The following is a 71,714-nucleotide window of genomic DNA, read 5'->3' as shown; positions in this document are numbered from 1 at the left end:
GGCCGTGTTCTAACAGCATTCTCTCCAGACGTTTTGCCTCTGAAGATGCCAGCCACAGATGCAGGCGAAACGTCAGGAGAGAATGCTGTTAGAACACGGCCGTACAGCCCGGAAACTACACATCACTCCAGTGATTCCAGCCATGAAAGCCTTCGACAAAGCAGAGCACTGTCAAAATCCAAATGACTGAAAATGTTATGGTACAGAATAAGTACCTTGGACAAACACAGTTCACTTTTACATCCTCTAACAGTCTCTGTAACAAAATGCCAAAATCTTCTGAAGTGCTGAAAAATCATTACTGTCACATAAGAGTTCCGCATGGCCAGAATTATTTGGAAAGGGGGTTAGAATAGACTTGCAAAATAGCTATATTCAGACATAAGGGTGAGCCAAAGGGAGGGTGAAATCCAGTGGCAGGACAGACAGAAGGTTCTAGAAGCCTCTGACTTCTCAGCAGGCCTCCCTTTGCCCCAGGACCTGCTCTTTGGCTATGCAACAGCCGGAGATCAAAAAGCAGTCTCCATCAACTGGGGTTTTAAGCCTTCTCCAGCCACTGGCTCTGCTTAAAAGTAAGCATGGAAAGAGCCCTACTGGTTCAGACCAGAGTTTCCTCTACTCTGCTTCACACAAGTGAATTGAAAGGGTGAGTTGGGAGATCTCAAATAATGAATGCTGGTGGAATAAAATGTTTGGGGAAATTTGTGTTAAAAATACCCTAGGAACTATGGAATATCTGAGTCAATAGATGTGTGCCTTATCTTCCATTTGCTGATAAAGAAGGATTAACATTTCCTCTGTTTATAGATTAGCCTTTTGGGAGTCCATTTTCAGTTGCAAGAACTGCCCTAAAAATGCAGTTACTCTATGATGTGAAAAACCCCAAATAAGATAGCAGAGGTTACTTTCTCCCCAGTCCACTTTTCCTTTGAAAAACAGAAAGCACAATCTTCTGTTAACTTAGATGAAATTAGTTACTTTTTAAAATGTACACTTCTGCTGCATGAACTCCTGAGATTTTAAACTGGATAACAGATCAGCAGAATCTGAAAAGTAGTAGGTTTAAAAACAAGAGTATTAAGTAAGATTTGGAACCACAGATTATCATATGAACAATAACTGTCTGTAAGAAACAATTCCATTAAGAAGTAATGGTACTGAATAAAACAGTTTATTCTAGGTGCAAAATTAGAGAAAAGGTTATGGATACACAATAAATAAAACAAAATAGATTGGTTAGAAGTGAATATAGATGTCAACAAAAGGAAATCAAATACAGATGTAATGGAACCTGTGGATCTGATAAGATTTTTAGGTTTGCTGATGCTATGTACTATAGCAGATTTATTTGCAAATAATTACCTAAAATTATGGAACCCAGTTCAAGAATTACATAGCTGGCCTGAGCCTCAACTATTTTAGTTTGGTAGAATAGCAAGCATGAAGGTATTAAGTTATACAGCCAAAATTGTTTTTGTTTAATCTCATTTTCACTCTCAATTACAGGGCTACAAAACTGGCACAGGATACAACCTATTTGCAAATCAGTCTCTTGGGACTTATATCTCATTAAATATGATTTTGGATCTCACATTAGCAGCTAAATTGTTATGGCACAGTAATTGGAAATTGGAGTCAAATAGAATATAAAAATGGATTGATAAAGTTTGTCAGACCTTGAAGTGATTGAAGCTAAGGGAGGCTGTCCCAATAAGGTATCAGACAACAAAATCCTTGTTAATCAATAACAGAAATGCTGTTTGCCTTACTGGCAGCAAAACTTCAATTTAGATTTAACTTTAACCCTTATACTTTGAGCTATGGAAAAGTGTGGTATATGATGTGTTATTTCTGTTGCTGTTTCTATTTCTTTGTACTGAGAACTGGCCCTATTTGGCTCCATTCCCCAGGGCCTGCGAGATGGAGATGTTCCACCAGGCCTATGGTTGAGACAGTGACGGTTCCATCTTGCTGGCTTCCTTACCACTATTTGTTTACTGTTTTCAGTTAATTGATAATTTATTTGTTATTTGTTAATTCTGGTTAAGCCTTTTCCTTGTGCTCCTTGTGTTCCTTTTCTATTTTCCCTCCCTCCCTGGCTGTTTCCCATTTGAGTTTAAATTTTATTAAGGGCGCCAGGGAGATTTAAATTTAGATGTTTAAAGATAATTTTAATTGTTACCAATTAATATATATTATTTTAACCATGATGCCCTGAGTTTGACTCTCATTGTAAGAGGGCAGACTATAAACATAATAAATGAAATGAAATAGTTTTGGTTGTTGTGAGTTTTCTGGGCTTAGTGGTCATGTGTTTCACCCACATCTGTGGTTGACATCTTCAGAGGCATGTCAGGGAAAAATCTGCTCCTCTCCGAGGCACAGTGTTAGTTTAATCATGTATATAATTTACAAAAATAAAACATTTTAAAAAGTGGTGTTTTTGCGACTTATGCAGATTCATCACCTAATGTCACATGCAGTGACAGCTGGTATCTGAATGGCTCACTACAGACTAAACAGTACAGATAAAGCTTTCACATTGTCTCACATTGCCTCACAAGTGTTGAATAATCAAAAGTTATACATGCACTTGAGAACCCTACAGCCCAACTTCATTACTTCAGAACATTCTGATCCAATTAGGTTCCTCGTTAAAAAGAGAAAGATTCCTTGGAGTTTATAGTTTTGCCTTCCACCTGGACATTTCCAGTGCTACAACGCATTCTTTAATTAACCGAGTTGCCTCTTTGGCTGTACCTTGATGCACTGAAAAGCCACCACTGCCGTGCCCATAATTGTGGACAACCGGTAGCTTCTCGCTGCCTCGAACCAATACCTCTTTTTGCAATCTGACAGCTGACCTGGCTGGCCTCAGACCTACCCTCACTTTTACATCCTGAGCTTTGTGAAGTGAAGGTTCAAGAGCACAACATCGGCTGAGGATGTCCTTGCTGGTACGGGGATCAGGGGACAGGCTCCAGTTGTCTTTTTGTCTTGTCCCACCTAAAGTCACATCGTGTATCCCTGGAAAGATGTATGTTAATCCATCCCCATCACGAATGAAGTGTCTGATCCAAGGGGCACGAACTTTGAGAACCTGTCCTCTGATGGGGTATATCTCCCGGTCACGCATGAGCTTCCGAGAGCCAAGGCCAGAGCAGTTCACTACGATGTCATAGTCACTGTGCAGTTCCCATAAATCTTCAATTTTTCTAGCATGCACACGGCCTCCATTTTCCTTCAGCCTGCAAAGAAAACACCAAAGGTTAACCATGGCAATGACCTGTTAACGTGAATTGCCTTTTTAAATTAGAGTCTGGAGTGGTTTTAAATAGTTTTAAAAAGTTGGTGCACTCACAAATACATCATCAAGTCATCTACAACAGAGGCTACCTGAATCTACAGCAGAGGCTACATGCGCATGAAACCGCCTTTTACAAATCAGGCCCTTGGTCCGCCAAGGTTAGTATTGTCTACTCAGGCTGGCAGCAGCTCTCCGGGGACTCAGGCCAGGTCTCAGGCAAACCATCTACCATCTGATCCTTACTGGAGATGCCAGGGTTTGAATGTGGGACCTTCTGCACGCCAAGTGGCTGGTATGCCACTGAGCCAGAGCCCCATGGAGTTGGATCAGTTTGTCCGCTTGCAGTTTGATCACCAGATAAAACATCCAATCACACGGCTAAGCACCGCATTTCTATAGTTCAGTTAGTGAAATGAAAATTAAAAAGCATTAATTTTTTAAAAAGAACAAAACCCCATCTTACAATTGAAAAAAGCCAGGTTTGGGGAAATTAAAAGTGAGGTACTAAGTTCTACAAATAATATCCAGAAGTCATGGATTTTACAGCCAAGATCTACCCTGATCTCCAGCATTCTATAATACTGGACAGTTTAATTTACTATTTTTAGAATGATGTCCAGAAAACACATATTATGGCAAGCATTCTTTTTTACTAATTAAAGGATGCACACACCCTCCTAAGATTTTTTGGGTTTCAGATTCATTTTGAACCATAAACCTTCCCTTCAGTTTCCTGTTTTTCCACAGGGAATTCACTGCTAAGAGGTAAGTTCTGTAATGCACAAGAAAATTATTGAGATCACTGAGAGTGGATTAATATATAAACAATGGACAGCCCAATCATGAGGGGGGGAGCACGAATCAGTTCTTGGGACTGGCACTGGACTGCGCCAGTGTGTTTGCCCACCCTGCCAGTGTATGTGGTACTTATGCCAGCAGGGAGGGCCAAAAAGGGAGGTGATCTGGAAGTGGGCTTCGGTCCAAGAGCTGCATTGGCCTCAACCTGGCCACTAGCGCAACTGTGGAAAGGCTAGGGGTGTTCCTGGGGGTGGAACCAACCTTAGTCAGCTTCTACCAGGCTTTCAGCCCAGGAACACGCCCAGCATAGCAGTCGAATTTATGCTACCTGAAAGGATGGCATAAGTCCATTACAGGCTATGGAGGTTTCTCCAGCAGCAGGGGACTTTTTTTTTTGCTGCTTCCCTACATCACCTGGATTTCCTCAGATGTGGCACAGAGCTGTCTCCAGCTGCTGCAACCCTCTGGATTGTGCTGTAAGATTTACTTATGTACATGATGATTTTAAATGAACAAACACCAGCACAGGTTTCCAGGTAGGCAAAGTAGAAACCTGGCTGAGGTACAAAAATTTAAACTGGTTATGACTTCACAGAGTAGTCAGACTTTTCTACAATGCTTCAGGCACAGACTTCTATTGGCTAGCCACAAGATTGGGTCCTCTCTTACACACAGGATTCCATCCACCCCAACATGCCCTTTCTCCAGAGTCAGACTAAATTGTCCAAGGTCAGCTCATGACCAGACACAGACCTAACAATTGTACACTTTCTTCTCTCTCCCAGAGATAGAGCTATATTGCTGTGCCATATTACCATTCACTGTCTGCTCTTTTTCCTGAGCTAGACTTTCCTGCGCTACAAAAAGGGAACATTCCCCCACCGAAACTCCACTGGTTGGCTCTGCTCATGTGAACAGAGTGAGGGCAAGTGTCTGGATTTGGGTGCCACAGAGACACACAGTGCCAAGGAAAGTACCTCTGCCCAGGCATCTATGCCATTTTGTGCAGAGCTGGTGGCAATGATGCCGGCGCAGGGGTCACACCACTTCCAATGCAGCTTCACCCCCACCTTAGATAGCACAGTTAGACATTTGAACTTGGAGCCAAGTATGAAACAGACACCAACATGGAAGATGAAAAGAGTAAGTAAAAATAACTGATATTCAGCATGTGAGTTTGGGCATCATTATAATACTAGATTTGGAGATCGATCTTTGTTTCTTTTCTCAGAAGACAGGAAAGAAAGAAAATTTTCTTGGGAAAGGAAATTACAACAATATTATTTGAAATACTTTTGTTCCTGCATTGTCTATTGAACTTTGCAAAATATTGTTTTCAATTTGGTATTAAATTTATAACAGGATGGAAAAGATACTAGGACACAGTACTAAATTCAGAGCGGAAATGTTTCTGTTAAACATTTTATGTCCAATGCTAGACAAGAACAAGAAACTAGTGTCATATATGGTCACAGCAGCAAGAACTCTGTTAGCAAAGAAAGGGAAGCTGGTAGAATATACGTTTTTAGATAAATTGACAATGTCCATGGAATATCATAATTTGGAGAAATTTAGAGAAGACTGACAACCATTAGTAAAATTTTTGAATGGAACAAAAATATATATAGGTTTCTGTCAACAGGTATTCAATGTTAATGAGAAAACGATATTTTTTGTTTGTCTGATGTAAGGTGTAATGGAATTTGAATTTAATAAGGGATTTTTAAATTTCCTCCCTCTTGTTTGAATGTTGGTGAAAACAATTGAAATAATTAATGATATAAACATGATACAATTATAGGTGATATGTATAATAATATTTGTAGCAGGAAGTCTTTTTAGATGTAATATATGATGGATGTTACGGTGTTGGAAACAAGTAGTGTATAGAAACATTTTTAATGGATATAGTTGTTTAGTTTTCTTTGATGCTACTATAATGATTTTATTATATTGTAATACTGTTAATGGATGAATAAAAGTTTACATTTTAAAAAACAATTTCCACACCTCTTAAGATTCCCATCCATATGGAACTTAATTAAGTCCTTCATCACCTGGTTCAAGAAATTCTAATAAGTTTAACAAGCACTGCTTGGTCTGTTTATTACAATCACTGAAGGAATTGTGCAATTTATTTTGTTAACTACGGACTATGAAACTGTTTGTTTTTTGGTGTAGTCCTATCTTCATAGCTTAGTACTACTGCTGTAAGAATGGTGTCATTATAAAAGCAATCATACAACTTAAGCTGTTGTTTATAAATTGCATAATAGGTTTTTTTAATATATGATGGGGCAGCGCAAGGGAAATTATTGTATGAACTGTGGAATCCTTATTTTCAGGGCATGCAAGTTCTATTGAGGAAGTCACTTTTTGATAACTTAGGGTAGCCAAGGTCCTTGGTTTCCACAGCTTGGACTCCATCCTTCAAACCCGTCTGTCAGCATAACTTCCACTCCTTTCATTAGGGTTAGTTTCAGTGTCATCACTCTGAGGACCAGGCAGCTCCACTGGGAAATTACAAGAGTGTAAAACAGAAATGAGGAGCATCAGAGGCCTCTGCAGAGCCTTTCTGACAGGCCCTAAATGGATTCCTCAATTTAGCTGAGCTTCAGCACCATTTTCAGTATTGTTTAAGAAATGAAACATGACAAGGGCTGTGTTCCCTTCAGGCAACTCTTACGTCAGAAAGCACTGGAGGAATAAAGAGTGCTTAGTCTAGGATTACTCTAAAGGGGAAAATGTTAGCCCAGCACTTTAGCAGCTAAATTTCATTAATCATCTTTCATTAAACTTTGCACTACATTACTCAGATTGCAACATTTCAATGTATGCAAAGGGAAATTTGTCTCCCTGACTCATAATGCTGCCCTGACCTGGATGTCCCAAGCTAGCCCTAGCTGGTCAGATCTCGGAAGCGAAGCGAAGCCGTTTCAGCCCTGATTAGTACTTGGATAGGAGACCACCAAAGAAATTCAGGAGTGCTACACAGAAAGTGGCAAACCACCTCTGTCTCTTGAAAAGGCTGCAACTTGACAGCACTTTCTGCCATCAACTCAAAATGCCAGAAAATGGCATCATCCACTAAAGTGAGCAGATTATCAGACTGCGGCTTTTCCGATAAACCAGGAACTACAATTCCCATCAGCCTCTGTCAGCATGGCCAATTGGCCATGCTGGTAGGGGCTGATGGGAATTGTAGTTCCTGAACATCTGGAGAGCCGCAGGTTCCCTACCCCTGTTCAAGACTAATGATAGTATTAAGCATACATAACATGTGATTCTCTACTACAAGGTGCAGTAAGGGCTACTAGCTTAGATTGTTTTGAAAAAAGATCAGACAAATATGTGGAAGATATTTTTTATCAAGGCTACTAACCACAACAGCTAAAGAGAACTTCCATTTATTGAGGTAGTATACCTCTCAGGTGCTGAGGGCAAACAACAGGAGACTGCCATCACCTTCATAACCAAAAACATCTGACTGGTTGCTTCTGGAAATCATGTTGGGCTTGACAGATTTTGGTCTAATCCAACAAGTCAGTTAACAGATAGTTATGTTTTTATGAATTATTAGGGGTTGGATCTTAGTATCTGTTTTGCTAGCAGCAGAACCTTTCAAGGACATGCCTCTTCCACCACAAGAGGACCAGTCAAAGGCTGCCTGCAATTGGAGGAAGGCTCTGCCACCATCTAAACCGATTCAGACGATGCAGAAATGCAGACAAAATCTGAATGCAGCCCAATAAAAACTAGAAAGGGCTATCTTCTTTGAGAAGTTTAATGAAAGACCAGTGTGAATAAAGCATTTCCAGACTAGACCAAATCAGATTTGATCAGATTGTACCTAGCCAGATATTCTACAAATGCTCAGTTAAATAATCACACCAGCAATTATAACATTCCATTTTCTCATCAGAATTTTCATCCGCAAGATCAGATTCAAACATATCTGAGATTGAGGATTCAGACCAAATATACCTTGAAAACTGAAGACCACCATCCAATATAGGAGATGCATACAGGATGGTTGGGTCTTACAAACCAACAGTGCTTGTGGAGGCAGATCTTTCCTGTCTTCTCCTTCCTGCAGTAGCCCACTGTGACCTCTGAAAAGCCAATGCTGGAGGCTGTGGGTGCTTTACAAACAAAATGCTACATAGCATGGGGAAGGAGGTGGGCAGCAGTAAAGAGGGTGAACTGGGCGAAAGCATTACAGTTACACAAGTGGAAAGTCTGTTCTGCTGAGCTTCCTCAAACAGAAAAAATGGAGACAGATATCTCACCTGATTCTCTCTCCTCATTGCAGCCCATCATGCTGCATGGTATTTTATCCATAAGGCTTTCCCAACTGCATACTTTTTAGGCATTTAAGGGACCTACTGAGAGAAGGCTGAGGAGATCCACTTCTGCAGGTGCACTTGGAAAATCTAACTCACCATCAGTGGGCATGCTAGGCTAAACTATGGCCATGTTTCAGCCTACAACAGTCTCAAATAACTAACTTCAAACTTGTTTATTGTCATTAATTCTATTCAAAGAACTTTGAGAACTATTGTTCTGTAAGGGAACTGAAAAGCTCTAGATGAAAAGTTTCAAGCTAATGGAGAAGCTGTGACAAATAAACCAATTCAAACAGACGTGTTTAGGAATTAAAATGCATTATTTATTTACAAAACTTAAACCCCACCTTTCTGCCATCATCAGGGCCACCAAGAAAGCCAATAGATTTAAAAATCGTTAAAACCAAACAAAAACATCAATAAAAACATTAAAAACAAGCTAAAATATAGCTATTAAAACATTTAAAACATGAGTGAGGAAGGAAGGATCATTGCGGGAACACTGAGTGAAACAAAAAAGTCTTCACCTACTGATGGAAGATGACAGCAGAAGGATACAGGTGAGTCTCTCTGAGGAGAGAGTTTCAGAGTCTCGATGCCACGACTGAGAAGGCCCTAATCTCAGAAGGCAAGGGCATCCAACGCTGGGTCTTTGAAGATGACCACAGCAGTCAGGTTAGTTTGTAATGAAGTAGGTGGTCTTTCAAGCATCGTAATCCCAAATCATACAGGACTTTGAAGGTCAACATCAGCACCTTGAATTGTGCCCAGAAACAAACTGGGTAGAGTTGATGGGCCAAGATTGAGGTGATATGATCTCTACAATCCATTCCAGTCAACACCTGGCTGCAGCATTCTGCACTAACTGAAGTTTCTGAAGGCAGCCCACAGAGAGTGAATAGCAGTAACCTAATATAGATATTACCAGGGCATGTACCACAATGATCAGATATTTCCTGTCTATGCAAGGCCACAGATGACTAACCAATCAAAAATTGTAAAAGGCACAATGAACTTATTCCTTCAAAGGGAGCATAACCTCATCCAGAGCAGGAGACATCTTAAGCCCTGTGTCAGACTTTCCACTCACCAGTAGCACTTCCATCTTGTTGGTTTAAGCTTCAGTTAATTAGTCCACATCCACTCCAAAACTGCCTCCAGAAATGGTTTCTATAGCCTCTCTAGAATTGGCTAGAAATGTGAGATGGAACTAACCATCTGTGTATTGGAGAGAACCCAGCCCAAATCTCCAGATGACCTTATCCAGCAGTTTCATGTACCTGTATATGTTGAAAAGATGGAGCCGGGCAGGACTACATAGGCCAAAAGTCAAGGTGCTGAGCATCAATACCCCATCACCATCTTCTGAAATTCACCCTCCAAGTACAGTGATACCTCGGTTTTCGTCGATAATTCATCTGAAAGGAATCGATGAAAACCAAAATCGGCGAAAATCGAGGCACCATTTCCCATAGGAATCAATGGAAATCCAATTAATCTGTTCGAGGCACTCCAAAAAGTGCCTCGAATGGATTAATTGGCTTCCTCAAACCCCAGCCGGGAGGCAGAGGAAGCTCCTTATTTGGGCAGTGATACTGATGTCACTGCCCAAATAAGGAGCTCCCGCTGCCTCCCGGCTGGGGTTTGAGGAATCCCAGCTGGGAGGGCAGAGGGAGCAAAAGGAAGGACGGGGAAACCTTCCTTTCGCTTGGGTGACTTCCCCTGAAAACAGGAGGGAGCGAGCGAGCGAGCGATGAAAACCAAGGCAATCCACGAAAACCGAGACAAATTTTGCCCAGAAAAAGTAGACGAAAACTGAAACGGACGAAAACCAAAGTCAATGATAACCGAGCTACCACTGTAGGACCAAACCACTGTAAAATGGTGCTGCTCAGTCCCAGCCTGGAAAGGCAGTCCAGACGGATAGCATGATCGTTATGGTACTGAAAGCCACTGAGAGTCATGGTGTGAAGACAAGGGGGAAAGTGTGATCATGTCGCCCCAGCAGGCTGACTTAAGTTTTGGAGGTTGATGTAGCCCTTCCAACATGGAGTGATCGTAGTTGGAAACTAAGATTGATTTTTATGCATAGAAAGGAAATCTGTTTAAAAAGCAGGAATAAGGGACTTTCCTGTTGGATTATCAAAATATAGTAAGGTATTCATCAAAGCATACATACCTTTTCTCTAACCAGTGCAGGAAGGGTGGGCAGTCACATTTGAGTGTAGTAAAGGCTTGACCAAATTTATGCTGTGGAAATTTCTTCATCTCTTTTTCAGTCATTGAGCGAAACCCCAGAACAACATCAGACCAGTATGGTGTCTTCTCCTCAGGAACAGTTTTAAAGATCTGCCAGCTCACAGACACAGAAAAGAACAATTATATACAAAACACAGTAAGCATTTCACTGTGTTAAATTTTCTTCCCAGATTTGAAAATATAATCTAGGAACTAATTTAGTAGTATATCCAAACCATGTCATAGGTTACACAGCAGTCAAAGCACAAAAATAGGGCTGTTTCCTGTTGTTTGCCCTAGTGATGATAAACACGGAGTTTTATAATGTATTGAATACATAGTGAGTTTCCTGGTATTGAAGGGAACAGGGCAGCTGGTAACTCCATATATACAGTGGAGCCTTTTGGAGCTTTGTACATACATTGGTATTAAACAGCTTCTGCTTTATATCAACTTATGCACCAATTTATTCTATTTCGTTGTATATTCAGAGTCAATTTATAGCCAGAAGAAGGGCTAGTTGGGCAATGCAAATACAAAAGTGTCCACAGGACAGAGTTCAGTGAATGCAAATACACACAAATACACTCTTGGCCTTTCACTTTGATTTTAGCTAGCGCTCAAAAGCATACTCTAGGCCAGTGGTGGCAAACCTATGGCACTCCAGATGTTTGTGGACTACAACTCCCATCAGCCCCTGCCAGCATGGCCAATTGGCAGGGGCTGATGGGAATTGTAGTCCATGAACATCTGGAGTGCCAGAGGTTCACCACCACTGCTCTAGGCCTTTACCTGAGGACTCAAGGGGAAAAACAACAGCCCTGGAGCCACCCTGAATAGACTTGTCCCAATAACAAGCAGGTTGCTGATCATAAGCCTGTATTATAAGGGGAGAAAAGATGTGCTTATTTGAGAAATGCAGGTCATACTATAAGGCTGCATTTCGATGGCAAACCTAATTAATTATGTGTACAGAGTGTACAAAATTGGCTTGTTCCCAGCTTAAACAGGCAGCTCAAACTTTCTTCCTGTCCCCCTTCCTACTTGCATGGAGTACAATGAAAGAATCTCAAGCTGGAACTAACTCTAGCAACCATGATGGATGAATGTAGATGCCTAGGTTCCCTGGAGTTAGTTTTTCCCCATACTAGCCAGAAGTCGACAAGAGAGTTTAATCTAGGTTTGCATTCACAGTTAATGGGAGGGACTAACCCAAATACACCAGTTTATACATCATATATATCTGGAGTAAGCTTCTAATTGGGAGGGGGGTCTGGGAGGACCTGGGTTGGTGTGTGAGCCCAATATCAACTTAACCACAGTTGTCTTCTGAATGCCCTGACCTGGATGGTCCAGGCCAGGGATCTGCAACCTGTGGCTCTCCAGATGTTTGTGGACTACAATTACAATCAGCTCCTGCCAGCATAGCCAATTGGCCATGCTGGCAGGGGCTGATGGGAATTGTAGTCCATGAACATCTGGAGAGCTCCAGGTTGCAGACCCCTGGTCCAGGCTAACCTGATTTCTTCAGATCTCAGAAACTAAGCAGTATTTGGATAAGAGACCCCCAAGGAATACCAGGGTCATGATGCAGAGGCAAGCAATGGCAAACCCTACAGGGTTGCCATAAATAAATAAAATGCAACACAGATGAATCAGTGGGATGTTACCCTTGTCTTACTAGCCCCTACTTGGCTTTGCTTGTGTTTCTTTTCCCTTCATCTTCTTAATATAGTCATAAGGTACTATTCCAAAGTATGTCTGTATTACATTTATAGAGTGCCTGTCATCAAGGGAGTCCTAGTCAGCATTCACAGGGTTCCTGGTAGTTTCCCTCCTACACACAGATGAGATGCAGGTCCCACTCAGGTTCAGCAAGGTTGCTACATCGTCTGCCTGCCTATTACTCTGGTTCCAGTAGGAATATTGGAATGAAACCTTCAATGAGCTCCTTCCTTACCCAGATACCAAATGAATCCCAGCCTCTGAAGCCTGAGAGGAATTACAGATTCCTGAAAGGTAGTCAAAGGTCTCCCTAAACCACTGCTTCTGTTGATGAACTGGCACGCCTGCACACAAAGAATCAAATTTGAAATAAAAAAGTTATCCAGTACTGGAACCTGTAGGAAAACAAAGACATTCAAAACAACACACATTAATATTCCACATGAGAAAAGTTGTATCATTGTAAAATTGGTTGCATTGAAATCAATGATTTTGTATTTCAGTATTCAGATACAAGCCAGTGAAGGTGATATTTGTAGGTGCATGTAGCTCAATATGATGGCCTCTTCCCCCTATAAATGTACTGCCTATCTTCAAAAGTGGCTTTAATTGATTCTGATAAAAGGTTTAATTACACAGTCAAGAGTACAAGCAGAATCCGGAATAAGAGCAAGATCTTGGATTGTAGCAGTTGAGGCACAGAAAGAGGCACTATGAGCACAGTTTGCAAAGATCATCCCCATCCTGATAGTCTTACAGACGGCAGACAAATAGTTCACAGACTGGCTGGAAGTATAACATCTACCAGATTTAACTGAATCCAAGGCTTTTACAAATGCAAGACAATCACCTTAATGTTTGGAAAGAGAACAGTGTATTTAAAGCATGTCACATTTTTTTTCACAGAAGTACTACCAAGTTCTCTTGTGGGAGAACTGCTCCAGAAATGTCTCCCCAACCCTACACCCATGACATGTTGTCTCTGGTATTACCTAACAACCAACCAATTGATCAAGGATGAAAGTTTAGCACTGACTTAAGACAGCAAACAAAGGGAAGTTGATATTGCGGCTCCTCATCTGGGATGCAGTCCAGTGACAACCTTCTAAATTGCTCCCATGGAAAGGAAGGGGGGGGGGTGTGATGGGTAAAGAACTCAGGTGTTGGGAAGGGTTTTTTTCTTCCAGAGACACAGAAGAGATGCTGCCAGTTGGTGTGGACAACACTGAGCTAGACGGCCCCTTTGGTCCAACTCAGTGCAAGGCAGCTTCATACCTGCACGTGAAAGAGAGTGAGAGTGTCACAACCCAGGGCTTCTTCCCTGGGGGACAAGAGGCAGAGCACAGCCCTAAGGAATGCAGTAGCCCAGAGGTAGGGCTGGAAAAACGGGCCAGGCGGGGCAGCAATAGCTAGTGGCAGACCTGTATAAAATGGCTCCTGCAGCATGTACTGAAATTGTGCCCCCTTCCAAAAAATGCACCCCTCAGGGAGGGGCAGATGGAATACCAGCTACTCTCCAGCCTCCTGCAGTAGGAGTCCCACTGCTCCTGCTACTTTTGTACTAAGAACAAAAGGCACAGCTCCAGAGCAAGCACAGGGGGCATCCGATTCCAGAACTGGTCTGTGCAAGACCCTGGCAGAAGAGTTCCTGAGTGGGTGCAAAGTGTATTTCCCAGCTCCAGCAGCTGATGTGATTGAAGTTGTCTCTGCCCAGCTCCTGCCCTCTGGCCGAGGGCTGCACTTTGCTGCTGTTACAATGCTGGGGCGCCTGGTTCACTACTGCCCCAGCCCGGTTACTTATGGACTAATCCCCCCCCCCACACACACACACACACTTGTGGTTCATCTGCAGCAGCGGGACCAGGTTGGTAGGGCACATGGATGGCACAGTGGCATTCTCTTGGGCAGCATGTTGCAGGGTAGCACATGGCCAGGAGCTGGGGTGCCCAGTTCCTACACACCCGAGCTCAGCTACTTATGGAATTCCCTCCCTTGGATGGCAGCACTCCCCTGGGCAATGCATGATCAAAGGGGCTTACAATGATCAAAGGGGCTTACAATCTCCTTGCCCTTCCCCCCTCACAACAAACACCCTGTGAGGTAGGTGGGGCTGAGAGAGCTCAGAGAAGCTGTGACTAGTCCAAGGTCACCCAGCTGGTGTGTGTGGGAGTGCACAGGCTAATCTAAATTCCCCAGATAAGCCTCCACAGCTCAGGCGGCAGAGCTGGGAATCAAACCCGGTTCCTCCAGATTAGATACGCGAGCTCTTAACCTCCTATGCCACTGCTGCTCCTTCTTGGGGATAAGAGGTAAAAACCACCTTGAGAGAAAAGGTTTATTCAAGAGATTGAGCAGAGAAATAGGAACTAGGAATGGCCAGAGAAAGGAGGATGAATGGCCCCAGCTGAGGGAGCTGAGTGAAGGCTGAGAGGGGGCTGTAGGCAGGCAGTCTTGGGGCCCTTACAAGCAGGAAAGGGCCACACCTTCTGCAAAGTAAGCAACATTCCTGGTTCCAGGAGTAGCCAGGAAGAACTTTTCACACCTGACCCCGGCTGATGGCTATCCCCAGCTTAACGCTGGAGGGTGGGTGCAGCAGCCAAAGCAGGACTGGCAGGACCTGGGGGGAAGGACCCAGGTGGGGAAAATGGCCCTGGCAGTGCGGTGTAAACCTCTGGAGTTGAGGAAGCTTGAGATGGCTAAGCCACTTGGTGGCCACTAACTTCTGCAGTTGGCAACGTAAAGGAATCCAGGAGTTAAAATACCAGTTTCACTGTTCTGGTGCATTGCCTCCTATGTGACAATGTGGGAAAAGGTGGCCCCACCACAGGGGGGCGCAGCCTCTGGCCCTGAGGACTTCACAGAGGGCTTAGGTTGAGGGCACACAAAATTTCATCTTCATAAGTACTAGGCAAAATGCTCGTACACACATAAACATTATTCGTTCATTTTTGTTACATGTTTGTTTTGTTACATGTTAGAGCCCTGTTGCAAAATACAACTTCCCGACATTTTTGGGAGAGGGTGGAATTGAACAAGCAATATGGGCAATTGGTTTGTGTTTTCTGAAAATCACCCCGCTCTCTCTCTTACACACACACAAGCAGAATGCAATACATCAAGAATTAGCAGTTCCAATGACTTAAGCGTACATATATCTTCTTAAGAGGAGGTGGTGATTTTGACTGATTCTCTGCTTCCGCTGCTGGGCCCTCTGAAATTCTGTCCAATAGGGTGGTCAGTGGACCCCCAGGAATTGCTTGGTTGGGATCTACAGTGGAAGGAGGAATTTACTTAAATTGCCACCCTCTCCAAGAAAACAAGTACCCTTTATCTTCAGAATATGTTTGTATGAAGGCCAGTGTCTCTTGCCATGTACAGAACAGATTCTCTTCACTGCAGAGTAATGAGATCATATATGGGAATGAGATCATATATGGGAATGAGATCATATATGGGAATGGGACACAGGCAGTGGTGGGATTCAGAAGGTTCTCACCACTTCGGCAGAACCAATGTTAAAATAGTGCTTGTAAACAACCAGTTGTTAAATTATTTGAAACCCACCACCGGAACTGGTTGTTGAATTATTTGAATCCCACTACTGGACACAGGCCTTCCAAATAAAAAAACTTCAGTCAGTTTATACTCTGTGTGACAAATACAATGGCACAAATCTGTGTACCTGCATCAATTATGTTTGCCATGAGGGATGTGGTACCACAACACAGAAGTTGGATAGCGCAACTTCTAGAACAGGGGTAGGGAGCCTGCGGCTCTCCAGATGTTCAGGAACTACAATTCCCATCAGCCTCTGTCAGCATGGCCAATTGGCCATGCTGGTAGGGGCTGATGGGAATTGTAGTTCCTGAACATCTGGAGAGCCGCAGGTTCCCTACCCCTGTTCTAGAAGTTGGATAGCACAATCTTTCGTTATAGAAAATAAACACCAACCACTACCCAACCTTGCTGCTCAACACATGCTGAATTAATGTCATGAAATCTGCCCTGAAGATCACACTTATTTCTTTTGGGAAACCATTTGAAGGGAAGTTGCACAGAAATATTGAAAACTCACAACCTTTGCAGTCTGCACTTTAAAATAAAACTTTCACTTACCTGGGAAAACATGTGGAATCAGCATACCAGCTGCTACATCACTGGTTGTGTTCGGTGTGTATCTGTCAGCAATTACAGTCACAGAGCAGTTTGGCATAGAGTCTGAAATGCACACGGCCGTGGAGAGGCCAATCAGCCCAGCACCAACAACTGCAATTTTGGCCTTGGTCATGTTCTGCTATGAGAATAGGAAAGGGAACAAAAGAAACTTTTAAAGGTCATATTAAAAATACTAAACAAGAATTACTTTTTAAATATTATCTGCTGGTTCTTGTTATCCATTTGAAAAATAAACAGCCTTGAGCAGTTTAAGATTTTTAGAATTCTTAACTCATACAAGTAAGTAGTTAGAACATTCCCAAAGCACTGGTAATGTTAGGAGAAGTTCAATGCTGTGGTAATAGTCCATCTACAATAAGGTTAATTGGTTATAAGATAGCCCTGAAAGAAACAGGTTGAACGCAGCCAGTGTGAAAAACTTTGAAGCCACTCTACCTACACGTGTTCAGAAAGTGGCCAGAAGAAGACCTAATTCTGAACTGAAGAAAACTGTCCAAACTTATGACATGTGTACCACTCACAGAGGGATAGGTATATCAACCCTTGCTTCACTTCAAAATCACAAAAAGATAAAATACTATAGCAGCTTTGTGGAGACATTATTTTAGAAATCATTTGTCACGTCTGAATCCTGCCTTTTGCCAGGGGTGGCACTGGTGGGATATCACATCTTATCACTACAGCAGCACTGCAAGGTAGATTGGGCTGAGAGGATGACATCATCTAAGAGCAGCGGGGACACCTGGGGTGGGGTGGGGGGTTGTTACAGGATGATTGAGGGCTAGCAAATTGGACTCAAACAAGACAGGTTGTCAGCAGGCTGATCTGGAAACAAAGAGGCCTTTCTCAGTGGGGCTGCACAGTCCTGAGGAAGCAGGTTTGCAGCATGAGACTGCTACTTTCTCTGCACTGCAATGGGAAAGGCAGTGGCTTTGTAAGTAGGTGGCTGGAGAGCATCCTTTCTCATGGCAACCTGCTAGGCATCCGTACTTCAGTTCTAAAGTTTCCATTTGGACTACTGGAAAGAGCTTTATGGGGGACTGCCTTTGAAGACAGTTGGGAAACTCCAGTAATAGAGAATCCTATATTCCTGAGTGACTCAAGCCATTAGGTTCCACCACCACCACCCACACACCCCAACACACACACACAGAGTGTGGAATTTACTTCCATGTTGATGGCATCCTGACTCCCCGTCTTTAATCTTTCTCCAAGGAGCTACATTTTAAAATCTTTCTTTGTCAAGTTGCACTGTAGCCTTATAGCCATTCTATAAGGCAGGGGTGTCCAACTCTGGCACTTCAGATGTTCATGGACTACAATTCCCATCAGTCCTACTGGGAATTGTAGTCCATGAACATCTGGAGCGGCAGAGTTGGACACCCCTGCCTTATAGAATGGCTCAGGGAAGAAAGAAAAGGAAAAGGGGTGTTCTGGGCCACTGGAGGGCTTTTGGCTAGCCACAATGGGAAAAAGGGGGGGAGCAAAGGTGTGTGTTGGGGGGGTGGCAACAGAACAGCAGTCAGTCTGCAAACAGGTACACAGACATGGCTCTCATCCATTTCTTTCCCATTAGCTGCTTCTGCTGTTGCTGTAGTAGGAGAACATTTTCACACCTCTTTGCAGATGCAGTCTTAGGTTGCTGGAGGGCTTTTTGGCATAAATCGTAACTTACTTTATAATTGTGTGTTTTATTTTCTGTGCCATTTTGAGAGTTAGTTGGTTAGACAATACGGCCTATAATTATTTGAAATGCATACATATGTGCATATATAAAATACTGTGGGTTAGGATATGAGTACACTTCTGGGTCCAGATCCAGCATCTAAAGTCCTTTTGTCATTGCCTCCAAAAGGATAGAAATGAAATGCACATTTGCTGGAGTTTAATTATCAACCATTCTTGTTTTGTGAGCAAGAGAAACCACCAACATGGCCCAATACATGCCTACTTCAAATACATCTTTTTCTCAGTGTCTTTCAAGATTTATTTTCAAACAAGACAAGTTTCGCTTGCTTACAAAAGTTTGTATTTTGACCTTTGTAACAGGCACATAGCTCTTGAATGATAATTCCCCAGTATTGGTTATTTCTGGTGAGTGTATCAAATGAAATAACTAAATTATATGCTCTTTTCCCCTCCTCAGAAAGGAATCTTCTTCATTTATGCATCACATAATTTATTACAACAGTACCCTTTCGCTCCTTATCTTAGATTTAATCCCTGTTTACTATAAACTTGTTGGTACAAGGTTACTATACCCCTGAACACCATTTTATTTTTGGAAGGTCTCCCTGTTCTTTAGAGTTACACAATCTGTTGTGTAAGGGAAAGGAGAAGAGGAAAACATATTTATAGTCCCCTCCCTCCAACCCCTCCCTCCCACTCCCTCCCCTCCCTCCGCTAGGGTGGGCCATGTCCAGATGCTGGGCCCCCTCCCTCCCCTCCATGCCACCCCCCCTCCCTTCCCTCCCTCCCCCTTCCCTTGCATGCCACCCCTCCCCTCCCTCCGCTAGGGTGGGTGGGCCATGTCCAGATTCCAGCCCTCTCCCTCCCCTTTCCTTGCATGCCACCCCTCCCCCTTCCTCCCCTCCCTCCACTAGGGTGGGTGGGTTATGTTCAGATGCCGGGCCCCTTTCCCCTCCCGGCATGTCTCGTAATTACCACAAGAGGGTGCCAAGCAAACTGTATGGATGAATGAGAAGAGATGGCAAAAACTGGTGAGTCTCTTTGTACGTATTCATCATCTTTCCCTTTGCTGTTAACTACTGTTGGTTAATGGAGTCTGATTTGTACTTTAATTTATAGGAGATGCCTATATACAATCAACATAATCAAAATTATTTTAAATAATAGAATAAATTATGTCAACCTCTGGCTAATTAGCAATTACCCTTTTACATTATTTTATCTATCTTTTCTGTTTGAATATTTCCCCACTACACACATTGCTGTTGAGCAATTTAGCCTCCCTCATCTTGCAGCAGCAGCCTAATTGGGGGAAGGGGCCCCAGTAGCTGCAGAATGAACCATCTCTGATGGGCAGTTGAGCTGCCCCCACCTCCTAGCAAGCAGCCTAATTGGGGGCTAACAGAGCCTAATGTGGTCTAACAAGATGTGCGCACTTCAGAATGAACTATCTCTTCCATGTAATCAAATCTCTAAGCTTCAGGAATAAAAAACATGCAGGTGCTAATAATTAAGCAGATTTTTCCCGCCATGTGTTCACCTTCATAATTACTCTGTTCATTCAAATCTTGTGCATTATAGTAATCTGAGTTCAGGAGGGGTAAAAGGACAGCACCGACCAACAGGTGAACCTCAAAAGGAGCTGCTTCATTTACTTGTGGAAGCACTCCAGTTACTGTCATGCCAAGCACCTTTCAGACTCAATAAGCTCTTCATCAGGGGCAGCTAGAAAGCAATTCCAAAAGTATGATTCACATTGTGTGTCATTATCATTCAAAACATTAACATTACACACAGTTTCTGTATATTGCTGAATTTCGCTTTCCTACATTAAAGTTTTAAAAATATTTACACAGAACTACATGACACCATTATTAAACTTTTGGGGGGGATAAAAGACTACTTCATGGCTACAGTACTAAGAACACTTTTCTCTGCAGCATGCCACAATGAATGAAATAGAACCTACTTCTGCGTAGACCTGCACAAGCTTCTTTCCTAAACAAAACCATTTTTTCATCCCATTTTGATGTTTATATTATTGTTTGCTGTTCGCAGGAACTATTATTGTGTGGGTTCCGCCTTGAAAATGGGGTTTCGCATAGGGTGGGAAAAGCATCTCTTCAGATAACACCCGAAACATCTTTGCATGTCGTTTAAAATGCATGACCATTTTTGCACTATAACGATGGCTAAATTCGATTATTTCTCACATTTGCCCCTGACCCAAGATAGCTGTAGCTCGTTTCATCCTCAGGTAGCTGAGAAGTCAGACGTCTGCCCAAATAAAGATGTATTCAGCGCTGTGAAATCTTTTGCACCTCGGGCTCAGTCATGAGTCATCAACTGATTCTGACAACCACTAAAAAACCCCGGAGAGACCAGAAATACCTTTCTATGCCTAAGAATCCGGGTAGTTTTCTGCCAAGGGGCGCTTTCCCACGACTAAAAGCAAATAAGGAACAGGAATGGAGGAAAATATGGCTTCGTAAGCGGGGTAAGCGTCACATGCCACCTCTCCTGGTCTCCGATTGGACAGTGCTGGGGAACTGGAGCGATGTGTTAGTTGATGTGGTTTGTGTTAGGACCTCGCAGCGGACTTTGCCCGGGTGAGGAGCTGAGGATCCCGCTTGTTGCTCTGGGTTCGTCTGGAACGACGCAGGCACTGGTTGCATCATGTGGGGCGATGCCGCAACAAGCAACATGAAAATCGCAACGTTCAATACTCAACCGAAGGCTTGCGTCCCCTTTTATCAACTGTTGTGTGTACTTTCTCTTGCGCCCAGGCTGCTTGGCCGGGAAGAGGAGCCGATGGCAGCCTCTCTTCCCGGCACAGGAGCCGGGACACGGGAGGAACAGTCAGAGGGCAGCCCCTCTTGCCTGCCCAGCAGCATGAATTTCTGTTGCAGCCCGGCAGCTTGAGCTTGGCCGGGAAGAGGAGCCAGGACAACCCCTTTTCCTGGTCATCAGCCAGGGCGGAGAGGAGCCGAGGGCAGTTTCTCTTGCCTACCCAGCAGCCGGGGTATGAGTTTCTCTCGCAGGCAGAGGAGCTGAGGGCAGCAAGGAAAGGTGGGTTTGAATTAGGAGTATCTGAATAGAGTTCTCATCTGCAGGTGAGGACTGAGGGTGCTGTAAAACTGGAGGAATACATTCTCCCCATCTATGGCTAAGAATTGTAGGTGCAATAGAAGGTATGTGGACACAACCCCCCCCCACACACACACACACAATTATCTACCATTTGCAGGCATTAAGCCATAGGTGTCAAACTCGCGGCCCTCCAGATGTTATGGACTACAGTTCCCACCATCCCCTGCCAGCATCATTCTGGCAGGGGATTATGGCAGCTGTAGTCCGTAACATCTGGAGGGCCACGAGTTTGACACCTGTGCGTTAAGCTGTCACAAGTGGTCACAACATATTATATGTGAGTTACCATCTTGTTACCCCTGGAAACAAATAATAGGCAAAGTTCTTTGTAATTGTTTGTTTTTTAAAAAATACAGAAACCAGAGAAGACATATGTGACGGATTAGGGTTTTATAAGGTTAATTTTGAAAGGGTAAAGTTAGCCAGACCAGGAGCACCAAAGTGTTAACTAGAGCCCCACCTGATTAGCTGGCCGAAATGCAGGAGCCAGGAGCCAGAGATAGGGTGCCGCTGGCTGATATTTGCTAGAAAGCCTGGAAATCGAAGAAGTCTGTCAGACAGTGTGGAAAGAGATAGGGAGAACTCGGAGATTTTAAAGCAGCTTGAGAACTTGTGTGACACAAATCCTGTCAGTTCTCAAAGTCAGTCAAGGGAGATCTAGTCTGAAGGCAGAGTGGGCCTTAGACAACGAGAGAATGGCCAAAGGGACCTATATTCTCAAAGAGATCTCAGAGGAAATAGCCTTGCTTCCAGGAGAAGCTAGAGACCTGGTTGGTGGGAAACAAGAGGGAAACTGATCTCACAGGAACACTAAGCCCACATAGAATGCTTGGCTAGTGTCTCATGAGGAGACAATACCCAGATATAGGGCCGGAGAGCTCTTGAGGGTGTTTTACTTAACTAGCAGAGTTAAGAGTGGGTTTAGTGAAACCCCAGAGCTTAGTCTGCCCCAAGCCAGTGTGAGTTCCCTTTGGAGTAAGGGTGGGAGTTTTAGGAGAGTGTTCAGAGCTGTGGTGTAAAGGTTTACCCTAAGTAAAGATACCTGTGCGTGAGTGACCTTATATGTGAAGTCATCGGTAAATGAAACAGCCATCTTTAAGTAAAGCAAAATCTTGTAACAGCAACAACCATTTAAGTGAACCTGCATGTGCTACGTAACTTCTAAGATATATCTGCCTGAAGTAACCAAAAATGCTTACGTACCTCTCTGAAACTACAACCTGAGAAGAGAAACTTGTTAAATAAAATCCAGTTTTGTGTTTACTCTTTCAAACATCTCTCTCGGACATATTTTTACTTTAGTTTCTGGTGGCAGCTTTTATATCTATAGATTAGTCTTCCTTGACAGGATTTCTGTTTTAAAAAACCCTAGTGTGTGTGTGAGAGAGAGTGGGGGAAAGCCAAGGCCAACAAACCGCTATCAAACATCTACCCTCAGCAACAGGCTTCCCTCCCTTTTGGGGCCTCTATCTTCCCTCAGGGAGTGGGTGTTGTTGCAGCATATAAACCTATCGATAGAATCTACTTAAATTTTCTCTGTGCAACAAATTTCCTATTACTCCCAATCCTTTTGTTAACCATCGGTTCCAGTTATCAAACATTTCTGTGTGTTCAAATCTGGTGGTGCCAGTGCAGCCTTAACTGCCCTTCAGTTTATTCAGATGTCTTAATAGCCCTGCACTTGGAATATTCTTTAAATATGCTGAATAAATAAAGATTAACTGTTCTTTTTGACACTTGGTAGGGCAAATAGATAACTCTTGTGAGAAGCATGATTTGGGCCTTGCACCAGTCAGTCTGGCTTCACCAGTTTCAGCCATGCACACAAATGTTGTGTTTGTGTGTGTTGCTTTCCAAGGCTTTAATTAGGGAGCTTACAGAGCAGAATCTATATAATTCTCCTTTCCCATTTTTATCCTAACATCCTTGTTATGCTAAGATTGGGTGACTGGCCTGAAGTCATCCAGTCAATTTGCTGGGTGGTGTTCTGTGGCTTAGTCCCCACAGCAAATGTGTAATGGATTGCAGTTGTGATAAAGGAACCCGTTTTCCTGTTTTCCCGTTCACATGCGTTCCATGCAGGCAGTGGAGCCCATGGAAACCATCTGAGTGGCTTTTGTGCTTCGCATGGAGACGCTTCTCTTTTTAAAAAATTCCTGCTACACATGCAAAGCTATCCAGGCAGACAGAGATGAACCCCCACAGCCACGCTGATTATCCCACATTATGATCGGCTGCACCTGCATAGCTACACAAATGCAACTCGCATTTTTTTTAAAAAAAGGAAAAGGGACCTCCCTGGAACAGGTGGCTTTTCCCTCACCATGGAGGGCATGGTGGGAAAGAGGCAAATAAAGCACCCCCGCTTTACCATTCACTCGGGAGCGGCTCCAACCCTCCTCATCTATCTAAAACTAGACAGACTTACACTAGCCACTCTTTTTCAGTATCTTTGCATCTCTCCACTGTGGCATCTCCTGCATAGAGGAGGGACTGTGACTTAGTGAGAGGGCATCTTCTGGACATGGAAAATGTACTGGACCTAAACTCTGGCATCTCCAGTTGAGATGCTGGAGATTCACTGCCAGTCTACACAATACTACGTGCAGTGGACCAGGGGTCTCACTCAGGATAAGGCAGTTTTGTGCATTCTTGGCATGGCAGACAGAGACAGACTAGGGCACACAACTACTCATACACATGCATTCCCTGTTGTGGCCTGATCAGTGGCGTAGCGCCAAGGGGATAGGGGGTGCAATGCACCAGGCATGTGCCGGTGCTGGGGCATGGTGGGGGTGTGGCAGGGGCACGGGGCACACACGTGCCCTGGGCGCAGTTCCCCATTGCTTTGGCCTTGGGCCTGATGGAATGACCTACCTAATTAGGTTAGGAAGCCTCCTCCTCTTCTGGATTTCCACAAAATATGCAAAATATTCAGGAGAGCTATTTTACACATGAATTAAGACTGCACTTTAATGAATTAGTTCAGATTCTTTAGTAAAGGAACAGGGACTGTAGTCTATATTATTATGCACTGTCTGTGGCTATAAGTATGGTCCTACTATGTACTCTTTACATTACTTAATGTCTCACGTTTAAATGCTTTGTTTTGTTTCAGATTTCTGCTTGTTTTCAGATTTCTGTAATCCAAATCCTATTGCATTGTTCATTGGATGTCCCATCCTGTTGATCGTATTTGACTTACTGAGATCTTGAGGCTCAGTAGGAAAGGTGGAAATAAGGAAAATAAAACATGTGGGAGAGCGTTTTCTCACAGTTAAGTAAAATGGCTTCATTTACTGAGAGGAAATGGTTACAAGAATTTTGAAGGGAAAGTCAGCATATTTGTAAAGCTGGATTCAGCTCACAGTCTACCAGATGCCAATCCTGACACTAAGTAAACTCAGATTACAGTAGTGTAAAGTCTATGCCATCTCAGAAGAACGCTGCAACATAATATCCTGTTTTAGAAATAACTTTATTATTCCGTTGAGCCACTCATGTAGTTTAAAATGAACCTTTTGCAAAGCCATTTTTTGTCTTTGTTGTACAGCATTGCATAACATCTTCCTTTGTTAGCATTAAATTAGGCTTCTCTACATAGTGAAATATCCATTAAAACTTTCACCTGCTAGCGGGAACAAATTGGCCCAGAAAAGTAGAAAAAAATGATAGAACTTTCTGTCTTCTACAAATCTGTTGTAGAACTCCATATGCCACATATTCCTCAAGCGAAATGAGATCAATTGCCCTGAAGTGTTTCATATCCCTCCCAATACTTGTGGTTTTTAAGTAAATTGCAGCGCATACTCTAATAGTACTGTGGGTAATTTTTTAAAACCCCATTGTATATATAATAGAAACTAGGAAACATGTATACATGGTATTTTCTTCCCAATGTTGCTGCTGTTCTATTCCTGTAGTTTCAAAGATAAATAGTTTATAAAATGCTGATTTTTCTACTGCAACTGATGCCATAGTCAATGCAAACCCATATTTTTTAGAATTTCTGTGACCCGCTCTGGATTTTTGGGTGGATTGAAAAGACCCAGAGTGGGTCACAGAATTTTTTTTAAAATATGAGTTTTTGCATTTAGAATGGCATCAGTTGCAATAGAAAAATCAGCATTTTATAAAGTACATTAAATGAAGTATACTTTTGTTCACAGGGAACAGTGGTCCAAGTATTTAGAATCCAAGAAGGCAATCCTCACCCCAGCTGGAAAGCAAGGAGAAAGCAGGAAACTGACATCCATTATACTACTGGGTTAGTGGCACAGGAGACAACCTTGTTGCACAAATAGTATCCTGAGAAGCTATAGCTCAGCGGTCGCGAACCTATGGCACGGGTGCCAGAGCTGGCACTCAGAACCTTTTCTGTGGGCACTCGTGCACAGAGTCCAACATGTGGAGGGGCGGAAGATCATCCCCCCCACACACACACACCTAGGCTGGCCTGGGCATGATCATTTACCTGGGAGTAAGCTCGGTTGCTGGCAATGGGGATTTCTTCCAAGTAAACCCTCCTAGGGTCATGATTCACCCATTTGAAGTGTTGCGCGGTTGCTTCACCGAGTAATGTGTTTCTACACTAAAACCTCAGTATTCAGATCAAATTATTGTGTTGGCACTTTGCAATAAATAAGTGGGTTTTGGGTTGCAATTTGGGCACTCGGTCTCGAAAAGGTTCGCCATCACTGCTATAGCTATTCCAGGGCAAGAAAATAGAAACAGGAAATAGGCACTGCTGGGGAGCTACTGGTAAAATTAAAGGGAGAGGCTCAAGAAGAACCCTGAAGCTGTAGCCTGAACTGAAAAGGGCGGGGTGACGGAGAGAGGCTCCTTGCCAATTTGTTTCTTTCCATCTGAGACAATAGAAAACTGTTGTGAGAACAAGAGGATAAGGCAATAGCCTGAATATCCTCTGTGTCCTTCCTAAGGGTCTGTACATTTTTTGGAAGTCTTTAGTCTCACAAAGACAAGATTTTACTGAAGACTAGGGGCTGATTCCCACAAACTGCCAGATGCAGTTCTTTGCTTCTTGTTCACTTTTTCTTAAAGTGCTGCTGGTGGGGGTCACAGTATTTGCTTGGAGCAGGGGTCCCCAAACTACGGCCCGGGGGCCAAATGTGGCCCCCTGAAGGCATTTATCCGGCCCGCCAGGCATGGCTGCGATGGCTCCATTCATGTGCAGTGGGGGCTCGAGGGAGAGAAGGAACCGGCCCCAACGGCTGTTGATTGCAGTTACATGATGGCACCCCCAAATCTCCATGAATTTTCTGACCCAGAGTTGGAAACCTTACATGTGGCAACGCCTGCTCCGCCCTTCCCTCTCAGCTACTCCATGTGTTGCTCTCAGGCTTTCTGTTCCGCCTCACTCCCATTGGCATCAGCCAGGCTGGCGAATTGCTCGCTGGCTGCTAGGGAGGAAAGAACCCAGGAAGATAACTGATCCTGGGTTAGATGGAATGCTTCATTGGGAAAGTTCTGCTTTTTTTTTTACAGGGGAAGGTATTCCACAGCCTCCCCAACAATATTTGGAGCCCACCCTGTACTTGACATACTTTGGTTACTGTTCTAAAAATAGACCATGACAGAAAGGCTGAAAGGTGAAATCAAACATTTTACAATCATTTGTGCATAGGAATTTGTTCATAGTTTTTTTTAGTCCGGCCCTCCAACAGTCTGAGGGACAGTGAACTGGCCCCCTGTTTAAAAAGTTTGGGGACCCCTGGCTTGGAGAAAAAAGCCATGATGGTTGTGGGCTACAGTGAGGAGGAAGAATCAGGGAAAATGGCTCTTCTTCCCTCTTCTGGCAGTTCAGCCTTGGAACATCAGGAGTGGGAGCCGCTGCTTTCACACCTTCCTCATGGCAACCTCCCTCACCTGGCCTCCATGCCTTTTTGTCTACTCAGGTCCCATGAACTCCAACATCAACTATTTGGTGGTCAAAATGAACAACCGAGGATCAACAGTAATCAAGGAATGTCTGCAAATTTATTAATAAGCATTTTCATGCCACCTCCAAGATTGGCAGAGCTGCATCTTCAACCTGTATAAATTGTTTTAAGATTTTGAGTGTAATGAAAGGAGAGGAAGAGAAGACTAGTGTGAAATCTTTTAAGACAGTCATTTTACCTGTGCTAAGCATATACAGCTATGACCAGTGTACAGTCAACATTCTGTTTCAGTAACAGAATATCTTCTCTAATATTCAAAGAGCATGAATAGCATATGCACACCCCGCAGACATAGGTTTCCATCAGAAGTTGTAGCCCAACTTCTTAAATAATCATGCCTCCAAGCAATGAGACAAAAGCCTTATTCTGTACCTATTGCTTACTAAAAAATCACTGCCCAATTATGATAGCTTTTTCCTCTGCTCTACAAGAACTGCCTCAATGCTTCAAGCACATGGAGGTATCAACTCACAATCCTGCCCTTGTTGTCAGCGCAGGATTTCTAAATGAGGGGGCAAAGAAGGCAGAAGGATATAAAAGATAAAAGTGTTAAGTATTTTTCTATGAATCTCACAAAAATACCTTTTAAAATAAGCATTATTCACTCCAAATGTTAACAAGATGCTTCAGAGCAGCTTCCAAATGTTTTCTACAGGTCTCTGTTTTGGTCTCCTTTCTTCTTATAGCAAGAGAGTATATAGAGAGCAGCACATGTATTATCCATGATGTTGGACAGTGCTAATAAAGGAGCACAATACAATATATGGCATCTAAGATGAAAACAGCACCCTTATTCATGTGTCTCTGGGCTCTGCATCTGAATCTTTTCCGATGTGCTACTACTCAGTGCCGGAGAAGGGTTTTCTGTGTTGCTGGTGCTGGTGCCTAGTTCTATAGCTTCTGCCCAAGTATTTGTCAGTGGTTTTCCAAGAGTTTCTGGCAGCATCAATGTTAACAATCCACTGAGAAAGGCCATGATTCCAACAATCATCTAAAAGAAAACAGAGTTCATGTAAACAATTGATTTGAACTGCAAAGGGAGTGGAGGGATTGGGTTGTTTCTTTGCTGTGATGTACTCTGGTCTTGGTACTGCCTTATTCGTTAGGCTGTTTGTGCACATGTGGTCTCTTCTGCTTTGAGCATACATTCCCTTTGGGTTTGATTCTCAGTTAAGCACACGCACCAGTGCCTCTCTGACACTTACCCCACTCTCAGATCAGATAATCCTGACAGTTTCTGAAACCTTTTTAAGTGCAACTTTTTTTCTTTCTTTGCAGGGAAAGTGAAGGAGATGTGTTAGCATTTTCTCGAGTTTTCCCACTTCACCATGCCTTTCCCTGCCCACACCACACTACCTCCCACTCTACTGGCCACCATTTCAGGATGATCAGGTTCCCTCACTGGCTTCTTTAAAAAAATATGTTCCTGGTCTATCACTGGAGCTGTGAATCCAGTGAAATTGACAAGGCTGAGTTTGCTCTTGCCTGCCTTTCCTTCTTTGCCTCTCTTCCTACCAGCTGCTGTCATCGTCTTTCCTCCCTCCCTCCCTTCTTTCCCTCCTGAGCCTCCTGCAAAACTTTCTTGCTGTAAATATTGCTCAGCATGACAAACCTTGCTAAAGAGGCAAAAGATGGCTTCCCCCCTCCTCCAAACCAAAAAGTGGCAGGCAACCTCCCAAAATGAATAAGTGATGCTTACATAAATGGCCTTAATCTCTGGCAGCTTTTCAGAAGGTTACATCGAAGGTACTGAGTCTAAGTATATTTTGGGAAGGTAATGATTGTTTACTGCTGAGGTTTTTTTATTACTGATTGCTATTTATTGTTTTTATTCTGTTGTTGTTTCAAAATTATTAGCTTCATTGTAAGATGTTCTGAGTGCTTCTGAGTAGAAGAATGGGGTATACATTTTATAAATAAAGACATTGGGCACAGGTCTTTCCCAGCACTTTTAGCTACACACTACAGGAACTGAATCAGGATATTTTATATCAAAAATATACCTCTGAACTAGAAGCCATTTCTTTAAGAACCTAACAAATAAAACATTTTCTGAAACATCTGAGTCAGTGTAAATAACAATAGATGCATAATTTAATGTAAGAGTAAACAAGCTACAGGTATTTTTGCAAGATGGTAGGTGAAATAAAATGTGTTGATAAGGTAAAAATTTGGTGCAATATTGACTTCTCATTTTGTAACTGGTATAAAAGCTCTGCAAGATCCTCACATCAATTTGCTTATATCTGCTTATGCCTTTGTGTGAAAAGTTGTTAGCATCTTGAACTTTCTTAGGAACAGATGCTTTCCTTGATCAAGATCAATAGATAAAGAAAAACAGTTTCTGCTCCAGTTATTACCGTAGTAGTTAGGCAGGAGCGTACCACCTATGGAGACGGTGTGTGTGTCAAATGACCCCGAGCGCACCGGAGGGGAGGGCACAAAATTATCTGACACACACACCCTGTCCCTGTGGGTGGTGCATGGCGCCTGTCCAAGCCATCTCCTTCCTTCCCCAGGCCCTCGGGGGCCTGGGGGCAGCTCAGATGGGCACCGCAGCAGCAGGCTGCCTCCTAGGCCACCCACTGCAGTGCCCTGCCCCTCCGCCTCCCTGCACGCTGGCTTCTGCCTTCAGGGAGGCAGGGGGTGGCTTGAACGGGCACTGTGGCAGCAGGTTGGCCCAGGAGCCGGCCTGCTGCTGCGGTGCCTGTCTGAGCCGCCCCCGTCCCCAAGCCCCACCCTAACCTTGGGGGGGGGCACCTGGGGGCGCCTGGAGCAGGTGTTGTCCCCGGGCACCATTTTCCCCCAATGTGCCTCTGGAGTTAGGACCCCTTCTTTGAATCCAGTTGAAATTGGTCCTTCTTTGTCACAACACACTTAGAAATTTACCTTGCTTATAAGGACTAGAAGCACAGCACAATCATTGAATTGAGCAATATACACACATAAATGATGGGACTTCGTGGCACCCCCAGGGGGCAGGGCATCGTCCCTTGCTGGCCCAGCTTCCAGGCCTTCCAGTTCTTCTGGTTCCTTGAAAGCCTCAGAAGTGAGGGAGGAGGACTCACCAACTGCCTCTTCTTCATGGTCAATGCAATTCCCCAGCTACATGGGAACTACATGGCCAGCTTTCTCCTTGTCCCTGGCCCTAATTTTCTTTGTACAGACTTGCCCAACCCCTCATTATCTCCCCATCAGTTGGGATCTCAGGGCCGAGGCCGAGCCTGCCTTTCCCTGGCCACACTGGCTGCTGCCACTGTCCCCCTCTGCTGCTGTCTCAGGATCCCACCCCCTCCTTCATCTTCACTTGCCCCTGCCCTCCTTTCCCACTCTAACACTGAGGTCTGCTTGGCATCCTGAGGCCAGGGGACGTTCAGGCCGCCTCTCCCTTGCTGCCCATTTGACCTGTAGCTGACCACCCTGCACTGGGCCACCACTCTGCTCTCCAAAGTCCTCCTCAATCCACCAGCTTCCCACCCTCCCTCCTTGCCTGAGCCCATGACCCCTGTCCACTCTCCCCAGTGCACCGCTCATCGCCCACCTGCTGCTCACTGCAGTTTGGGCAGTTACTTGGGGTAAGGCACCCCATGCCTCTCTGGGCAGCCAAGGGAGGGAGGAGGTGTCTGGGCCAGCACTGTCTTCCTGCAGTGGCCGTGGCTGCTTCCTGGGCTCCCAGTGCCACCTCAGGAGAGTTTTGTGGGAAACCCGCCATTGGTTGGCATGCCTGAGTCCTGGGGAGGGGCACTCCAAAGCCAGGGTCACCTGCCATCTGGGGACAATAGCTCTTTTGTATGCTGGTGGTCAAAGGTTCAGTTTCTAGCATCACTCATTAAAGGATTTCAGGTGCTGGAGACCCCAAGAGTGCTGCTGCTAGTCACAGCAGACAATAATGCACTAGATGGACCCATGATTTGACTTGATATAAGGCAGCTGCATATGCAGATCCCCACTAGACTTGCACATTTGAACAAACACTTATAGATGGGACTACCTACAACAAGCCACAGTGGCTCATACATTACAATAAAACAGGAACAGTTTAGGCTGCAAGCTAGAGCTATGCCAGAGGAGTACAGTGCACAGCTCCAGCAAGCAGGCATGGCTGTTCCTTCACCAGACCCTATGGCTCACACAGTTGGGCTTGACAGGCTTAGTGATTTAATACTTACCTGTGGCATAAAAATCCAAACACTTGACAGATAGACACAGAACGGTGCCACCACACTTCCTACACGGCACATCATGCTCCCACTTCCAACGGCAAGAGACCTAAGCAGTAAACAGACCACTGTTTTAAACACATACTGCTGTGTTTTCCCACAGCCTTGACTGCAAGTAAAAATATGGTTCTCTTACCTTACAACTGTTGGATAAAGCTCTGCTGTGTAGAGGTAAATAAGGCCAAATGCAACACCTATTGCAAACTTCCCAACCATATTTGCTATGATATTTAGTATTCTGAAATCCTGTTAAGAGAAAGCAGAATTTATAAAGCAATTCCTCACTCTCAATTCCTCATTATATTTCAGAATTCAGTTCTTAAGCATGATATTTTTAAAACTGAGAAATCTGCTTGCATGGTTAACAGTTCATAAATGTTTTCTTTTATTAGCCCTCATAATTCAAGCCCTGAAGTTAATCAGGAAAGGACAACATCTTAAAATTAGTATTGTGACTGCAAAAGCTCCAGTTTTATTTATTACATTCCAGCTAAACATGCACAGTATCACTCTCTGCAAATGATTAATATTGCCCCTGCTTCGTGCATGGATTATTGTGACTGTTAGCATAACACCTTTTCTAGTACTTGGCCCAAACCTTTAAGCCACAGCACCAAAAGCAGCTTACAGCTGATTGCAATGACAACCAACCAAGCCAGGAATTAGAATTTCTTCATCATCACCATAGTCAGGTACAGCACAGCAGCATCAAGCTACTGTCAAGGCTGTGCCTGCCTTTGTGCAGTAACGTAACTAATGGTTATTGACACCCTGAGCAACACACACCACAAAGCATAAGAAGGCCTTATTGAAGAAATTCAAGACAAGCTATTAAAAACAAGGCATATAGTTCAGTGGAAGTGGAATGTACAAAAATAATGGAACTCATCAGCTATCCTAACACAGCACAGTGGGTTTTTAAAGCAAAAAATTCCAGAGCATAACACAAACATCTTACTAGCAGCAAGGTGAAGTACGGAGAAAAGAGTAAAAAGGGAATAAAGATTTTTCTTTCTACTATACTTTTAGAAAAAGACTGGCTGTAATGTCCTGACCTTCTTAGCCAATCACTGGGCAGTATCCATGGAATTTTCCAGGGTGAAAGTAAGTGCCCCCCCCCCCCGCCCAAGATTCACGACTGAACTGTGTGAGTTAATTATTTATTAAGTTTTTATGCTGCCCCTCCCTTTTGGGCTTCGGGTGGTTTCCAACAAGGGAATACATATACAATTGCATAACAAATAAAATAAAACTATAGCTATTTACTATAAATTAAAATATTAAAACTATATACTTTCCTAATACAAGATGGCAAAAATAGCCAATTTCACTGAGCTCAGATAGATCCTAAAAAAGGAAGGGAGGATAAAAATAAAGCCTCTCACCTAATAGAAGGGGTAGCCGGGGGGAAGGAGTGGGAGAAGGCAAAGATGGTAACTGTTGCTCCTCAGCCACCTGCCTAGTCAGTGGAACAACTTTGTCTTACAGGCCCTGCGGAACTGCAGTAAATCCCGCAGAGTCCTGGTTCTCACTAGACAAGAGTGTTCTACCAGGTTGGGGCCAGTGCTGAGAAAGTCCTAGCCCTGATCAAGGCTAGCTGGACTTCCCTTGGGCCAGGGACTGCAAAGAAATTTTCACTTCGTGAATGGAGAGTCCATCAAGGAATGTAGCAGGAGAGACTGCCCCATAGGTACATTGGCCCCAGACCATTTAGGGCTTTGTGTGTCCATACTAAGACCTTGAACTTGATCCAATACTCCACTTGAAGCCAGTGCAGCTGACAGAGCACAGATTGAATTTGTGATTGTCACAAGGCTCCAGTAAGGTTCCTCACTGCTGCATTCTGGACCAGCTGGACTTTTTGGAGCAGGCCCAGTGGTAACCCTGTGTAAAGCGAGTTGCAATAACACAGCCTAGATCCATTGCATGGATCACTGCCTGAGTAGATGGCCTTGATGAGTAGCCACCTGTGTGTGTTGGGGTGCTGGTGGTGGCAGCTAACACGTGCAGAGAATCAGAGAACAGTGCATTTAGCTGGAACTGACTGGATGGCTTCTCTCTTGACAGCTACATGGCACAGAACTGGGTTGAGATGAGAGGTGATGTGACAGGAAGTGGGGACAATTCATTTCTACAACATTGCTGAGGGCATTTTGGTCCTTTCAAGGTCAGTTAAAATGGCATGATCATTTGAACCCAACGTGTACTTGTAACTTGTCATAATTGAATTGCATCTGACAGGCAGCATCACTGGGTGGAGTTGAGCCTTTTGCACTGTAGAACCAAGATGCGGTATGTGCTGTGTAGTTCTCTATAGGATCCAGGTGCAAGTCACTAACCTGAGGTATCAACATTAACAGTGCACAGATCGCAGCACTTGATATGAGGAAGGGGATCAACGTATTTCGTCTTCCCAGTCTGTCCATTCCTATGCAAGCAATGATGTATGCAGGAATTTCCACAGCACCTGTCAGTAGATAAAAAACTTTAAACATCTTTAAATGCATAGCTATTTTTATGCTTGGCATAATTTTGATCTGCTCATTATAAAATGTTTCTATTTTGTTAAAAGATCTGGCATCACACAGTGTCTAAGACTATGCATAGGAAGCCCCTTGTTTGAGTCTCAAATCAGCCATTAATTCACCAGCTCAGCCTTCCTCATCTGCAATGTATGGGTAATAATAATGATCTGCCTTTCACTGCTGTATGGATTGCAGAGATAATGAATGTGAAATACATTCACCACTCAGCAAAAGTGCTATATACAAGCACTACCCTTATTATTTTCCCTCTTTGCCATCATATTATGCAGCAGTGCTTGGTATCCATATCCCACTTCCAGCTCTATTAAGATACTGTCCTAATTGTCCAATCCAGAGGGGAGCACAGAATGGGCTATGGAAGATGCGTTCACCCACCCTACTGATTTAAGTACCACTTACACTGTCAGGGAGGGCAAACAATATGGCAGGCAGGCACCATGAAGCTCCGTGGTTTCCTCCTCCAGAGCTGCATTGGTGTAAAGGAGGATGCCAGCATGGCTAGACTAGGGGCATTCCTGGGGGGTGGAGCCAACTGTAGTAAGCTTCCACAGCACAGAACTGTAACTTATACCATGAAAATGTGGTGTCACTTTTTCTAGGTGGCAGCAAGTTTTTCCAGCTGCCTACTGCACCACCTGGAGCACCAGTGGAGGGGGTGCAATGCTGCCTCCCTTGCACTGTCTCCAGCCACCACAGAGCTGTACTACTATCTGGGTTGGGCTGTGAGGGATATTGGAAGGCCTGCACTTTATTCTCAAGATCTTTCCACTCTGGGAAGGAAGGATTTGGGGGTGCACAGCAGAACACATTCACATTCCCCTACACAGTGCAGGAGGGTTTCTGGCCTGACACTTTTTATAGGAGCAGCTTTCTGAGCAAGTGTGCATAAAAGCCCTGAGTGAGGCTATCTGAAATACGGCTGCACTGTATGGTCAAACCTGTGTGAAGCTCTGCATTTGATGTAGCTGATATACTGCTATCTGAATGGGAAAATTAGGCCCATTATGCAGGGAGCACTTCCCTCAAGCCTCTTCGCTCTGCAGTGGAGTCACAGAGGAGTCTCCTCTCATTTCTCCATTTACATGTGAGGAAGTGCCCCACTGCCTGCTGTGCGGCTTGCCTGCCCCCGCTTTCAGGTTGTTCCTGGTCAGCTGCAATTTAAAAAAATCCCTTTAATTTTTATATTGCTGTTCTTTATGTCACTATTGCATTGGCTCATTATTATTTTTTGGGTTTCTTTGAAAAATCTGGCCAAGGATCTCCCTAGAAATGTCTGTGATAAGTGGGGAGGGGAAGACTGAAAGAAGCAGAAACCCAGAAGCCAGAGAAAACATTAGGCTTTGCCTGCTCTCAGGAACCGTGGGGCTTCTGGAATCTGCAGCGCCGTGTGAGCTCATCTGCAATCAAAACTCTGTCCCAAAAGGGATGTACCCTCCTGCAGGGCACAGAACCGTATATAATCAGCCTTAGGCTTATCTTGGAAGTCATTCAGGAAGGTAACAAGTACTAGACATTTATAAAATAAATGATTGTATTTCTTTTGCAAGTAAATTACATAAAAATATTTACCTATGAGGAAAAGATTTAAATATTCATTGCCTCCAAGGTTCACGGAACTGAGGGAGAACACATAATATCCTAAACTCCCAGTGAACCAAACCAGCCAAACTGTAATGGTCCTTCTTGCAATGTGCCAGTTACAGAACAGGTCTAAGATGTTGTGCTTCTTCATGGGAGAATGGTCATTATCACCCGTTGTGCTATTGACTAGGTCGCCTTCAAGGGAAAACAGTTCAGAAATTTTACAAGGAGTGCTTACTTTATTCCACCTGGCCATTACATTAATTACTTTTTGGGCTTCTTCATTTCTTCCTTCTGTGAGCAGCCAGAAGGGCGTCTCTGGGAGCATCCAGCAGCACAAGACAAAGGGGAGAGTTGTTAAGGAAAGGCATATCTGGTAGACCCACCAGGTCTTAGACAAATAGCCTACTAGGGCCACAACCATAATCCCCACAGCAAAAAATGCATGGATATGCATGGATGCCCACGTGCGATATTTTATGCCAACATATTCAGTCACATAAACAAACACCACAACCAGATAACCGCTTGAGACCTGAGGGGAAGAGCAGAGAAAAAGAAATGGTTTCAGACCAGCTTCCTTATATTACAAGAATAGAAGGCAAACATTAGCGTTACTAAGCTTCTACATCTTTAGTGTTGCAAGAGCTGCAATAAGGAGCAAGGTGATGATGTAAAAACAAAATGAAGAAATTGTGCTGGATGTGTGTGCACATGTGTAAAAAAATATAAATATAGGAGAGTTTATGTGGCAAAGTGCCTAGTTGAGACTAGAACCAGGGAGGCATGAGCTTTAATATCCTCTTAGGGTCACAAATTCACATTAGTCTCTTAGAATCAAATTACAGCTACACACATCTCCAATTAGGTCAGGACAATCTGTTAAATATTTCACCCCTGTACTGTTTTTCTAATCAGAACTAGGATTGAAACACTTTTATTAGTCTGTTAAAGCAGGGGGTGGGGTGCTTGGGTCTTGTTTTCCCCGATAGAGCTATAACACTACTATGGGTCCAGTAGCAACCAGACAAATGGTATAGAAGTGAAAAGGTTCACTCCTCTCCTCTTCCTGTGCAACCCTAATCTGAAAGAAGATACCACACAGTGGGAAATGAGCTTTAAAAGATCACTGGAAGATTTAGCCCAGTCCTGGTCTTGCAGCATCTAATCTGTTTTGATCGTTGCTTTAGAAATTCTGTGGGTTTGATACATGGCCAGTCTTATCTCTCTGCCTAATCTACCTTATAAAATTGTTGTGCAGGAAAAGACCATTGTGTGTTCATGGAAGTGTGGTATACATGATGTTAAACATGATTACATGTTTAAAGTCCTACTGATTAACTCTGCAACTGAAATCAGAGGGATCTTGATTCAACTGTGACATATATATTGAGTGTATTTTAAGGATGGGCAGTAACCTACAGATAAAACAAGTAGCAGTTTGTTTGTGTGAAGATTTTTATATACACAGTGAGGTAACTGGACTTAATATATATTTACAGTGCAATCCTAATCAGGGTTACATACTGCATATCCCAACTCCATTAAGGATTGCACTGTTAGTCTATTGAATGTATTTATTTTAGTCTGTTGAAATTCCACTGAAACCTATTTAGCCAGTTCAAATATTTCAGGATGACAAGTTTAGGGACTGCAGTTGAGGAATAAGGAAATTCTGTTTTCCAAATAAAGACAGAAAAACCTTTGGTTCTTACCATTGCAAGGAGGAAACGGACAATTACAAAACTGTAGTAGTCAAATGTGAAGGCCACTGCTACACCAAATAAAAACTGCCCAGTGCTTGTAAACCACATTACGTTTCGTCTTCCCATTCTGTAAAAAGCAAATAACACAGCCATAATTGTTGACATTGCAAGCATGGCATTAGAAAAGCATTTACCACTTAGCGGTTTGCAATGCCCTGATTTAATAGAATGCTAACAATGCCATATTTGAAGCTGTTTTATTACAATAGTCCAAAATTTTATACTTGACTAGAAATCGAAATAACTGAAATTCACAGGATAAAACAGATTATTTATCATTTTTTAAAGAAATTGATTATTTCAATTATTTCTTCTACTTTGGTATAGACTCCATGGTGTGCAATAACAGGCTGCATCCCCACAGCAAGACTTCTCCATTCTGCATTAATTGCCACAGCAGAGCATGCACGCTGAAGATTTCTGCACACTTTCCGCTATTTGGCTACCATTTTCTCTTCATTTTCCCAGGCCATGCCACCAGAGGGCTTTAAAAAAAGTTATAACATTATAGCAATTATTATTAAAAAGACCCCCAAAGCCCTCTGGTGGTACAGCAGGAAAATTGACAGCCATGAGTGGCATAGGCAGTGGTGGGATTCAAATAATTTAACAACTGGTTGTTTACAAGCACCATTTTTACAACCAGTTCTGCTGAAGTGGCGCGAACCTGCTGAACCTACTGGACATAGGCATTGTGAGCGTGGGCAGAGGGGCTCAAGCGAGAGGTTACAGTGCTGTTCTAAACACCCATTGACTAATTGAGAGGTTACAGTGCTGTTCTAAACACCTATCTAACTCCACTGACTTTAAGGGATGGTAAAGGATGCAACTCTATACAGGATTGCCCTCTAGGTCTCTATCATGTTTGGTGACTCCTCTATAGGGTCAAAGTATAAACAGGATGTTGCAAATTAAAGTGGTGAGCACCTTGTAGTGTTTGAGCCACATGTAGTCAAAAATCGTCAGCCTCACAAAAATCAGCCCAGAACAACCCAAACACTTGAGCATTAGTTAAGTGTCTGGAGGAAGGTATTTGAATAAGATTGGGATGCTGGTGTTCAGTCACATGTTAGCCCTCGTTCTGATCCAATCTCTGACAATTCCTTGACTAATGTGTTTTGATGAGGTTATCCAGAATCAGACAGGGAATCCCAGCCAACAGGGTTCTCTCCTGTAGAGGCAAGGCTAAAAGTGAAAGCGGACGTCTGTGTACATGTGCAAAGTTCCTTTTCCTGGCCAGTGAGGTTTGGGTCTGAATTTAGGAAACAAGAATTGCAGAATAGACAGTGGTTGCAAAAGGGGGAAATCAGTATTGTAGATAATATCTTAACAGCCTGGGGCAGTTCTGTTATTTGTGGTTGTTATGCAGCATTCTCCTTATTGGGTGCTTTTGCTCTCCTGCACATTCTCTCACACACACTTGCGTGGCTTCCAGAGAGCCAAGATTCCTATGGAATTGCCTTTGCCTTTAAGGCTATTGTGTATTTGGGAGGGAATCTGTGCTGTTTTGGTTTTGCCTGAGAAGAGTGGGTGGGTGGGTGGGTGGGTGGCTGGCTGGCTGGCTGGCTGGATGGATGGATGGATGGATGGATGGATGGATGGATGGATGGATGGATGGATGGATGGATGGATGGATGGATGGATGGATGGATATGCGAGAAAGTGACTCACTATTGATCTTCCTGCAGAATTTAGAACAAAGATCTGCTGTGGAGGGAGTGACAACTAAGGCTGCTCAGTGCTCCCCCTCCACCCGGATTACACTAAGAACATAAGAACAAGCCAGCTGGATCAGACCAAAGTCCATCTAGTCCAGCTCTCTGCTACTCGCAGTGGCCCACCAGGTGCCTTTGGGAGCTCACATGTAGGATGTGAATGCAATGGCCTTCTGCGGCTGTTGCTCCCGATCACCTGGTCTGTTAAGGCATTTGCAATCTCAGATCAAGGAGGATCAAGATTGGTAGCCATAAATCGACTTCTCCTCCATAAAGCTGTCCAAGCCCCCTTTAAAGCTATCCAGATTAGTGGCCATCACCACCTCCTGTGGCAGCATATTCCAAACACCAATCACACATTGTGTGAAGAAGTGTTTCCTTTTATTAGTTCTAATTCTTCCCCCCAGCATTTTCAGTGGATGCCCCCTGGTTCTAGTATTGTGAGAAAGATAGAAAATTTCTCTCTGTCAACATTTTCTACCCCATGCATAATTTTGTAGACTTCAATCATATCCCCCCTCAGCCGCCTCCTCTCCAAACTAAAGAGTCCCAAACGCTGCAGCCTCTCCTCATAGGGAAGGTGCTCCAGTCCCTCAATCATCCTTGTTGCCCTTCTCGGCACTTTTCCTATCTCCTCAATATCCTTTTTGAGATGCGGCGACCAGAACTGGACACAGTACTCCAAGTGCGGTCGCACCACTGCTTTATATAAGGGCATGACAATCTTTGCAGTTGTATTATCAATTCCTTTCCTAATTATCCCCAGCATAGAGTTTGCCTTTTTTTACAGCTGCCATGCATTGAGTTGACATTCCCATGGAACTATCAACTAAGACGCCTAAATCCCTTTCCTGGTCTGTGACTGATAGCACTGACCCCTGTAGCGTGTATGTGAAGTTTGGATTTTTTGCCCCTATGTGCATCACTTTGCATTTTGCTACATTGAACTGCATTTGCCATTTCTGAGCCCACTCACCTAATTTATCAAGGTCCGCTTGGAGCTCTTACAAGAATCCTTTTGTGGTTCTCACCACCCTACATAATTTGGTATCATCTGCAAACTTGGCCACCACGCTACCCACCCCTACTTCCAGGTCATTTATGAATAGGTTAAACAGCACTGGTCCCAATACGGATCCTTGGGGGACACCACTCCCGACATCTCTCCATTGTGAGAACTTCCCATTTACACCCACTCGTTGTTTCCTGTTTCTCAACCAGTTTTTAATCCATAGGAGGACTTCCCCTCTTATTCCTTCATTGCTGAGTTTTCTCAACAGTCTCTGGTGAGGAACTTTGTCAAAAGCCTTTTGGAAATTCAAGTAGACAATGTCCACCGGTTCACCCCTGTCCACATGCCTGTTTACACCCTCAAAGAACTCTAGTAAGTTTGTAAGACAGGATTTGCCTCTGCAAAAGCCATGCTGACTCTTTCTCAGCAGGTCTTGCTTTTCTACATGTTTTATAATTTTATCTTTAATGATAGATTCTACTAATTTACCAGGAACAGATGTCAAACTGACTGGCCTGTAATTTCCCGGGTCTCCCCTAGATCCTTTCTTAAAGATTGGTGTGACATTGGCCATCTTCCAGTCTTCAGGGATGGAGCCTGATTTCAGGGATAAGTTGCATATTAAAGTGAGAAGATCAGCAATTTCATGGTTGAGCTCTTTAAGAACTCTTGGGTGAATGCAATCTGGGCCAGGGGATTTGGTAACATTTAGTTTATCAATGGCTGCCAGAACTTCTTCCTTGTCTACCACTATCTTCGCTAGTTCCTCGGATTCGCCTCCTAAGAAGCTTGGTTCAGGTGCAGGAATTTTCCTCACCTCCTCTTGGGTGAAGATAGATGCAAAGAATTCATTCAGCTTCTCTGCAATCTCCCTGCCATCTTTTAGCACACCCTTTGTTCCTTTGTCATCTAACGGGCCTTGCTGGCTTCCTGCTTTTGATGTACTTGAAGAACTGTTTGTTGCTTGTCTTGATGTTCGCAGCCATGCGTTCCTCATAATCCTTTTTTGCCTCCCTTACAGCTAACTTGCTTCTCTTTTGCCACCATTTGTGTTCCCTCTCATATTCTTCATCAGTCAAACTGGACTTCCATTTTCTAAAAGACATTTTCTTTTTTCTGATAATTTCCTCAACCTCTCTTCTTAACCATGGTGGCTTTCTTTTGGACTGGGTGCTGCCTTTTCTAACCTGTGGAACACATTCCAGCTGAGCTTTTATTACTGTGTTTTTAAATAACCTCCAAGCATCCTGGACAGTTTTGACTCTCTTGATTTTCCCTTTCAGCTTCCTGCGCACTATCCCCCTCATCTTTGAGAAATTTCCCTTTCTGAAGGTGAATGTAACTACGTTAGTAGTTGCCACTTGTTCGCATGCAGAGATACTGAATCTGACAGCATTGTGGTCGCTGTTCCCTATCGGCTCAACAACACTGACTTCTTGCACCAGGTCCTGGGTCCCACATAGAATTAGATCTAGGATCACCTCTCCCCTGGTTGGTTCCACAATCATCTGCTCTAAGCCACAGTCATTTAGCATATCCAGGAATGCTCTCTCCTTACTATGACCTGAACATGCATTTTTCCAGTTTATATGCGGATAGTTGAAATCACCCATTACCACTACATTTTTGTTTTTGTTGGCCTCTCTAATTTCTTTTTCCATCTCAGAATCCTCTTGTGCACTTTGGTCAGGGGAACGATAATATATTCCTAATATTAAACTGTCCTTCACACCTGGTGTTGATATCCACAGTGATTCTGTAGGGGAACCAACTCCCCTTGCATTGTCTATTTTATGTGATACTATGCTCTCTTTGATGTAAAGGGCAACTCCACCCCCAATGCGCCCTGTCCTATCCTTCCTATAGAGCCTGGTTCTCCTCATTCCACCATGTCTCTGTAATGCCCACTATATCAAAGTCCTCCTTCAAAACTCTGTACTCCAGCTCCCCCATTTTAGGTCGAATGCTTCTACTATTAGCATAGAGACACCTGTATACCCTGTCTCTGTCCTTAACCTGGGATTTATGTGCTTTACCCTCAAGTATTTTGTAGACCCTATCCCTTGTCACATGCACATTGCTATGTTCCTCGCTTGTATGTGGTTGATTTAGAAAAACCTCCCTCTCTGTCTGCATCCCCATAGATACTGTATTCCGAACCGAAGTCACCCCAGCTCCTGTCAGCTTTCCCCCAGTGATCAGTTTAAAAGCTGTTCTGCCACCTTTTTAATGTTGAGCGCCAGCAGCCTGGTTCCTCTTTGGTTAAGATGAAGCCCGTCCCGTTTGTACAGGCCTGCCTTGCCCCAAAAGGTTCCCCAGTTCCTGACAAATCTGAAACCCTCTGCCTTACACCACCTTCTCATCCACGCATTGAGACCCTGTATCTCCACTTGCCTAGCTCGCCCTGCGCGTGGAACGGGTAGCATTTCTGAGAATGCCACCTTGGGGGTCCTGGACTTCAACCTGTTTCCTAGCAGCCTAAATTTAGCTTCCAGAACCTCCCAGCTACATTTCCCAATGTCGTTGGTGCCAATGTGGACCACAACTGCTGACTCCACCCCAGCACTGTCTAAAAGCCTATCTAGACGAAGCGTGACATCCGCAACCTTCGCACCAGGCAGGCAAGTCACCATGCGGTCATCACGCCTCTCACAAGCCCAACTCTCTACATTTCTAATGATTGAATCACCCACTACAAGGAGCCCCCCACCTCCCCGAGGGGTATCCTCAGTGCGAGAGGATAGCTGATCACCAGCTAAGGAAGGGATCCCATCTAAGGGAGCATCTTCCCCCACCTTAGACTGGCACCCTCCATCCCCAAGACCTTCATTCTCCATGACATCTGAAGAGATGTCACCTTGGGAGGGACCCGGCTGTTAGGTCCCTGAAAGCCTCGTCTGTCACCCTCTCTGCCTCTTTCAGCTTCTCCAGGTCTGCCACCTTGGCTTCAAGAGAACGCACACGTTCCTTGAGTGCCAGGAGCTCATTGCAGCGAGGGCACACCCACGACTTCTGTCCTAGTGGCAGATAGTCATACATGTGACACTCAGTGCAAAACACTGGAAAGCCCCCACCCCCCTGCTGGCTTTCTGCCTTCATATCTGATTTGTTTAGATATTTAAATATTAAGCTTTTAGTCAGTGCCCCCCTGGAGCTAACTGCACATACTATCTGTCAAATATGTCCTTATTAATTTAAAAAACAAAAAATTAATTAAAATTGCGCTGCTGGTTCCAGAGACTGAACTAAAGCCCCACCTCTCTGGTTCCAGAGACTGAACTAAAGCCCCACCTCTCAGGAGCCCAGGACAAAGAGGAACAAGAGATGAACTCTGTTAACCCCTGTTAAGCCCCACCTTCCAGATTCAGCAGCCTTAGCTCACAGGAGCCTTACAAGGAGAAAAAGAGATAACCCCTGTTAAAATACACTGTTTTAAAAGCTGTGGCTTTGAGAAAAGCCCTCCAAAATGAACACCAGCAGGTCACTCTGCTCTTCCTGGCCAAGTCTTCTTCTCCACAGCTGCTACTCCTCTCTGCTGGTTCCAGAGACTGAACTAAAGCCCCACACTGCCCCACTATGGAGGACACACTGGGGCAGAGGCATCCAGCTCGGCCAGGAAGCCGAGTGATTGTCCTGGGTACCATTTCAGTGATTGTCCTGGGTACCATTTTTTACAGTTATGCCCCTGATAAAGGCTGATGGAAAGAAAATGGTACCAATATGGCAGGACCATTAAAATTGTGCCCCTTCCCATCCAGATGACATGCCAATATGCCTGGACTGTGTTTTTCCAGAAAATATCATAGTAAGCCAGATCTGAGAAACAGAATGCTGAGCATTGCGGCGGGTGTGTGTTTGGAAAATTGATGAGAAGGCAACATCGCGTGGATGCTCCCAGATTATGTGAACTGGATCCAACTAGCTTTTCCCCTGGAGGACAAGGGACCAGAGATTCCCTTGGGCAACCCAAAAAGGCTATGCTGGGAATCATAAGACCAACTAGGACATAAGCCATGTGGGATGAGAACTGTAGTAAGGGAGAGAATTCAGCAGGATTGAATGAAAATGCTGGCTAGTTATTGAATCAGGAACTGTGAACACCACTAAGATCTTTATGCCTGCTCTCAGTTGTTAGATCAAGTCCTATGACTAATAGAGAACACATGCTTGGCAGTGCTGTAAGCTCTTACAGTGCCAGTCCCTTCGTTTGGAGGGATGGCGACTGAGTCCAAGACCCCTTTAGCAACCTTCAACCAGTGACACCATGAATAATTGTCCTGGCACTGTGCTGATCAGCAGGTAGATCTTGCAGATACTGGCAGTAGGCACACAGCACTGATCACAGGGTTCCACTGAAAGACTTTGATGTCACTGTTGGCAAGGTTTTGTTCAACATTTTCAAAAGACACCTATAAAGATGCAAGTTTGTGGATGTGCAGGAAATACACTTGTACATCCAGGGGAAAACATTATTTCAGCTGCTCTTCCAACTGGGATTGTGTCCCACGTCCTCCAGACCTTGCCTCTGCCCCATGAAGCCCATGTCAAGAATCACCATGAGCAGAAGAGAAAGGGCTACAGGACCAATACTTCAACTGCTTGATGGCTCTTCCTTTGTAAATTTTCCCCATCTGTCTTCTTGGAAGTTGTCCAATAACAAGGAATTTGTGGAAAGGAAACAGAGAAAAAATTCTGTATTAGGACAAAAAGATCAGTGAAGCAAACAAGAGCCCAAGGAGGAATTTGGGTTGAATCCAATGATTTCCTTTCACTAAAAGATTGTCTTCTGTCAGATGAAGCCTCTCGTGTAGCAGAAGGGAATCCTTTGGGGTCAGACTTCTAAGCATGGAGAAGAAGAAGTGTGAAGGAACTTCTCAGCCACTTCTACTTTCTTTTATTCTCTATAATATAACATTAAATTCAGTCCCTTATTTTTGACTTGCCCTGCCATTGTTCCTCAAGGTTATTTATAGACTGGGCTGCTTCCACACCTAATGGTTCTTTGTGTAGCTCTTGTTGCCACTTTGAAGGCAGAGGCATTTGTTTTGACAACAAAATATCCAGATGGAAGTTTATCTTGCATTTTCTGTACCCCAGACCTCTGTGATTATCTTCCTTCCTGCCACAGGAGGACTGATTTTATATTTTTTGCAACAGTGTACATGTTACAGGTTTTTTTTAATTAAGTATTGTTTTAGTTGAGAGTTATAATTACACACAAACACAGGATCAACATTTCTTCTTATAAATCTACAACCACAAAGGCTAGTGACGTATTTTTTAGAAAAATTAAAACTGGGAGAAAGGTGGACTGTAAATAACCTAAATGAATAGACAAGTCCACCATTGCAATGCTTTTACCCTATAGAGATGCAATCACTGTTATTTGGCTACAACCATAAGGACTCATATAATGGAAATGGTGCTGATGTATGCAGAATTTGAAAAAATGCACACTTTCCTATCCACACATCATCCAAAGGTGCTTTGACTGAGATCTTTCCTAAATGATCATTCCAAACCAAGTTTGCAAAGATCACAGCAAAGCAAGGGGGAAAAAGAAGCAGGAGGAACAGAGGATGATGTTATGTGCATATTCCTGGTAGAGAGCTGTTAAACGTTAAAAAAATTAAATGTATGTTGTTTAGGGAAACTCCAGAATATATTTAAATAACAATATAATGGAAATGAGCTTAAGGACCTCACTTTGGGGACAAAACTGTGTAGATCTGCTAGATGAGAAGAACATGCTGTGCATAAACAAAGTAGAAAAAGTTAAAACCCTGCCGAATGGAAAAGAAAACAACAACATCCTGGCAGAGAAAATAATATGCTTCTGCGCTGCATGACAGTGGAATGTGTTGCATTATTGTAGTCTGCAAAACAAAGATTAGATGGTCCATTTTGAATAAGCAGAAATATGGGCTTTGTCCATTTTATTACCTGAAAATATACAGTTGGAAACAGAAGAACATTAACTATTGTAAAAAGCACTGAAAAATGCAAGTATTGGAAGATGTGTAGAGGAAAAGATGGAGCAACATAATATACTATATTATTCACATAAATAAATTGAAGTATGCCAAGTCTGCAGAAAATAAATTATTCAGGATGGTGAGAAGCTAAACAGATTAGGATGGAATTCAAACAAGCATCTCCCAACTGAATAAATAAGCAACAAAATGTGATATGAAATCCAGTGAAAGTGCCAAGTGATTGGACAATGGCAGAAAATACTGACTTCACATATACTCCTGGAGTCAGAATTAGCTGTCACACTTCAGGAAAGATCTTGAGGTCTAGGTGGCTGGTTCCCTGAAAATGTCAATTCGTTATGCAGCACCAGAGAAAAAGCAAATGCCATCAAGAACTATTACAGTACAGAAACAAGGAAGTAATGCTCCATGGACTGCATGATAAATTTATGGATCGCCACAAAAAGTCATGATAAAAAGAACTAGCATACAAAGATTCACAAAGCTCAGATTTATCAAATGGCTATTGACCATGATAGCTTAAGAGAGCTTTATGTTCAAAGTTAACACTGGGAACAAACAACTAAGAACGGTTCTGATCTTCATATGCTTCTTAAAAAGCATTAACTGATTATTGTTGGAAAAAGAATGCTGGACTTCATAAGTAAGAGTGTTCTTATTTTAATTTGAAGCGTTGGGAGTTTTGGATGAGTGGAAGACAAAAAAGAGACAGCTGAGAGATGATAAAGGGGTTAGGAAAAAAGAACAGTGTATGTGAAGACAGAGAAGGAAGAGAAAAAAGAAAACTAAGAGATAAACAAGAAAGGCAGAAAGGACAAAAAAGAGAAAAGGTTTAATATATAATGGGTTAAATGATAGAACTGGGTTTGCAGAGTATCAAAAACACTTCCACCATGGAAAGGAAAGCTGATGCTCCAAAGGGACCTGATCTACTTGGGATGGGTGAGGTGGAGATGGCATCTGCAGAGAAGGGTGAGAGCTCGTGGACCCAGCCTTGCTATTTGTAAAGCAGGTTTGTGTAGTGGCTATCTGTGAGCTGCATTTGGTTCACCAACTTTCCTCTTTCTTAGATCTGGTCGTGCTGATCCATTCTTTTTTAACCTTGCAGTTGAATTATTTATTTTATTTATTTAAAAAAATTAATGCAGCCTTTCCACCTAATCAGAGTCTACAAGGTAGCAAACAAAAACATTAAAACAGCTAAACAATAAAAATTCACTTAAAATTATGAATGTCATAAACATAAACATTATTGCTTTACAGGGCTACCTTTGAAGACAATGCCAGAAACTGCACCTGGTTCAAAATGCAGCAGCCCAGCTACTGTGAGGGGCCAGCGATTTCAAAATTGTCACATAGGATACCAATTTGCTTCCAAATTGAATTCCAGTTGCCAGGTGTTAGTTTTGACCTTTCAAGCCTTTCAGGGCCTAGGACCCACATCTCTAAAGTCAGTCTCTTCCCCAATTTTCCTGTGTGCCAAATATATTCCTCAGGCTGCCATATATTGGCTGTTCCTCCACTTAGGGTAGTCTGTATTGGTATCAGACACAGCTTGTGCTTTCCCATTGTAACTCTCACCTCATGGAACAGGCTCCCAGAGGAGGTGAGGGGACATTGTCTCTAGAAATGTTTAGGAGATGCTGAAAGTCTTTTTTTTTTTTTTGCTAGGGATGTTAATGAACTGTAGGTTGCAGGCATTTTAGGGGAACAGGCTGTTTGTGGTATAAGAAGCAGCTGCTTGATCTAGATGAGCTGGGACTACCTGACATGACAAGAGTTCCAGGGCCAGGGGCTAGGTGGGAATGTTTTCATTCATTCAGGGCTATACATGAGGCGATCGCCCAAGGCCACCCAGTGAATTTTTGTGGTGAGTGGACATTTTAATCCAAGTCTCCATGCTAGCTTGGGCAAATTCAGTACTGTACCTGTCAGCTATGTCTCCAAAAATCACAGCTCCGAAAAGGACTCCCAGCATGAATGTCGGCTGTGTTAGTTTTGCAAGCCATTCCCGCTGACAGACTAAATCCCACTCTGTGACAATGGTGCTCTGCCATTTGGTCTGGTCATAGATGAATCCATCAGTACATGTAAAATCAGTACTATTGCCACTGTATTTGTAAGTGAAATCCAGCACATCCACTCGTCTGGACCTGCTGCACTGATTAAGTTCCCAAACTTCGCCATTTTCCAGGAGGACCAATATATAACTTTCTGTTGATGTCCACAGTGTCCAGGCATCCTCCATTCTTGAAACAGATGAATTGTAAACGAGGACACTGCTCACATTTCCAAGGACACCACATACAAATTTTGGTGTAACAGCCAAGAAAACAGAAGCCAAGTAGTGGATGCCACAAGAGATAGCCTGAAATGCAGCTACCAAATAAACCCATGCCTGATATCTGAAAATGAAAACAGTTCATTTGTTATAATTATATGTATCATGTAAATCACACTGTTATATCCTGAACATACATATTTGTATATGAGAAAATCCCATTTAATTCAAAATGTCTGAGAGATAGCCATGTTTGTTGCAGCTGAAACAAAAAAAAGGAGTTCTGTGACACCTTAAAGACAAACATATGTATTGTGCCACAGACTTCCATGGACTAGAATCCACTACATCAGGTGTATGAAATATATTCTAAGTTGGCAGATCATACCCACAAACAGAGGCATAAAGAATTATGGTAACACTGGAGTCAAAAGGCAATGAAATGCAAGAAGTATGGACTTTATGCAAAACTGATATATATTTGGCTCTGAACCTATTCCAGTCCAGTTTCCAGCCTGACCATGGTATGGAGACCATGTTGGTCAACATCATGGAAAAGCTGAATCCGTTTCCAGCTGAATCGAGGCAGGTCAACACTGCTGTTGCTTTTAGATCTCACAGAAGCATTTGACATGGTCAGTTGTGATCTTCTGACCAACCACGTCACTGTTATTTGGGTTCAGGGAACAGCCTTACAATGGTTGGCCTCATTTCTAAAGGATCAGGGACAGCAGGTGGCACTTGGGGAGGGAATGTCCCAGTCCCAGTCCCTTTGCTCTGTTGGGTGCTGGCAGGGGCAATCCTCTCTCCAATGTTATTCAACATCTATAAGCGCCCCCTGAAGCTTAATCCATTGAAGATGGAGGTCCTGTGGCTGGGATGGGGGAGGGGAGGGGGTTGAACTGCCAAAATGAGATGGAGTGGCTTTAACACCAGTCTCCTCCTTCAAAGGGTCCATGTCACACATGCACCAAGCTGGCCTTTTTCCATCTCCACCAGCCTAGACAGTTGGCCTTCTGCCATTTAAAGGTCACCTCCATGCTGGATTACTGTACCTCGCTCTACGTTGGCCTATCCTTGAGACTACTCTAGAAATTACAACAGGTCCAGAACGCAGCAGCACAGAGTTCTTACTGGGACTCTGGTAAGATTGCACAGAGCTCTGTGAGCTTCAGCAAAAAGAGGGGATGAGGTGGCAGGACAAGTGTCATGTTGCTTGGGGAAGAAGAATGATCTTCTCTGCCAACACCTTCCATTAACTTTTCTGGTGGATCCAATCCTATATGTCTTATAACTACTCCATATACATGCACACACAAACACACTCGATGATGGCTGGCTAGACAGAATCAGTATTTCAAATGAGATGTTGTTCAGGGAAAAGTGATGTGCTGGAGTTGATTGCAACTGGGTTAAAATCCCCTCAGCAATGCCATATATTTATAAATACTAAATAAAGAAAATAAAATATAAGTTTGCTACCTGGTATTATATTTCTGTGTTTTAGAAAAGTAGCCCCGTGTACATTTGCAAATGAGTTCCAAAAGTACACCAAGTTTAAAAATGAGTCCCATTTCAAGAAGTTTGAGAACCACTGATCTAAGTGGCGTGTCAGTAACGCACAACCCCGTGAAGTTTCTTACATGTCTTTAGCAATAACCATGTGCAGCATTTCAGTCCTACTAATAGATGCTGGGGAGAGCCATCCTTTACTTCCTCAACTACAGGGTCTCAATTCAAATAGCCCACTCCACCCATCCATAGTGGTTTTTAAGGGGAATTAAAGATGTCGGGCAGCTCAGTCACAGATCTTCAGTGTCCTGCTATGCCACCTGCCATGTGCGATCTTACTACAACTTGCTGGTAATATGTCAGGTATGATCCTTACACTCTGCAGCCCAATCACGGAACTACTGTGGGGTTGGGTGCAGAAATAACATTTTCTCATTAACCAAATATAATGAAAACATGCTTACTTTGCACCAGGAAAATTACTGTTGTCTAAAACTGGAGAGCAACAAAATGCTCATTTATGTCATAAATACTTGTACACATCCCAAGAAACACACACAGTCATCTGGAAAGACCTCAATAAAATACTATCTAATTTTAAGCAGGCTAAAATGTACAGTTTTGGAATAAGAAACACAAAGATTCTACCAGAAAGTTGTGTTTGTCCTGCTCTAATTAGAAAAACCCAAACCATCCCACATGATTTATACGGCACCAAAAATACTTTTATTACTTCAGTTGCTCTACAAAATTGCTTATTCTCAGACAGGCAGGCTTTTGTTGGACGCTGCAGTTTTGAGGGGTGTTTTCAGAGGGAAGAGAACTCTTTCAATAGCATTACCAATATAAGCTGTTGCTTTTTATTTTTATTACCGATATAAGCTGTTGCTTTTTATTAAAAAAATGATAGCGTTCTTAACATAAGTCAAAATAATTTTGTAAAAATATATTTATAAGTTTATTCTACTGGTGTACAAAATTATCTGAAAGGCAGAATTGGATGCCAATGAGTTTGGCTGCTTATAGGCCCTGGGGCCTGAAGACTTTACAAGAGATGCTCCTTCATGTGTAACTCTGAATGTCACAAAAGCCTGGCATCATCAGGGCTGGCCAGCCTAAGGGTTTTTGATGCCATAGGCAAGCTGTGAGCCAAGTACCTCCTACCATAACCCTGGCAGGCACACCCAAAACTTGTGTTGGCTGCCTCTTTTCCACCTATCAAAAAAGCATCGGTCTCAAGAGAATCTTCTGGTTTTAGCCAGCTGCAAGTCAAGCCAAGTGCAAGTTGGGTGTGGGTTTTTGTTGTTGTTATTGCTTACCTTCAAGGATGTGTTCCCAGGGCATTCTAATTAGAACATTTCATGCAGCTGAGAAACTTCTAGTTGGGAGGGGTGAACTTCTCATGCCAGCTGGGAGGGGGCAATTTGCTCCAAATCTGGAGGGCAGCCTCAGGATTGGTTGAAAGGGGTCACCTGACTATGGCCAATCTTTTCCACAAAGTGTCTTCAATGTAACAGTCATTCCCCCTTTATCCCCACCTTTTCGTTGCTGCCAGAAAGAGTTTTGCTTATGTTTTACAACCTAAGGCCTGTGCTGTGTAGGACTTCAGTGAGTATTTGGAGAGTTATACTCTGTTTCATGTAAATATGTTAGTAGGTTTGATATTCCACCACCACAGAACAAAGCATACCTGACTTATTTTATTGTAGAATACTTTGCAACCTGGGTCCTAGGGCCTACCTAGCCCTGCTCCCCGCATCCATTTGAAAGTTTGAAAGCAAAAATGCTCCTGTATCAAAGTACCATGTTCAATAATGCACAAAATAATAGTTTTCACAAAGACAGCATTTAAAAATGAATTATAATTCACAGATTTGTTCGGGACTATATTCTATTGTGGAAGCATATAATTTTCTAAATCGCTGCACCTCCACTGACTGACTTAACATCTTTATATGAAACAGAGTATAGCTTTGTTATTTTCTGTGTACCTATTATTGCCAAGCTGCAGTTCTGTTTGATTTTAAGCACCTTTTTAATATTCTCAGTAAAGCTCTATTTTGCTTTTCAGTGGTGTGAGTTTATTGAACACCAAACCTAAAACTGTTTGGTTACGTTACTGATAGTGGTGTGCCTTTTGCCGCTATACCACCTTCTGCCTCAGGGGGTGGGAAAGAGGCAGGTAGGCTGGGTGAATAGGTCACAGCTGCCCACCGCTCAAGTGCACCTGGAGCTGTCACTTGCTGTGTACACACCACACCTGCAGAAGGTCCCAGCTCAAGTAGCATCTGTGGCACAGAGGTTGAGCTACAGTTGAGCATAGCAGCATTGTTCCAGGGTACTGGCAGAATGTTCTGGCCTGTCTAACCCAATGCCCACCTGCTGCAGTAAGATGCAGAAGACTTCCAAGTTCATACCATAGGATGCCATATGTTGTGGCAATTTCTACTCCAGTTCCATATCATTAGAGATTTGGAACATATGGTAACAGCATGTAAACATTGCCCCTGAAGGTTACTGCCTCACCAGCACCATTTTTGGAGATTTTCCTCAGGTGACTATGGCATATACAAGGCTTATAAGCATCACTGCCTCCAAGACTCACAAGTCTGGGGCAAGCTCCTGAGGTACTGTCAAAATTCTGAAGTGTGTTTATATCTGATAACAAATAGCTACCAAAAACAGAAAGAGGCCCAAGGCAACCAGTGAACGACATAAATATGTACTTTGGATTTTTACTTCAGCAAATAATGAGCAAATAATTAACAACATTCAGTGGGTCTGGGCAAGTATAATCCTAGTTTCTCTCCCAAACCATTCTGTTAGTTAGTAACCAAGAATTTTCACAAGGTTTACCTTTTCCAGCACTCAATCCCGAAAGTTTGCCAGCCTGTGTTCTATCCCATAGGTTTAGGGCAGGTTACTGCATTCCATCAAATAACTCATCCAACTTCAACTTCAACTGACCTTTATTAGGCATATCAGTAAAAAATAAAACAAAGCGCAAGACAGAGCTGGTCTTAACACGAGACATAAAACCAGGACAAATCTCATAAGTCTGGGAAAGAAGAGGTGATCAAGCTTCCAATATGTCCTTGATTTGAGCACTTCTAATAAAAATTCAGTGGTTTTTCCAGTTATCCCACTGTTGCTATTATTCAACAGGTGAATAGTCTGTATATGCTCAGAACAACTTTATCCCCTAAAGCCAAAACAAGTAGGAAGAGTCTAGGTAATGTGTATCTCGGACAAGAGAACATAACATGTTCAAGTATCTCAACCATCACAGGTTTTAACTTGAAGTAGAATATTCAGTTGTTGGCCCTTAAGAATGGCAGAGGGGAATGCGTTACATCTAGCTGGAGTAATGATCTTCTTACCATACATACTGTGCTGAAAAAGCCCCCCTCGACTTATATGAGAGTGAGGTGTATTTTAAAAAATATTTTAGGGTTTTTACTTTGTCAGCTGCCAGGGGGCGCAGTTTTTAGGCTAGCAGCACCAACATTTCAGGAATTTTTCAAGAGACTCTCCTGATGATACCACCCAAGTTTGGTAAAGTTTGGTTCAGGGGGTCCAAAGTTATGGTCCCCCAAAAGGAGTACCCCATCCCCTATTGTTTCCAATGGGAGCTAATAGTAGATGGGGCTACATGTTGAGGGTCCATAACTTTGGCCCCCTTGAACCAAACTTCACCAAACCTTGGTGGTATCATCAGGATAATTTCTTGCTGATACCCGCAAAGTTTGGTGATGTTTGGTTTAGGTGGTCCAAAGTTATGGATCCCCAAAGTGGGTGCTCCCATCCCCCATTGTTTCCAATGGAAGCTAATAGTAGATGGGGCTACTCTTTTGAGGGTCCATAACTTTGGACCCCCTGAACCAAACTTCACCAAACCTGGGTGGTCTCCTGTTTTTCTTTTCAATAAATATTCAAAAGCATTTAACCTACTGATGCCTCAATTAATGTAATTTTATTGGTATCTATTTTCATTTTTGAAATTTACCAGTAGCTGCTGCATTTCCCACCCTCGACTTATATGTGAGTCAATAAGTTTTCCCAGTTTTTTGTGGTAAAATTAGATGCCTCAACTTATATGCTGGACGACTTATACACGAGTATATACGGTATATTCTTACCATTTTAGCTTTAGTAATGTATGGTTTTGATGCTGATTTCCTGTTTTATATTATTTGTGCAGCTTAAAGACCTTCCAGGTGCGTTGTTGTGCCAAGTGCAACCCCTGTTGTGGAAAGTGCTCTTGCCACTGCTCTGAGTGCTACCCCTCTCGTTTAAGGTTTCAAAGCAGGGAGCTCACTGACTGCACCCCATGCTGTGTATTCTGCTGCATACTGATTGGGGTTTTTAAATGACTCAGGGTCCTGCCATTGATTGCTGGTGGGGGAGTGGCTGAGCATGCCCTTGGCGCTCACCATTGACCAGGGGGCTGGTCAGCATCCTGAACACTTCTGGACCTTGGGGATGGGGATGCACCAACACCTAGGCAGAGGCGTGGCTGCAATGGCGACATCTGGGGCGGCTCGCCCCATGTGCCACCATTGTAATCACATTGTAATCACTAGATAAAATGGGTATAGACATTAGACTCCTCCTACTTGTTAAGTCCCTTTACAGTAACACCACCTGCCAAATTAAGTGTACGCCCACTGGCTTGATCACTCCAAAAATACTGGTTGTAAAAGGTGTTACAACAGGGATGTGTTCTGGCTCCAGTTCTATTCAATTTGTTTTTAAATGACTTAGCACCCACTCTTAAGGAAGTAAACTTGCAGGGGCCCAGTTTGGGGAACACCCAGTTCCCAATTCTGCTTTATGTAGATGATATGGTTCTGTCAAGATCTAAGGTTGGTCTAAAACGTCTCTTTAGTAAGTGTAATGAATACTGCTCCAACAACCTGCTTGAAATAAAATACAGCTAAATCAAAAGTAATGGTTGTTTCAAGCAGGTTTAATCCCAACACCTGGCTTCTTAACTGTATTGGCATGGAACAAGTTAAGACAATTAAATACCTGGGGATTCACTTCCATTTTAGAGCAGATTGGGCAAACCATAGAAAGGCAGCTATCAGGGGATGTCAGATTTTTGGGGTACCCCACTGTGTTCCATATGCTGTTCTGTGTCTTGAATCAGGACAGCACTTGTTGGAAACCAGAGCATGGATGATTACATTAGAATTCTGGTCTCATCTTTGCTTTAATACTGAGTTTGAAAGCCTCACCTGAAGATGCCAGCCACAGATGCAGGCGAAACATCAGAAGAAAATGCTACTAGAAGATGGCCATACAACCTGGAAACCACACAACACCCCAGTGATTCCAACCATGAAAGCCTTCAACAATACATCAAACTGCAATGTTAATCATGATTTTTTAAAATAAAAAAAGACTGAAATATTTCAATTATAACTTTACTGAAGTTAACCTCTGCTACCAGAATAAAGATTTATGCTTTGGGATGGATAATCTGTGAACTAACAAACATGACAAACTTCATAAAGGGACTAAATGTTTATTGGAAAACAAGTCAGAAATACCAACTCACCGGAAAAAACAAGTGACTAATACATATGAAATAACTTCTGAAAGGAACTATGAAGAACAAAGTTTTCTTAGCTGTAAAACAAAACAGGAGTCCAGCCACACTTCAAAGATTAACAGAAATTATTCCAGTATTTTTGAGTCAGTGAAGTGAACTCTGACTCATGAAAGCTGAAGTGCCACAGGACTCCCATTTTATTTTGCTGCAGCTGACTAGCATGGCTGTCTTGCAGGAATTTGCTTAATTGTGATTTCTAACAAATGCTATTCCAGTTTAACTATGTCCTGGAGATTTAATGTAACAGAGTTGGAACTAATCCATGGGGTTTCTCTTCTGACTCTTTATAATACCAGGTATCTGCTGAGTATAATTTTTAACATCAGAGACAGAACTTCTTAACCTTCTCTTTGTGCCACCTTCTCCTTTAGCAGAAACTTGGAAGCATCGTCTCTAACACCAGCTTTCAGCATTTCTTACTTGGACAAATCTACCTATAAATTGCAGGTTCCTATATAATTGAATGCAAATCCAAGTTGCTGCCAATCTATGCAAACATACACTCCTCCTCCTATCTTTTACCTCTTCTCCCTTTTTTCCTTCCACTCTTCCTTTCCTTCTCTTCTTTGTCTTTCCCTTTTTTATGGTTCCTTTTCAGTTCTTTTGATGGAGCCTAATTAGACCTCATATGTTTCCTTTTTTTTAGGTCTCCCTGCTATCCCCTTTAGAATCAGCCTCTCTCCTTGTTTAGGAATGGTTCTCTCAGGCCGATTAGCCACAGCAAGGTTCCTGCAACTTCAGAACTGGCCGGGGAGTCTTTGTTTCAGGGCATATTCATCATTATTACCCACTGCCCTGTTTGCAGTGGGGCAGACATTACCCATCATCTGGGTTTTTGCTTGCATCTGTGGGTGGGCTTTGTTTCATGGGTTCTCTATTGCACACGTATGCTTTAATTGTTAATATATTTAATTTTTATCTTTAATCTCATCAATAGATTGATACATAAATCTATAAGTAGATCACTAGATTGACATAAAAAGGTGAAATATTAAACAAAAGTCTTGAATATGGGATCCGTACCCTTTGACAGAACACGGAATGTCTATGATAGCAAGAAGTGTGTGTGTGTGTGGGGGGGGAATAATGGCATTATGCAAACTGCAAAACCAAAAAGAACAACATAGGGCGATTCCGCACACGAGTAAAATAGATTCGACCCAGTTCCCTGAAAAGGGTACTAACCTAGGTCGAAGCCATTGTTGTTCCTCACTGCAACCAGCTTGATCCCAGCTTGGAGGGCGGAATCATCCTGTGCCACTTTGCTGCTCTGTTCTAATTGGCTACTGTTCTACGGCCATATTCCGTCTATCCCCACACACATTATTAAAAAACTGCCACAGGAATGGAGGGACGATGGTGGCATTTTTTGATTGGCCACTTACATTGGTACACGGAAATTGTGCCCCATTTGTGCGACCAGCCATCGCTTTGAATGCAAGAAAGAAGAGGGGGGAAAAATAGGTGCGATTTTTGCCGTGGCAGAAACACTCAGCTGTGATTGGCTGAATGGGGGACTCCTGGCACCAGAGATTCCGCACTTTACTGGAATCGAGCTGAGTTCAAGCGTGGTTCCCTGAAAAAGCAGTAGTTCCCAACTGGAGTCGGAAATTTGACCGTTACACAGGGCGAAGCTGGTACATTGATCCCAGTGGTTGTGTGGAGCACTTTGGTTAAAACGCAGCTCGAACTTAGGTCGATAACGCAAGTGCGGAATCGACCATGAACTGCCATTTGCTAACCTCCCCAGAGTCACAATAGTTTGTCTCCCAATGTGCTGTAAACCCAAGTTTCAAGATTGATGGACTTTTCCCAGTGTGGTCTAGAATCTGATTGCTTGTATAAAAAACTATGAGGTTGGAGACATGCAGTTTGTTGATCAAATGCAGGGGGAAATCAGGTGTTTGGACTGATCAACCAGTCTTATTATTTCTACTTTTTTAGTATTGATTTATATATCTATCAATATGGTTATTTGATTTTTTAAAATCCAAAGATCTAGAGATATACAGGTGTGGGGAGGTCACAGCCAGTAGAAATTACATGGTAGGACAAGAATGTACTGTTTCTTCCGGATGAATGAAAACTAGCCTTCTGGTGTCATTCTCATGTTTGCCTGCATGATATTTGTTCTATTTAGACAGAGTTTAAAACAGACTACATAATATCCTTAGGGAGCAAACTGTGTAACCCTTCTCTTCTCCAAGACCACCCTCTCCCTTCCAGCTGACTTCTGATGGAAACTCAGCTCCCAGTGTCAGTTTCCCGGGCCCTGCCTGTGTTGCAGGTGGATTCAGCCGCAGACATTAAGAAACATTATCATATTTTGTGTCAAGCTGTTCAAATTATCAACAACTGGTGGGTCACGCTTAATTATTTACTTGGCAATTATTCACCATATTTGCGGGGGTGGGGGACACCTGTGTGGAAAAATCTTACTCGGTCAATGCAAATATCCTCAGGGAAAACTGTTGGGCAGTAAAAGTACATAGTTCTAGTCCAGGATCTCCACGAACATACACTGCCGAATTCTTCCCTTCACGCAGACCTATATACAGACCGTCTCACAGCTATATACAGATTCCTGCCCGCTCCCGAAGAACTTTGTTCCCCCGCCTAAAAATCCCCTCCCCCCCTCCAATTCACACACCTTCAGCATTGACGTGACCTACGCCCCTGACGCTTGTGCTAAGTGCCAGTCCTAACTTAAGACGGAAAACAAGCCAGCAGTGCCCCCCTGGTGCATATGAAACATAGCCGGGACTCAACCTTCTGGGACGAAGGGAAAAAGTTTCCATAACTTGAGCCCCTGGCTTCAAGAATCCAAGGACTGAGCACAAAACCCAATATCTTCACTGACAAACTCTCTCTCCCTACGGTCACCGGGTCTCAAGTTGTGCCCCAAGTGTCCATACCGAGCGCCACGTGTCCCTCCCCCACTCGCAAGTTAAGGGCGCCCCCGGGCGTGCGCGCGCGGGTGAAGCGGCTCCCGCCGGGACTTCCCTTGGTGACCGCCTCCTCCTCTCCCACCTCCGCAGGAGACAGGGGGGTGGGGGAGAAGCCGGGGCTGGAGAGGCCGAACGTGGCGAGCTCCCGCTGTCGCCTCCGGTCGCCCAGGGGGTTCGTTTACCTGCCGCAGTGCCCCAGAGAGTCAAAGAGGAGATCGAAGTTGCGCGCCATGGCGGGGGCCGTACCCGATGTGCGCGATGCAAGAGCCGAAGGCCATCTCAAGCGCTTCCCAGGCGTCCACCCCCACCCCACCCCCCACACGCACACCCAGCCCGCCCGCCCGTGCCCCCGCCTGGAAGGGGCGGCTCCTTTTCCCACCCACCCGGCTGTCCGTTCAGGGAAACTCGTGGCCCACCCACGCTGAAACGCTTCCCGGGCGCTGGAGCCAGCCCTGGTCCCGAACTCGCTAGTCCTAACCCAGTGGTCCGACTGGTTAGCTCGCACATAAGAGGAATGTCCAAGGTGACGGGAGAGTTGTCTCTACTAGTAGTACCAGTCACACACACCCCTCTAACGGGCACAGTAGCAAGAGACTATCGCCAAGAGACCATCCCCAAAGCTTCTGGCCTCCTCCTCCGCACCACCCTCGCTTCCAGGAACCGCAGTTTTGGGGCCTTCAACTCCAGTTCTAAGGTGGATTCCATGACCAATCAGTCTGCATGTCTCTCCAAAGTGGAGATGGATCACAATGGGTAGCCATATTCATCTGTCTGTAGCAGTAGAAAAGCTTAAGAGTCCCATAGCACCTTAAAGACAAACATTATTTCTGGCAGGATAGGAGCTTTCACGAGCCACAGCTCACTTTTTCAGATACAGCTAGAATGTGAGACCATCTGCCATTAAGTAGAGAAGAGTTAATTCAGAAACTCAGTGGCAATAGCATGTAAATGTCATATAAATGACAATAGGCATGATGGGAGCAGACAATTTCCAAACTGGAGCAAGACAGATGGCCTCAAGATCATCTCCTGAAACAACTCTGCCTCCCTTCTTCCTCCATTCAGCCTGATGAACAGTTCTGGGGAGCCTGAAAGCTTGCACACTTCTTTGGATTTTTAAAAAGGCTAAAGTAGTGTTTCTGCTGATTATACGCTGCCTTCATTTATTTTGACTGAAGAACTGAGGGTGTTAAAAACAAATCCACTGGACTGATTAATGGTTGCTTCATACCTTAATCATTTCAGAGCATACAGGGCTAAAAAGAATGTATATTAGGAAGAATATATCACCACATTGACTCATGGCAACCCCATCTACAAGGTATTCCACGAGAGAGAAAAGCACAGCAATGGTCTCTCATCCAAGAACTTACCATGGCCAACCCAACTTAACTCCAGAGTAAGCTGGGCTATTTCAGCTACTGGAATTTATGTTGAACAAGCAGATGAATCTGATTCTTGGTGTACAGATATATCAGGCTAATTTGTCAGATCAGCTTTTTTGTTGAGAGTTAGCTTGCAAGAAAAACTATTTATGGACTTCAAGGCAAATGCACGTAAGAGTTACTCCATATGTAATGTGAATTGTGGCACCTTATAAGAGCAGGGGTGGGGATAATTGTAGAGAGGAAGGACTGAGAACATATGGTGGTATAGGAAAGGCCCTGAATTGTAGCAATAGCAGTACCAAGAAGGCCTAAGCTAATTAGCAGTATAGTCATAGATTGCCATAATGTGGAAAAGGTATTGTGCAGTCAACAACAATGGTGCTTGGTATAAGGCCAGGCCTGGCTTATATGACTGGTAAATATAAAGAAGTTTGGAAATTTTAGCAAGATATAGAATGTGAGCTTTGGTGAAAAGGGGAAGCTCAGAAATGGCTGGAGGTGGTTGGGGATCTGAGAATTGCAGACACTCCATTACCACTGCAAATGCACTAGCAGCAGTCGTGAAAACAACATGGAGAATCATTGCCAGTGGCATAGCGCTCACGGGACAGGGGGCACGACGCCCCGGGTGGAGCTGCTTGCAGAGGTGTTGCCGGGCCATGGAGGGGGCTTGGTGGGTGGTTCTGCAGTAGGGGTACAGGCAGTGGTGGGATTCAGCAGGTTCGCATCACTTTGGCAGAACCGGATGTTAAAATGGTGCTTGTAAACAACCAGTTGTTAAATTATTTGAATCCCACCACCGGACCCGGTTGTTAAATTATTTGAATCCCACCACTGGGCACAGGATGCGTGCACACCCTGGACACAGTTTCCCTTCGCTCTGCTTCTGATCATTGCTAATATTAGATAGTCGTATCAAATGTACCAAAAGGTTTATGTAATACCTTTTTACTAGGCCCAAACAAAATAGTACAGGACAGGCAACAAAAGAGCTCATTGTTCTCAGAACAATGTTCTGACATGGTTTGGTTCAACTTCATCATAATAAAAAGGTACTATATGACTGGTGTTTTAGGGAATTATCCTACTGACTGGATGCAATCTGCTTCATTAAATCAGCCAAAATAGGCATATATATGCCACTATTTTTTAAAAGTATATTTTAAAAATGGGTCTTCATTTGGTACCCCACAAAGCAGCATCTGCGGTGAACACTTCAGAGTTCATAACCATCAAATATATTTACATCTTATCTTTTACAAATATAGTTTGGTGAGCAGTTACTAAAATAATGTTTCCCTCTCCCTAGAAATGCCCCTAAAATTTGTGGTTCCCAGTGCTAGCTTTTCAAAATATTTTCTTAACACTTTTGTGTTTTAAGTGTGTATTGTGTTGTGTTTATGGCTTTTGTTTGTTTGTTTCTGTTGAAAATGAGGGTAATATCTACAGTGGCTGGGAGAAGGGTGTGTGGTATTATGATCTTATACTCTGTTGAGGTACCTCCCCTCCCCAAATTATGCCTTCTCCAGACTCCATCTCCAAAATCTGTAGCTATTTCCCAATCCAGAGATAGACATCCCTATTAACAGCACTGCAGAGGTGCCATACTTCCCCTTTCTGAAATAATAGACACCATTTGCAGTGCCATCTCCGTATGCTTTCGCTGCAGAGAGAGAGAAAGAGTAATCTCCTATCCAAATACTAACCAGGGCCGATCATTCTTAGCTTCTGAGATCTGATGAGATCAGACTATCCTGGCCTATGCTGGTCAGGGTTTTTTGTATTATACCTACTATTTTTAAGTAGTTAGTGTGTTGTAATGACTGTTGTGTTAGATGTGTATCTGAGAGACCTGGGTTCAAAATCTCTGCTATCTGTGAAGCTCACAGGGCGATCTTAGATCAATTAATGTAACCTACCTCACAGATTGTTGTGATGACAAATAAGAAGGGGGGGTTCATGTATGGAGTTCTGAGAACTTTGGAAGAAAGGCAGAATTTTAAAAAGGAATAAATGAATATTAACAAGTTCACAAACTTGTTCCATTTTAAGCATCACAAAATAATTTTATATCATGAGCAGAGTACATTTCTCAATATGTGGATCAGAAAAATATATTTACCTCATTGGTTTACATAATCCTCTATGGACTAAAAAATCAGTCAAAAATATAATACAAAATAGAAGCCATGTAATTAGAGATGGGGCACTCAGAATTTGAGAATTTAATAAACAAATAATTAGTCATCCAGTATCCCCCCCTATTGTCTCCGATACAGGCATACTATGATAAGAATGTGAGGGAAAAATAAATATTTCATAACATACAGAGATATGATATACTATCAAGGAGAAATTAAGTCTTGGAAAAAGATTAAGGCAAAATGGCTGTTATATTTTCAACTAGTTTCAAGATTTAAAAAGGACACATACAGTTAGTCCGGGATAGGATGTTAGTGGTATGTATGGTTTGGGGATCTGTGTGTTTTTGCACTTTGTCTCAGAGTTTGTATTTGCACTTTCATTAATGAAATACTTCCCCAAGAGCCTTGAGACAGTTCATATTTAGCAGCCTGGATATGTTGGCATTTGTGATCTGCGTTGTATTAGCTATATATTGTACTCGTCATTCATTTATTTCTGGGTGTAATAAGGGAACTGACAGAATTTGAAAAGGTGATAATGCAACAAAAAGAACAGATATTAGGATGAATTTATAAACTATTACTTCAATTTAACACAGAAACAGAACCTGTTAATGCATGTACAGTTAAATGGATCCAAAGTTTTGAGGAAGAAGTATATCTCCAACAATGGGAAACCTTATGGATAAAAGATATAAAATTTACTGCCTGTCAAATATTAACAGAAAATTGGTACAAGATGTTTTATCAGCGGTATATTACTTCAAAAGATGTTGAGAGGATGGACTGTTGGGAAATGTTGGAAATGTAAAGTGGATGGCACTCTTTACAATATGTTGTAGACATGTAAAATGACAAAAAAGTGAAAGAAACACATGTCAAAATCCAGAAAATTTTAAAAATTAAATTTGCTGTGGAAACCAAGGCATTCTGCCAAAATAAATTGCAAAAATCTTGGAAGAATTGTTTAGATACATGATAATGGCGGCCAGTGTTACAGTAAAATGGAAAGCAGAAGAGGGGCCAAGCTGAGAGGACTGGGGGAAAGCAAACTAGCTGAATATGTAGTAATGCCAAAACTAAAAGTAAAGTAAAGTTTCCCTTTCAGTCGTGTTCGACACTGGGATACCACTGCAAGCAGTGATTTCATAGGCAAGCCGTTTTTGTGGGGTAGTTTGCCATTGCTTTCCCTGGCTATTCTTTACCCTAGGTACTCATTTACTGACCAAGGAATGGATGGATGGCTGAGTTGACCATGAGCCAGCTGCCAGGATATCTGACACACAGGGGGCTCGAACTTCTGGCCCTGTGAGTGGCAGTGCAAGCACTTAACCACTACGCCACATGGCTCCTGCCATTGTTTTTACACATGGTTTTTAACTTTTTCCTTTTTTTTCTGTTCTGTTTATGTAAAAAAAATTTTAAAAGGAAAAAAATTGATCTACCTTATTAGGAAACTGTAAGATGTTAGAGAAATCCCAGTTTTTGACTGTTGGTGGATCAGTGTTGCATTTATCTTAATAAATGTGATTTACTACTGATGTTGCTTTTTCGTTTGTCAAGGCATCAAGGAACTGAGAAAATTATATGTAAAATTATATATATGTAAAAATTATATACATGTAAAGAATGGTTGGTTGTCTTAATACACTTGAAAAAATAATCATAGTGAAGAAAACTAAAAAGAACATGCATGCTTTCATCAATTGTCAACATTTACTGCTTTGCTCAACTGATTAATGGTTTACAAAGTAACTACTGAGACTTCAGTTCTATCAGTTGCTCCTTTATCTGTTGACATTTCCACGTGATAATATTTGTGTCATATCAGGGAAAGTTTTCCCTGCTGGTTTCTGAAGATCACTCTATGATGTATGTAAAAGTAGCCATGCTGTGTCAGATCAATAATCCATCCAGTCCAGCATTCTATTATGCAAAGTGGTCAGCCAGATGCCCACAGAAGACCTACAAAGCAAGGCACGGAGATTGAAGTCTCCTCTGTTGTTACACCCAATTATGATATTGAGAGGGTTACTTTTTCTGAACAAGAAGATTCTAATTAGTAATTTGTCAATCTGTTATTAAATGCATAAGAACAGGTAAGAGTCTTTTCTCATCCGCTGGCACCCCTGTTTTAACATTCCCCACCCTTATGCCACCATGAACTGGATGGCCTTGGCTCCCTCAGTGTCAGATCTTGGAAACTAAATAGGGTTGGTTCTGGTTAGCACTTGCATTACTGAAATGGTGGGGTCTGCCTCTTTTATAGTGGGGAATTAGCAAGAGTAGACCTAGTGTAGTAGACCTAGTGGATAAGCTTGAGTAGACCTAGTGGATAAGCTTGAGATCTTTGTCACCAAAGTTTATGAAGATGGGTTTCCACAAAAAAATCACCAGGAAATGAGAGAAAAAGTTTAACAATTTTTATTAAAAGTGTAAAAATAATGAATCCACAAGGACACAGATCAAAGCAGTGGAGAATTCACACAGTCCTAGGATATAGATAGTGTTGAGGATAAAGGTCTGGAACAGGTAAGAATTCGGGGAATAGAGGTGTTATTTATTGTATCTTGAAAAGGATTGGTTCGATGAGCAGAGTTCAGCGGCCTGCACTAAACTCTGGTAGAATAATGGGGGAAAAGGCAACTCACTGGGAACAGTATTAGCCTGACAGAGAGATTTCCAGGGAAATACTGAATGCTTAGTGGTGGGTGAGGGGGCTAGTTATAGGGAAAAACAGGCCCTTGGGTTATGCTAAGTGACTCTAACCTCCCAGGATATAGGAGGCTCTCACCTTCCAGAGGGAAGGACACTTAACTTAAGTGTTGGACACTTAAATTAAGTGGTGGATAGTTGAAATTAATAGTTTGGCACTTGGCTTAATGTTCTAAGCCAAAGAGTGCCTGGAGATAGTTGTATGGGTGAAGCTGATTTAATAACAACTTTGGGACAATGCCAGATGCAAATGAGGATAGCCTTTAAAGTCAAAAACTAGAAAATGACATTAGTATTTTGGCAGTAACGCTTGATAAAATTGTTGTTAGCATAGCCTTTATCTCACAGGGCATGTGAGACAGGGCTGGAGTTAGGAACTAGCTTTTTATGCTGAAAGCATTGTCTTTTCCTAGTCTCTAAAGGAGGAGGAGGAGGAGGAGAGTTTGAATGTATATTCCCCTTTCTCTCCTGTGAGGAGACTCAAAGGGGCTTACAATCTCCTTTCCCTTCCCCTCCACAACAAACATCCTGTGAGGTGGGTGGGGCTGAGAGAGCTCCGAAGAACTGTGACTAGCCCAAGGTCACCCAGCTGGCATGTGTTCGAGTGCACAAGCTAATCTGGTTCACCAGATAAGCCTTCACAGCTCAAGTGGCAGAGCAGGGAATCAAATCCGGTTCTTCAGATTAGAGTGAAATGGTGAGACAAGTTATTTTGCAAGGCTGATGTTGGCAAGGGCTAGTCCAGGTAAGTTTTTCTATCCTCATGGTGACACTGAGCCAATACAGAGGATGGCATTCCATCTTGGCACTGCACTGTTTTGAAAGCAACCCTTCCCTCTTGGGTCTGTCTGTTAACACTTGAATGGGAGACCACCAGTACTGCTACAAAGAAGTATGCAATGTATTTATATCTTGCTTTGAACACCCTGTTGGGTTTGGTTGCCGTAGGTCAGTTGTGAGTTGATGGCACCATTATGGATTTAATTATGTATTTAGGGGAGGTTTTTCCACTAGAAATATGCTCATTTTTCACATGTGTACTATCATTGTAATCTGAGTCCTGTTCTGATTTCTACATGTTTCTTGAAACCACAACACAAAAAAATCTAATTAGGCCCACAGAATCCTTCTTGTTCACTATTTTTGTCCTCAGGCCACCAAGGACTGAGAAACACTGACTGATGGAAAGCACTCAAGAGTGATGTTACGCAGGCAATTTCTTCCTGGTGGCAGTGGAGAAATAAATCATGTCTGCTCAAAATAACCTTATTCTACAATATTACTGTCACTTGTAGAGAGGGAACATACCACACGCATGCACTCCATTCAGCCAAGGTATAAGTAAGTTCTTCAAAATGCAAAAACAAATATCCCATGATTAGGTAGGATAGTCTGTGGACTCAAAGTAGACTTTTCCTCAAGAAATCTTCACTAATCAGTGCTTCTGAAGTTCTTGTTTACATCTGAGAATGCAATGCTAGAAATTATTATCAGTTGCAAAGATCAAATATTTTAATCATGTTATTACAAGCCTCTGGCAGTTACCAATCCCAGAAAAACTATTTAACTTAATTTGAGATATCTGATAGACCTTGGATTAAAGCTACTATGGATGTACTAGAAAATACAGTTCATACAGTGTTCTAACATGTCTAGCAAAATACATGCCCCATCATAATTTTATTTGACACACTTGGCTGCATGTGTTGTAACACAATGTTCTTGGTTAACCAGAGTATTTTGCAATGGTTTTGATTTCACTTGGTCTAATTCTTCAGCTATTCTGTATGCTAGTACAACCTCATTTGGACGTTCTGTCTTCTAAAATTAGAGGTGTGAAAGTGTATGTTTTTGTGCTGGTAGAAAGACACTTTGCATATGCACAGAGATGTATTTACTTGTTAGGTTCGTACATCATCCTTTCTTTCATGGAGCTCAGAGTGGCATGTATTCGTGAAGTAGAGAGCTGGGAAACAGAGACTGAACTCAGATCATCTAGTGAGCTTCAGCACTAAGCAGTATCCCTGGTCCAAATGACACATTATTACTAGCAGTAACTTCATAAGTTGCAAAGATGGAACCTGGCATGGAATCCTGGGGCTGAACTAGAAGGTTGATTTCTCAGAATGGTCTTGTATTTCATTGTAAATATTTTTAGGATTAAAAACTTACAGCAAAATCTACACAGGGGAGCCAAAAGCACTGTGGAAGTGGCGTGGCTCTGGCACTGGTCCCAGTATCACTTGCAACAGTGTAAGTGCCACAAACGCTAGCATGGGTGCAAATATGCTGGTGCCTGGAAGTGGCACGAGAGCATGCCAGAAGGGTGCCTGTGCAACCGCAGCAGAGCAAGGCCCAGGCACAGGGTCTTGTGCTGGTGCCAAAGGGGATGTGGCCAGGGTGGGCCACCTTTTGGCCTGAGCATGCCCACTTTTGCTAGTACAGTGTTCCATCTACCAAAACCATGGCACAATACATAGTGCCCAATCATAAGAATTTCCAAGCTGCCCTCCCATTGGCACAACCCTCTTCCAATGTGCCAAAAGTGTTTAGGAAGCCAACCAGGCCCCTGGCCAATGGGGAAGTCCAAGGTATGAGCCAAGCCCACCCATTCACCCTCTTGAAACCAGTGGCAGGGCCCTTAGAGCAAGAAAGGCCTAAGGATAGTTGGATGAGGACAGGGAGAGACCCTTGCACAACATGGGTAGCACTTAGCACAACAACCCATCTATAAGAGCAAAGTCCACAGATCCTGTGGCTGAGAACTCTTACCAAACCTCTTGAGAATGAACATTCCCTTCAACCTTCTATGTTACCAAGGCAGGGAAACCACTCACTCTTATTTTTCCTGCCTTTTCACTTCAGGGACTGAAATGCTTCAGAAATAAGGTAGCATTTGTTTTAAAACATTTTCCTTCAATCCTGTTGTCACACACCAGAAGGTACAGTATGTCCACTGGCTTTTATTTTTATTTTTCACAGGCACTATCCTTTGCAAAGGCACAAATAAAATAAATATTCTGAGGCAGAAGTAAACTTAAACAGTAACTTAGTTTTATTAAACAGGTAAATAGGATGGTAACAGTAGGACTATTAACTTGGAGATGGATTTGGATGCAGCAAATAAGGCAAGAGGAAATCACATACACTATTCCCAAGATAACTTGGCACACAGACTTAATAGTTTCTGGTTTCTTCAGCACAGCACTTAAGATTACTTAGTTCAGTTTAGCTTAGACATTTGTTTCTGAGATGTCTTACATATTGTCCAGTTACTCTACTTAGATGTTCTGGTTTATGGTTATTCACATACAGGGTCCTAACCTAGACTAGGAACATTCAGTCAGTACCCTCACACATCTCTCCCAGTGAGTTAGGTAAAATCCTCCAAGATAAAACATAAACTCTCTTTTGAGGTAAACCAAAGCTAATCCTAATACTTCAGACTCACTGGTACACTGGAACACTTATCTCCCTAGAACAGGGGTAGGGAACCTGCGGCTCTCCAGATGTTCAGGAACTACAATTCCCATCAGCCCCTACCAGCATGGCCAATTGGCCATGCTGACAGAGGCTGATGGGAATTGTAGTTCCTGAACATCTGGAGAGCCGCAGGTTCCCTACCCCTGCCCTAGAAGATATTCCTAACATAGTTTATAAAGCCTCTTCACCTAGCCTATTATTAAACTCTTTCCACCAGTATACTTTGTCTGTGTATTTTGTTGCTTTCACCCAGCACACAGGCTGATAACAATAATTCCTATCACACACTTTGACAAAACTAACCTCTCCAAGATGTTTAGTTTCACTCAGTTAATACAGAGTTCTTAAGAGCATGAAGGATTCAGACCAAAAGCCTCTCAGAATGTTTTAACAAGGGAGATATCCTCATCCCCCCTCTGAATCTCACTGTTACTTGCCCAACCAGAGTGCAGGAGGCCACAACCAATCAGGTGACTCCCCTGTTCCTAGGTTTTTCTGTGTATTCCTCTAAAGGTAAATAGCATGTTACTTAAACAGAACTGCACTTTAAAAATCATATTTCTAGTTCAGTCTCTCACATCTTTATTTCAGGAACAACAGCTCCAGAGCCTGGTTCCAATGGGGTGGCTGCACCTTTAAAGGTAAGCTGGGCAATGGACCTCCACATCTACCTTCCCACCCCCAGCAATTCCTGGGTTTGCAAACCCTCACAGGCATGGTGTAAGCTGGGCCTGTCAGAGACAGGTGGCACCAACAGCCATGGCCAATGGTGGCTGCAACAAGTAGGCATATGATTGAGGCAGCTACGGTGTTCAATCTGGGCCTTCCCTTTACCACTCATAAACAAATCAAAAGCATTTTTGTCATGCATTCTGGCCATCAACAAGGAAATAAAATTTAAGCATCAATATAAGCTTCTTCAGGTTCAGAATGTCCCAAAATGCACTCACTGGCTGTCCCAAACAGATTACAAAAATTCTGTTTCTTAAAGTAACAATAACACATTCAACAATAATTGCTCTAACACACTTCCCAAAGCACTGCTCAAGGCTGTTCAGAATGAATTGCTAAAGACTCTGCACTTTAAAGTGCCTGTATATCTTAATGCGCCAGCAAACATTTTCTCAATTTTCTCAACAATGGTTACTGTAATACAGTCTATAAACCAAAGTCCCAGTATGATGATGCTCAGTTAACATGAAATGTTAGTACTCCTGTCAGCCAAAGGAAAATCATTCCATGAGTTCAACCATGTTTAACCCACTAGGCCCCTTACTTACTTTGGAATATGGTGGATTCACATTCCAAACATGCCCATAAGCTCAAAAAGGCTGGAAATAACAGCCAGTTTCTATCAGTCTTTTCCTCTGTCACATTTATTTTCAATATTTTACCACACTCTAGAATTAGAATTAGTAACAAAGGGGATGGAAAGAACAGGAAGTAGAAAATGGTGATTAGGAGCTGAAATAGTGAGAAGGGTCTAGGGGAGAACTAGAACTTTTCATCTGTCTCCTATCACCTTCTCAAAAACGTGATGAATCTTTTGCTTGTCTGGGATGGCTGAGATCAAAATCTTCCTGTGCATGAACAGAAAATACTTCTGCAGGCATGCAGCACTACATACCGGTACATTCTCTGGTAGTAGACAAATCTAAAATATCAGCAGTCTTCCCAACAGAACTTTTCCTTCAGAGTTTAGGATGAGAATTCCATTCCTTCACAGTATAAATCTTTGTTTTTGTTGCATGTGTTATCTCATCAATTTGCCTTCCAGTCTTGCCAAAAGTTTCTACAGCACACCTGCTCTCATTGCTCTGCAGGAGACAGCCCACTGCACTCTAAGATTCTGTGAAAATGCCAAGAGGGTCTGGTGTCCGTGTTACAGACCAAGACTATACATTATCAAATCAACAGGAGCTGCTGGTAGCTCCCCAGTGACAATGGAAAAACACCCTGCATATCTTCAGAGGCCCTTTTGTTGCTGCTTAGTGTTTGAGAGTTCAGTACTGAGCCCTGATTAGATTACTCACTTACTCTATCAGTGGGATGCTAAGGATGTAACATAACACTGGAAGAGATCCTAAGTTAAGCCGAGAGAAACAAGTTCACGGAGGTGTCTTCAGTTGCTATTTCTTCTCCTTGGCTGGCTGCTGTAGTAAAAGCTCCTCCTGCTGCAGTCTGTCAAGACCTCATTTTAAACCAGCCCAAAGAATGCCTTGGGCTCTGTTGCAGTGGTTTGTTTGTGATTCAGGCAAATGTAGGCCTGTGAGCAAAAGGGAAACACACATTCAAAACTGGGGTTTTTTTGCACTTTTGTACATTCTGGATTTGCCCACAGTAGTCTTTTTGTTGGCATTTTGAAAGAAAAAAATGAAGCCATTCATTCATCTTGAATAAACAGAACATTTGAGATGGGTTACCTAGAATAGCAGCTGCCCAGAGCCAACCTGCTTCTATGCAGAGCCAAAACCTACTTTGAGAATGTTTCACTTGCTTCTTCAGTTACAAAGGTAAAAGAGATTGTTCGTTTGCTTTCTCTGTTTTTTTTTCCTTTTGGTATAAAGGCAGAGTATAATAAGGTGGGTGGCATTTGCTCAGTATGCATATATGAATCTCATCTCTATCTGATTGAAAAGATGATAGAAAGCAGTATTCCTTCATAGGGAAGAAAGGAGTGCTGGAAGAACTCTTGCTGTTACTCTAGAGCAGTGGGTTCTGAAGTAATGTAACTAGCACATTGAATTAAACTCGCTAGCTTAACATGGGATCCAAGGAGACAGATACTATACTCCAGAAGGACAGCAAAAGTGATTTCCAGGTGGCCTTCAGTGCTGAAGCAAGCCAACCCTCAGGAGGGCCATTTTAGGTTTTAGTGTGAGAGGAAAGCGTGAAAGAGATTTCAGAGGGAAACAAGATTCACAACAAGGTTCAGGGGCGTGAACGTGATGTGTTCAAGATTAATTTTTTTAATGAAAAATTATTTAAGATCATTTGAAGTGGTTACTACAGAAATATGCTCTCATGAAAGATAATCACATGGGATGGGAAACATAAAGATGGTCCTGACTGCCTTCAAGGCCTCCATTAGTAGGTGGCACCTGCAGTCTCAGTAAGATGCCAGCTCAGAGTTTAGAAATTCTTGGAAATTTGAGGGAGTGGGGCCTGGGGAAGGGCAATCTTATGGGAGAGAAGACATGTCCATGGGATATAATGCCAAAAAGTCCACCCTCCAAAGCTGCCATTTTCTCCAGGGGTACTGATATCTGTGATCTGGAGATCTCCAGTTGCCACCTGGAGGTTGGCAACCTGGGACAATATATTTAGCTACATTTGCTATAATAAAATAAGCACATTTACACACAAAAGCCATCTTTCAAAAGTTTCTGACTGTCTCTGTC

General features: G+C 43.0%; 2 protein-coding genes across 7 annotated transcripts; both read right to left on the bottom strand.

Moving 5' to 3' along the window:
* Nucleotides 1–1,149: 1,149 nt before the first annotated feature.
* Nucleotides 1,150–20,776, bottom strand: DDO (D-aspartate oxidase). Of its 3 annotated transcripts, none has more exons than XM_048492801.1 (5): nucleotides 20,671–20,776; nucleotides 16,531–16,708; nucleotides 12,650–12,758; nucleotides 10,631–10,807; nucleotides 1,150–3,248 (listed from the first exon to the last, which is right to left on the bottom strand). In XM_048492801.1, exons 2-5 carry the CDS (start codon nucleotides 16,700–16,702, stop codon nucleotides 2,681–2,683), a joined length of 1,026 nt encoding a protein of 341 aa, XP_048348758.1. In that variant the 5' UTR covers nucleotides 16,703–16,708; nucleotides 20,671–20,776; the 3' UTR covers nucleotides 1,150–2,680. The 3 variants fall into 3 exon arrangements, with proteins under 3 accessions (XP_048348758.1, XP_048348766.1, XP_048348774.1); XM_048492809.1 differs by having other exon boundaries at nucleotides 16,531–16,705; nucleotides 20,671–20,754; XM_048492817.1 differs by lacking the exon at nucleotides 20,671–20,776 and adding an exon at nucleotides 20,493–20,582 and having other exon boundaries at nucleotides 16,531–16,705.
* A 6,631-nt stretch (nucleotides 20,777–27,407) lies between these two features.
* Nucleotides 27,408–58,885, bottom strand: SLC22A16 (solute carrier family 22 member 16). Of its 4 annotated transcripts, XM_048492777.1 has the most exons (9): nucleotides 58,766–58,885; nucleotides 48,154–48,630; nucleotides 37,452–37,569; nucleotides 35,725–36,271; nucleotides 33,949–34,076; nucleotides 31,746–31,855; nucleotides 31,559–31,658; nucleotides 28,242–28,380; nucleotides 27,408–28,209 (listed from the first exon to the last, which is right to left on the bottom strand). In XM_048492777.1, the coding sequence occupies exons 1-9, from the start codon at nucleotides 58,813–58,815 to the stop codon at nucleotides 28,184–28,186; spliced, it is 1,695 nt and encodes a 564-aa protein (XP_048348734.1). In that variant the 5' UTR covers nucleotides 58,816–58,885; the 3' UTR covers nucleotides 27,408–28,183. The 4 variants fall into 4 exon arrangements, with proteins under 4 accessions (XP_048348734.1, XP_048348721.1, XP_048348728.1 ...); XM_048492764.1 differs by having other exon boundaries at nucleotides 27,408–28,380; XM_048492771.1 differs by having other exon boundaries at nucleotides 27,408–28,380; nucleotides 58,830–58,864.
* Nucleotides 58,886–71,714: the final 12,829 nt, after the last annotated feature.

The sequence above is a fragment of the Sphaerodactylus townsendi genome, linkage group LG01, assembly GCF_021028975.2.
Source record: "Sphaerodactylus townsendi isolate TG3544 linkage group LG01, MPM_Stown_v2.3, whole genome shotgun sequence".
NCBI classification, from domain to species: Eukaryota; Metazoa; Chordata; class Lepidosauria; order Squamata; family Sphaerodactylidae; genus Sphaerodactylus; species Sphaerodactylus townsendi.
The sequence above is the reverse complement of the archived record's forward strand: the minus strand, read 5'-3'. Positions and strand labels throughout refer to the sequence as shown.

Excerpts from the sequence above, each read along its gene's own strand:
- SLC22A16 (XM_048492764.1), bottom strand. The coding sequence starts at position 58,815 with ATGGCGCGCAACTTCGATCTCCTCTTTGACTCTCTGGGGCACTGCGGC. Across the intron at positions 37,570-48,153 it reads TTTGGAGACATAGCTGACAG|AATGGGAAGACGAAACGTAA; the intron begins GTACAGTACTGA and ends TGCTTTTTACAG. Across the intron at positions 36,272-37,451 it reads TCCGTTTCCTCCTTGCAATG|GTCTCAAGCGGTTATCTGGT; the intron begins GTAAGAACCAAA and ends TCTTCCCCTCAG.
- DDO (XM_048492801.1), bottom strand. The coding sequence starts at position 16,702 with ATGACCAAGGCCAAAATTGCAGTTGTTGGTGCTGGGCTGATTGGCCTC. Across the intron at positions 12,759-16,530 it reads GATTCCACATGTTTTCCCAG|GCGTGCCAGTTCATCAACAG; the intron begins GTAAGTGAAAGT and ends CTTTGTGTGCAG. Across the intron at positions 10,808-12,649 it reads GGGATTCATTTGGTATCTGG|CTGGCAGATCTTTAAAACTG; the intron begins GTAAGGAAGGAG and ends TGTGTCTGTGAG.